The sequence below is a fragment of the Bos indicus genome, chromosome 19, assembly GCF_029378745.1.
Source record: "Bos indicus isolate NIAB-ARS_2022 breed Sahiwal x Tharparkar chromosome 19, NIAB-ARS_B.indTharparkar_mat_pri_1.0, whole genome shotgun sequence".
NCBI classification, from domain to species: Eukaryota; Metazoa; Chordata; class Mammalia; order Artiodactyla; family Bovidae; genus Bos; species Bos indicus.
In genome coordinates, this window is record NC_091778.1 from 54106701 (window position 1) to 54163364 (window position 56664).

At 48.5% G+C, this 56664-nt stretch overlaps 1 long non-coding RNA gene across 1 annotated transcript; it reads left to right on the forward strand.

Annotated features, from left to right (window-relative positions):
• Nucleotides 1–19371: 19371 nt before the first annotated feature.
• On the forward strand, nt 19372–55891 carry LOC139177618 (uncharacterized). The gene is made up of 5 exons (XR_011562137.1): nt 19372–19494; nt 21362–21470; nt 26102–26240; nt 46164–46266; nt 46905–55891. It is a non-coding gene; the product is annotated as an uncharacterized lncRNA (long non-coding RNA).
• The last annotated feature ends 773 nt before the right edge of the window (nt 55892–56664 follow it).

Here is a 56664-nt window from a genome sequence, read left to right on the forward strand (position 1 = left end):
TTTTCACTCTCCGTGCTTGCTTCTCCGTATTTTTTTCTCTCTCCCCCTGAGTTAGGCAAACAAATGTTGATCGCTGTGTTGGCCGGGGCTGTGCTTACTTAAAATAGGCTGTTTCGGTTGGGTGCTGGCCAGTTCGTGATGGGCCTCGTCCCAGCCTACACCCTCGCCGCACGGAGGGCAGAAAGTGTCCAGTGCCCGTGGCTTTCTCCTTCCAGTGACCACCAGCACCCTGACCCTGCTCTGCGCTTCACACTCACTCACAGTCATGTGTTCCTGGCCTGTCAGGGGTCCTGGGGGCAGGAGGAGTTGGGAGTGTAGCCCCTGAACCCAGTCTCCCAGAAGGCCCATGACCATGGGCAAGTCAAGGGGCTACTTGGACCTTGCTACTTGGTCTGATGGCAAAAAAGCTGGAGCACTCATCTCCAAGGTGCTGTCCACCTCTGACATGCTGAGTGGGCCTCCTTCATGGGGTCAAGCACAAATACCAGCCTGCAGAACCCCAGCAGTGGAGGACAGACTCTGGGAACCCCAAGTGTTCCCAGAACCCTAACTGTTGGGACACGAGGCAGGCGAGGCTGTGTGGATGGGAAAGTCAGGGCAGTGTGCATGTGTGTGCATGCGTGTGCGTGGGTGTGGAGGGTGCGTTTGGTGATGCGGGAATGCGGGAAGACTTGCATTTGAGGGTCTCACAGCCCAGACTCTCAAGAGTAGAGCGAGTGAGGAAGGGTCACCTGACCAGGCTGTTGGGAATAACGCAGCCTTTTCAGAGCAACCAGCCAGAGGAGACTGGCATGGCCTTGACCCATGGCTGACTTTTCTCCTTCCTCTCTCTTCTCCCCTTTCTCCCCTCCTCCCTCCCCTGAGTAGCGCCGAGTAGCAGCACTCTGCAGGTTGTATTAGACCAGCCTCAGAGATGGGAAGTGAAGTTGCTTAGTCCTGTATGACTCTCTGCGATTCCATTGACTGTAGCCTACCAGGCACCTCCATCCATGGAATTTTCCAGGCAACTGTGCTGGAATGGGTTGCCATTTCCTTTGCCATCAGAGACTGGAGGCTCAGCTCAAAGGTGTTCTGGACTCTATCTGGGTCTGGGTCTGTTCTGGGCTCTATCTGGGTCTGGGTCTGGGAGCCCCAGCCTCTCCAACGCCCCCATTGCTGAGTCATGCTGGGTTTCTCCTGGGGGTGGGGCAGGCCTTTTATTCTCTGTGCCTTGTCTCCCTCTCTTAGTCCCTGGACTGGAAACTCCAAGCCTCAGCCTCCAGCCCCCACTCCTCCTGGCCCCTTTCTTTTAGCTCCAATGCTGGACATGAAAGCAGACGCATGGGCAGAGTGTGATATTAGCGCCAGAACCTAATTTCACAGCGTTTCCGTGGAATACTCCATAAAACTGAACAAATGAGCTGTGGTCCAAATCCATCTCATTATGAGCACTGGGCGAGCAAAGGCAGCCGAGCCTCCAGATTTGGGGTTGCTGCTGAGTACTGGGGACTGGGAGCATCGTCGGGGGGCGGGGGGTCAGCCTGGGATTGCCAGGAAGCAGAGCCCAAGGGGCAGGATCCCGTGTTACCTGAGGGACAGGTGGTGGGTCAGGAAGGGAGCCACAGCCCATCAGGCAGACTGACGGCTCAGCGCTCAGGACCATCTGCAAGGAGCCCTGTCCTTGGATGGTCTCTCCATACAGAGAGGGGAGACTGGCCCGTGACACCCTCCTCCCATGGCTAGAGGCTAGCCATCCTGAGCTTGTACACTTGTGGGTGCTGAGTGGGGACCCAGGGTGTCCTCCTGGGTCAGGTGGAGAGGGGCAACCAACAGGGTTTGGCTGAAGAGGACTGGACAGCAGTGCCACATGCCCCTCATCCTCTGGTGGAGGGTGCCATGCCCAGGAGAACAGGTCATTGAGAGAGAAGGTGCCTCCCCCTTAGGATCTTGGAGCTACGGCTCCTTCTCCACCGGCCACCCATGCAGAGGGGGCACAGCAGGGAGACTAGGGTCAGGTGGGGAGGAGGAAAGGAGGGGAGAGGGGAGGCACTGAGTAAGGAGGGTGAGTCCGGGTTCTGGGAAAAGTTGAGTGGCGGACAGACCTTCCCGCAAGCTCCTATACCACACAGCCCCGTCCAGCCCAGGTCGGCCCAGAGGAGAGCAGGGTGTCCCCAGCCACGTGAGCCTTCAGGCGGGAGGACAGACCCAATAGCTTGAGATGCAGGTCAGATGTCAGACCCAGAGTGGATCTCCTCTGCAGCACAGGCCTCGAGGTGAAACTGGGCAGGTTGGGTGCAGAGCCCCAGCAGCTCTTTGGGGGGCACCTTCCGGGCTCTGAGGACAAGTCAGCCGTCCACGCCCTGCCCTTCCCCTGCCCCTCACTCCCCTCTGTCCCATCGCATTAGCGTCTTGCCTTCTCTGTTTGCTCCTTTCTTGCGTGATGAAATATGCATAGACATCGAAGTGTAAATAATAAATAAGCAAAATGTGCCCGTGAATCCACCACCAGCCTGGAGCACAGACGGGTATCCTGGATCCCGTGGGTCCCACTGCCCCTCCTCTCCCCCCGTTTTATTCCCCTACTCCAAGATAGGAACTCTGCCCTGCATTTGGAATTGTTCATCCTCTTGCTTTTCTTTGTGGTTTGAACCCCTCTGTGTCTAGGTCTAAGCAGCATATCATTTCGTGGTGGCTTTTTGAGCTTTACTTGAATAGAATCTCGCCGTGTGATTCCTCTTCACCCTGGCTTTTTTTTTTTTTTTTTTTTTTTAAAAACTCTGGTCTTTGTTTCTGAGATTCAGGCATAAACGCAGCCCGTTTCTTTTCAGAGCCATGTAGAGTTCCAGTGAGTGCAGCACGACAAGCCTCCATTCTCCAGGTGGTGGATGTGTATTTAATTATTTCGAGCCGCGTTGCTATAAACACTCACGCTTCCTGGTGAACACGGGCAATCGTTTCTCTAGAAAAGTGGCTAAGAAGGGGGATTTCTGGGTCTCAGGGAGTGCGTTTTCTGCTTCACGAGATGAGGACGGATTGTGGCACGTCCATCCATTGGCAGTGTCAAGGTGATCAGTGATCCACACCCTCGTCAGCTCTTGATACTGTCTCATTTAAAATTTTTTACTGATCTGATGTCTATAAAATGGGATCTTGCTGAGGTCTTAATTTCCATTTCCGTTACTAATGAGGTTGAATACAGTCTCACGTTTTAATTGACAGTTGCATTTAGTCTCATGAAACACTTTTTTTTGTCTTTGGTTCATTTTCCTATTGTTGTGTGCTTTTTAAAACTTGATTTTTGTGAGTTCTACACACATTCTGGGGCTTCCCTGGTGGCTCAGAGGTTAAATCGTCTGTCTCCAATGCAGGAGACCCGGGTTCGATCTCTGAGTCGGGAAGATCCCCTGGAGAAGGAAATGGTAACCCACTCCAGTATTCTTGCCTGGAGAATCCCATGGACGGAGAAGCCTGGTAGGCTACAGTCCACAGAGTCACAAAGAGTCGGACACGACTGAGCGACTTCACTTCACTTACACACATTCTACCTTGGGATCATTTGTCACTTATTCAAGGTGTGAACACCTCCCAGATTTCTGTTCCTTTCCCCACTTCCATGTCTTTTTTGTATAACATTTAAAATTTTAATGCAGTTAAAAATCCTCAATTATTTCCAATTATTAGTCCATGGAATTCTCTAGGCCAGAATACAGGAATGGGTAGCCTTTCCTTCTCCAGGGGATCTTCCCAACCCAGGGATCTAACCCAGGTCTCCTGCATTGCGGGCAGATTCTTTACCAGCTGAGCCACAAGGGAAGCCCAAGAATACTGGAGTGGGTAGCCTATCCCTTGTCCAGCAGATCTTCCTTACCCAGGAATTGAACGGGGGTCTCCTGCATTGCAGGCGGATTCTTTACCAACTGAGCTATGAGGGAAATGCTTTTATTTTCTTTAGGGATTGTAATTTTTTGGAAAAGACTTCTCATTGATTTCAAGATCATGAATCTTTTGCACTTCCTTTGAAAAACTGTAAAGTTGTGTGATGCATACTTGTGATGTGAGGTAGGTGTTCAATTTCATGTTTGAAATAGGGTAACCAGGGGAATTCCTTGGTGGTCCAGAGTTAGGACGATGCCACACTCTCACTTCTGAGGGCCCAGGTTCAATCCCTGATCGGGGAACTAAAATACCACAGGCTGCATGGCATGGCCAAAAAAGAAAAAGAAAAGAAATAGGGTGATCAGGGGGTCCAAGCTTGATTCCTGAAGAGCCCATCCTTCACAGCTCATCTACTTATGAATTCTCATGACCAAGCTTGTATCAGCGTGGGTACTGCTCAAGCGTGAAGGCATCTCCTGTGCTTTGTCTGGTGGTGCTGGGTCAGTGTGACAACTCTCCTGTTTCCAGACTTGGGGGGTCTTACCCTAGGGGCAAATGTGTGCATATTTGCTTTCGCTTATCTTTCTCTCTCCTTGTCTCCCTCAACTTTCCTCTTTCTGTCTGAATTTCTGGCATGCATTTCACTCTCTCTGCTTCTCTCCTTTATGCTTCATATGTTTTAGATCCTTGTTTAAAATCAGAAGTTTGTTTATTTTTATTGTTTTTTTTTTTGAGAGTTATGTTTTATTTGGCAGGAATTTTTAGGACTTCAAGCCCAAGAAGCAGCATCTCAAGTAATCCTGAGAGAACAGCTCTGAGGGAGGTGGCCAGCTTATATACAAGTCTTACAACAAAGGGCAAGTGGTCTGAACATCAGAGGATTATTGTTAGTTAAGGAAAACCAGATATCTCAAGTTAAGGAATTTAGCACTTTTCTGTGTATCGGAAGATGGGAGAGTCTGGGCTCACCGACTTGTCTGGGGCCAGTATCCTGTTTAGATCCTACTTTGGAAGCCCCAGAAAAGTTCCCATCCCATTTGTAGGAGGCCTGCTGTCCCACAGCCTGGAGTCTAGCTCTTGGGATACGCAGCCTAAAGCAGAGTTGCTCTGCTGAGCCATCTTCAACCAGCTTCCTGAGATCAGACTGTAGACCCGTCAGAGTGTGAACAAATATTTTTGTGAGCTGCTGACTCTGGAGGTATTTTGTTATGCAGCATTAGGTCAGCAGCAGCTGACTTATGCACTGGGTTTCGAGGAGGGGTGGCCTTTTGAGAAGCTGATGTTAGGGAGAGGGATGAAGTTGTTCTAAGGAGGTGGGGAAGGGAAGAACAATGCAGAGGTACAGTTGTGAGGAGATATGAACTCTGGGTGGGGGTTAGGAAGTAGGCTGGAGAGAGACAAGCAGGGAGTGGTGGGGAGGTTGGAAAGGCACATTGGAAGACGCTGTAAAAGACGGTAGTGGTTTCAGAGATGACTCCCGACCTTGGGCATCCTCCCTTTTTGAACCTTTTATTTGCGCTTGCTCCTGAATCGTCATAGTACTTGGGAGCTAAATATTTCCGCTGAGGTGGTTACGGGTGCCTTCTGCTTGCACCCCATGGAAACACCTGGAATGTTTCAGTGAGAGAGAGATTCTGAGTACACCCAGGCTCCAGGCTTTAACTTGGTTCTGGTGCCTCAGCCTTTAGCTCCTCTCTATGGGACACATCCAAGTGGTCCCTTCAGAGCCCCTGCTTCCCAGATGCCTCCACTAAAGAGTGTGAACACAGAGGCAGGTACCAGGATTGGTGATTGCCTGGAGGGAAGCAGCAAAGGCTGGAACTCTGGGTATGTGGCCTGTGGAACCATGATTGGTGGGGACGGAGTGACTGATGCCCCTGGACCTCAGTGTGGGCATGTGTCCTGGGTCAGAAGGCTGGTTGAGCGTGGGAGCTGGGGGTGGAGGCCCTCCCTGCAGGAATATGTCAGCCAGAGAAGAAGGCTGGGAGGTGAGGGGAGCAGGAGAAGCAGCTTCTTTTACTCCCTGTTTCCCAAGGCTCCTGATCCAACCTGAACATCATTAACCCAACAAAGGCAACAACCGACACAGTAAAAAGGTTCCAAATATAAACAGCGCACATTCCCATCAACATGTTAATTAGGGCTCATTAACTGTGAACAAGCCCCGTGCAGCCCGAGGAGGCAGCAGCCACTGGGATGATGTCTCCGGAACCTTCTGTCTGCCTCTGGCGACCTGAGCGTGCTCCCATCTGCTGGGACCCCGGGGCTGCCCAGCCTTCTGCCGCAGCCTGCACAGGTGCTGTGCCCATCCCCTTCTTTTGGGCTTTCTCTTTTGGTGGCTTGGTTTCTGTCCATGCTGGGGTCTGATGTGGGCATGGCTAACACAGCTCCACGACACAAAATCCATAGGAATGGTGTGCTAAAGCGGCAGCCACAAATCAGAAGAGAGTCACCTGCTCACAGTAGCCATTCCCGGTCACGACAGGGCCTGTCACCCAAGCCCCTGGCCAAGCATGTGTCAGCAGATGAGGGAAAAATCTATTTGGAGGAGAAAAGAGGATGTAATTTTATTTTTTTCTGCCCTACCCATTTAAATGCTAGCTGTGAGATTAGCTCCACTTAAAGCAAAACAAAACAAGAAATCAATGCTGCCTGGATCAACTGCCTTTTAATTATTATTACCATTATTTGCACCTCTAAACCCGTAATGATCAAAACTGCCTTCCAAAAGGTTGTGGACAGCCTGGAAATACTGTGATCATTGCTTTATAGTGCCACCAAGGGGTGCTGACCAGAGGGCCCAGGGAGAGCTGGGTTTAGGATCGGTTCTCAGGCCAAGGAGAGAATTTTGCCAAATTCTCCTCTACTGGGCTCTGTGGATGCTGCAGATCTAAGTCATGCCCTCTCCAGTTCTGCCAACTTGCAGCAACCCCCTCTATTGTGATTCACCCCTCCCAATGACCAGCAGGGCAACAGGAGGTGCCAAGGGGCTGGCCCCAGGGTGGGAGGAGTGGTTCTGGTGGTCCCGAGGGCCCAGGCTGAGGCTGGCCTTCTGCTGAGACCACGATTATCTCAGACCCACATGGTTCCTTCCCTCTAGTTTTTTCCCCTGGGAGCCCCTGCCCCACCAGAATCCCATCCCCATCACCCCCACCAAACAGTGAGAGAACGCCCATCTTGGGTGCTCCTTTTAGGTACCCCATTGAGGATCCCTTGGGGACCTCTCTCAGTTTCCAAGCTGCATGCAGACCTCAGTTTCCCACTCCAGGTAATGGGCTGATGGCTTCTTAAGGAAAAGGGAGGGATGCTAACAGTAGTGATGATTTCTGTGATTAATCATAGCAATTCAGGAATTTAAGGCTAATGGGCTCAGTACAGAGATCAGTTCTGATCAGTGCAATCCCCTGCAAGGTCAGCCCTTTATGGGTGGCCATGCCTGCTGGTTCTTTCGGCTTGTGGCAGAATCTGCTCTATTTTCCCACTTTCTTTGCAATTTCTTTTCATATTAATAAAAGATTGAAGTTACCTAATTGTAATGGGCAAGGAAAGTTATGACCAACCTAGACAGCATATTGAAAAGCAGAGACATTACTTTGTCAACAAAGGTCCGTCTAGTCAAGGCTATGGTTTTTCCAGTGGTCACGTATGGATGTGAGAGTTGGACTGTGAAGAAAGCTGAGTGCTGAAGAATTGATGCTTTTGAACTGTGGTGTTGGAGAAGACTCTTGAGAGTCCCTTGGACTGCAAGGAGATCCAACCAGTCCATCCTAAAGGAAATCAGTCCTGAATATTCATTGGAAGGACTGATGCTGAAGCTGACACTCCAATACTTTGGCCACCTGATGTGAAGAGCTGACTCATTTGAAAAGACCGTGATGCTGGGAAAGATTGAGGGCAGGAGGAGAAGGGATCGACAGAGGATGAGATGGCTGGATGGCATCACTGACTCAATGGACATGGATTTGGGTGGACTCTGGGAGTTGGTGATGGACAGGGAGGCCTGGTGTGCTGTGGTTCATGGGGTTGCAAAGAATCAGACATGACTGAGCAACTGAACTGAATTGATCCAGAAAGATGTATTTAAATTTGATACACTGGTGGATTTTTTTTTTTATTGAGGTAAAATATAAACTTAACATAACTTAACATAAACATAACATAAACATAACATCACTTAACATAAAATATACCATTTTAAGGTGAATAATTCAGTGGCTTTTAGTACAGTTACAATGTTATGCAATCAGCATCTTTATTTCCAAAGGATCTACTCTGGACAACTCATATAAACGAAATCATGCAATGTGTGCTGTTTTGTGACTGGCTTCTTTCAATTAGTGCGTTTCCAAGATTCATCCACATTGTAGCATGTATCCACGCTTCATTCCCTTTAATGGGCTGCATAATACTCCACGTACAGATGGACCGCTGTTTGTTTATCCCTTCATTGGTTGATGGATATTGGGTTGTTTCCACCTTTGGGCTATTGTGAATAGTGTTGCTGTGAACAAGTGTGTACATGTATTTTTCTGAGTATCTGTTTTCAATTCTTTTGACTAGGTACTTTGGAGTGGCATCCTGGGTCATATGGTCATTTTACGATTAAGTTTTTTGAGGAACCTCCAAACTGCTTTCCACAGAGGCAGTGCCATTTCACATTCCCACTGGCAATGCGTGAGGGTTCTACTTTCTCCAAGTCTTCTCGAACATTTGTTCATTTTCTTTCTTGCTTCCTTTTTTCCTGTCTCCCTCCCTCCCTCCTTTCCTTCCTTCCCTCTATCCTAGGGGCTGTGAAGTGGTGTCTGTGTTTTGACCTATGTCTCCCTGAGATAGTGATGTCTTTCCCTGGGTTTCTTGGCCCTTCACCTGTCTTCCCAGGAGCTGTTCTTGCTCCCTGTTTCTGCTTTTCTCTTCCTGTTTCCTTCCCTTCCTCCTGACCCACAGGCCATTCCTTGAGCCCTATTGCCCTCAGCAGCCCCTCTGCCTGTGGGCTCAGCCTGGAACAACATAATGCACATTTCAGGAGGTGGCGTCTTCCTGCTCCATCCAGCCCTGGGTCAGATGTCCCCTCCCCTTCCCAGCTCCTCGTGTCACGAGGCTGAAGGTGGGGCTCTGATAAGGTTCCCTGGAAGAAGACCCTGAGATATATGCAGGTAGTTTATCTGAGGGTGCCAAGCACACGGGTCAGGGCGAGAGGAGGAGAGGAAGGTAGCCCCTAAGGGGAATTATCAGGCCAGCTGCTGGGGCCACACCCACGTCTCAGGGTTATTCCACCAGAGGGGCGGGGGCTGGCTGTCTGACACTGACCCCCAGACTCTGAGTGCTACTCCCTGGGGATGTTCAGGCTGGCTGCCTGGGATCCACGGTGAGGAGGGTAAGGACAGCGGCTCTAAGGGCTCAAGAAAGCCCTCAGGCAAAGAAACATAGAGTTGTTTCTTTAGACGTTGGGCTGGTGTGTGCTGAAGCTGTGGAGTGAGGAGACGGGTGGGGCGTGGAGAGGATCTGCTATATCTAGACCCTCTCCACACCCCACCTGTGTCCAGGGACTTCCAGTCCAAGTCCTGCCCAGGACAGGAGCCAATAAGAACCAAATGTGGCTTCCACTGGGGGCTACACTTCACCCACAGGTGGGGCCTCATGTTCCTTCTTTGCCCTCAGCTTCAGAGGGCGGGTGTTGTGGAGCTGACCGTGGGGAGCTGGCCACAGCTCTCCTGAGTCATCCACACACCTGGACGGTGGATGGTGACAGAGCTCCTGGCTTCTGAAGATGTCCCCTCCACCCTGTGCAGAGGACGCACCCCGGCCTCCTGGCATCCTCAGAATGGCTCTCCGGATGCCCCCGAGACAGAAGCAATTTCCAGGCACCCGAGGTGGCTGACCCAGCTGCCTCAACCCAAGCAAGGAACGTTTTTCACTCATGTCTGTTCTATTCCCAAGGGATGAGTACGGCTCTGTCGCTGGCCGGGAGAAGGGAGCTCGTGGGCCTGGGCTGGCCTCCCCGTATCCCTGGGTCCCCAGAGGATGCCTGCCTGCCCCACGGCAGGCTGCCTGCTCTCCCTCCCAGTGGGCTGAGAAGGCCATGAACACCATGGGGCAGCTGGGGCTGCAGTGGAGAGTCAGAGAGAAATACCTTCTCTTCTGTCCCCCGCTTCCTGCCAGGAGGACCTCTAGGCGCTGACAGCTTTAACTGCTGGGATAAATGAGCATCCAGGGCTCTGGTCTCTGGGACTTGCTCTTCTGCACAGGGGAAGGGATACAGAAGCACAAGTGGAAGATACTTCATAGAGAAGCATGAAGGCTGGGCATGGAATCCTGCCCCAAGGCCACAGACGCGGAGCCCAGAAACAAGGTCACCTCCAGAACTGACTGAGCCCCTTTGTGACTGTTGCCAAAAGCCCCCTGATCACCACCAGCAGGCTTCCTGACCCCATATTCGGCAACAATGCCCACTCCAGTGCTCACCCTAAAGCGCCTTAACCGATCACCTAAGGTCAACCCTCCACCTAAGGTCAACCCTCCAGCTGGAATTTTTCTTTGTCTTGAAAGTGAAAGTCACTCGGTTGTGTCTGACCCTCGGAACCCCATGGACTATACACTCCATGGAATTCTCTAGTCCACAATACTGGGGTGGGTAGCCACTCCAGTCTTCTTTGTCTTGAGGCTATTGAAATTGGCCACTAACCCATGAAAAGTGTCGACTCTCCCTGGCCTGTCAGGAGGTCGGCCTGCTGTGCTCGCAGTGCCTTCATTATCTCTGCTCCTTGCTCTTAATAAACTCACTCCCTTCTGAAATGCTGGGTACCTGGGAATTCTTTTCCGGCCTGCGCTCAGATTGGCATGACACTGGGGATAGGGGCCTTGTTTCTCCTGCTACTGACGCAGTTCAGTTGGTGCAATGTAATGGAGGTATGTGTGTGCATGTCTGAGCTTCAGGAACCAAAGGGGTGCCTGCAGGCTAGGGTGTATGTGGGTCTTAGCCAGCTGGCTGGCACGAGCCTGGTCAAGCAGTGCTGGACACTTCTCTCCACCGCCTAGCTCTCTCTTTCAGTCCACAGGCCCGGCTTTCATCCCCATCACTATTGACTGTGCTTTGGGAGCCTCCCAGGGATTTAAATTTACAGAGCTGGCTGGATACCTTACAAAGCAAGTGGCTGTCAGTGGTGAGCCCCAACTGTGACCTTCACCCTGGAAGGAGGCGTTTCATTTTGAGGCCATGTTGAGCTGAGAGTGGCCTTTTCTCCCCTAACGAAGAGACTGAGATCCCTAAATGCATCCTGGCAAAAGGGCCAAGCTGCCTCTCTTTTTCCTCAAAATGCAAGTCCGAGAGGGTCACACTCTGTAAGGGCACCAGGGTTGGGGGTGGGCATTGCCGCCACTGTCTTGGGGTTAGAGGATGGCCCCTGTCCCCCCATGCCCCGCTCTGATACCGTCGATTTCCTCCAATCTGCATCTGAAGAGATCTGCACAGGGATCAATACACCTGCAGTCCTGTGAGGGAACTCGGGGTGGGGGGAGCAGGAGGCAGAGAACTTACGGCTCGGGGAGACCGGCTTGCAGGTTGGCCTTCTAGTCAGCAGGGAAACCCACCCTCTGGCCAAGGCTGCACCCCAAAGACAGGATATGATAGCAAAGGGCAGCCAGGCACAGGTCACTGGAGCCCTTTGGACTGAAGGTGGGTGTGGACAGTAATTTGCTTGAGTGGGGACATCACCCGCAGTCCCCGAGCTGGGCTCTAGGAAGGGGGTGTTTCTCCCACATGCTGGACACGCAGGTCCCCAGGGGAGGCTGGGGTGGGAGGAGGGTTTGAATTTACTCCTGAGGAGCCACCAGGCTAGCACATAGCTGCCATTGTCTCCTTCTCACCGCAGGGCTGTCCCCACCTCACCTCTTGTCCGGTGTCTCCAACAGTTGCCCCAGGGCTGTTTGCGGTTTGGCTTCGACTGTTAGTCTACTCAGCCCTGGGCAGCCCATTAATGTTTGTGGAATGACTAAGTGAATTTCTGAGGGGTCATCCTGTCCCCCAAGACTGTCACAGCCCCATTTGCATTTTGTCACCATCTAAATTTCTGCCTTGACCTAGGACCTTCTGTGGGGCATGTGCCTGGGGCATTTCCACCCTTTGAAATACTCCTGCACATCCTTCAGCACCCCACTGAAATATCACCTCTTCCAGGAAGCCTTTCATACATCTTCAGTTAGAAGTGGTCCTTCTATCCCTGAGCTCCTGAAACTTGCTCATAGCCTTCCAGCGGTGAGGGACTCCTACCTCGAGCCTAGACTCACCCATTAGTTAATGAATTCCCCACACTGTCTGGAGCCGGGCTTAGCCCCAGGTAGGCAGATCGTAAGCATTTATTTCAATGATTAGTTAAAGGAAACAATAAGAGGATGAGCTAGTGTTCCTGGAGAGTGCCCCAGGGTTAAGGCAGAGCCCAGTCCGTTTTCAGCCTCAACAGGGAGACACCTGAAGCCTTGGGTCCTGATGATGACTCTGCCATTTAGCTGGGCTGTGTGGAGTCTGCAGGTTTCCTTATTCCCTTGTAGGCTCCACCCACACTGGGACCCTTGGCCTGGGTCCATCCCTGCCCTGACAAGTCCTGTCAAGAATGAAGACCAGCTTTCCTGGGGCCCCCTCCAGCTGAAAAGTCACCGTCTCCAACTTGCACCTGCCTGGATGCCTGGCCCTGACTGAGCACAGGTAGGTCTGTCTGTTTCATTTGCACTTGTGAGCATGGGGATGAGCTTTGTGGGTGCAGGGTCGGTGTGGGGGCTGGTGGGATGGGGGCGCAACTTCCAAATGGCCAGGTCAGCAGAAGAGTGGGCATTGGAGAAGGAGGTGAGAGGGGCATGTCCCAAAGGATAGGGTGTATTTTCCGCTCAGCATGCAAGCTGCTACCCCCTGCTCAGGCCAGGGGCTTAGTGACCCCAGAGGAGTCTCCCTGCCACATGATGACTGTTTCTCTTTCTTTTTCCCTAAATAGGAGTGGTCGGCAATCACAGCTATGGCTGGCTGTCCCTGATCTCAACAGGGGTTTCTTTTTGAGAGGAAGATGGATTTTCAAAGTCTTAAATTTCTGTGCCTCAGGTGGCAATAATGCTGCCATGTCAACCTTTTGAAGCTAAGTCTCAAATCTGACCTAATCTCTGTTTTTCCTTCGGGCATCTGATGCTGGGTCTTTGCCTGTGTTCCATTTTGGTGCTTTGGTGCTTGCCTACTTTCCAATGATGCTTCCCATTTTGTCTGGACCCCCAAGGGGCTGGCAGAACAGTGGGGATCTCATGATGATCTCCCTGCCTCTGGCTTTGTCCCCATGGAGACACGCTCCCTGCTCCTGAGGTGCCCTTTCCTCCAGCACCAGGGACGCGGCTGAGCCCTTGTGGGCATGGTCACTGTGAACAGGCATGGAAACAGCCCATGGTGTGAGGGTGCTCTCCATCAGGGCAGAGGCCTGTCTCTGAAACTGACGCCTGAATCCCCGTTCCCTGGGTTGGAGGCTGCCCCAGGGTTGTACGGGGAGGTGTATCAGTCAGTCCTGCTGACTGCCATAACAAGTGGTCCCCAAGCCCCATTGACTTAACATACTGCATGCTTATTCTCATACTCCCCGGTGAAGAGACTGAATATGGCCAAGTCTCAGTGAGACAGTTCAAGTTTGTGTTGAATATTACCCATGTGCTTATTTTCCCATTTTCCATGGCAAAAACTGTTGGAAAATGGTAAGTAAAATTGATAAAAGGGATATAACTCTCCAGTATCCTTGTCTATTTATATAGAGAGTAAAGCAGAGATATAAGGGGTTAACACAGTCTTGTCTAAAGGAATCTTTCATCTGAAGACTCAAATAACTAAATTTGCCTCCTAGATCAGACAGTGGGAGTGTTCCCCACAAGAGTCAAAAGGTGGAAGCAACCCAGTGTCCATCAGCGGATGAGCAAACAAAAAATGGTCCGTCCACATGATGGAATATTATTCAGCCTTGAAAAAGAAGGAAATGCTGACACCTGCTACAACATAGATGAATTCTGAGGACATGCTGCTAAGGGAAATAAACCAGTCACAAAAGGACACACGCTGTCTGATTCTGCTCATATGAGGTACCTAGAGGAGTTAAATTCATAGAGATGGTGTGGTGGGGGGAAGGGGACGTAGTGTTTAATGGGGACAGACTTTCTGTTTGGGAAGGTGAGAAAGTTCTGGAGATGGATGGTGGTGATGGCTGCACAATAATGAGAATGTACTTAATGTCACTGAACTGTACACTTCAAAACAGTTAAAATGCTAAATTTTAGATTATGTATATTTTACCACAATTTCAACTGTGGTAAAACTGCGAGGATTTCCAATGGTTCCCAAGCTTCCTCATGCCTTTTTTTTTTTGGCTGGAGTGTTTCTGATAGCACCAGGAGCCCCCAAAGGCAAATGCTGGGGCTTCTCAAGTTGGCAAGTCTTGCTTGTCAGGACCTTCCTTCCTCCGTGCCGTGCTAGGTCGCTTTAGTCGTGTCTGATTCTTTGCAACCCCATGGTTGTAGCCCACCAGGCTCCTCTGTCCATGGGATTCTCCAGGCAAGAATACTGGAGTGGATTGCTATTTCCTTCTCCTGGGGATCTTTCCCGGTCCAAGGATCGAACCCAAGTCTCTTGTCTCCTGCATTGGCAGGAGAGTTCTTTATCACCAGTGCCAGCTGGGAAGCCTTCCAAAGCCAGCATCTTTTCCCTGACCCTAAGCATTTCTGGATTTCAGGTTTCAGGCCTCTCTCCTCCCCTGAGCTTTGTGCTCAACACAGGGCTTTGAGGAAATCTTGTATTGTTCTGCGTAAATTCAAACTTACAAAAGATACACTGGGGATGATTAACCAGTATCATAGAATCATTTGTCTCCCCCCTAGATTTGCTGCATAGTTGACTTCTAATAGATTAACTTCAAACGCAATTTACTCCGAGCTGTGTCCATGTGCAGCAACTCAACCTTTCTTTTTGGCTGAGAGTCAGGGGAGGCTGCGTGCATCCATTATTGGAAGCAAATTACACATGACTGGTATTCCATTTTCAGAATAAAACCAGAGCTGCCTCAACGTGGTGGGAGGTGTAGGTAAAAAGGAGAAGAATGAGGAGAGGGTGACACAGGGCACTAGGTACTTGTAAAATCTGCTCTGGGGAGACAGTCTCAGTACTCTTGCATCCCAGAAGTCCTTGGCAAGGACTGAGCCCCCCACAAAGGCCTTGGGAGGGGACAGCCTCAGCCCAGGATGACTTCATTGTGGAGACAGAAACTAATTCCTCTCTAAGTGGGAAAAGGCTCTTTAGCTGCATTAAGAGGCTGAGATCTGATGAAAAGGCGAATAGATTCAATCTTCCTTGCATCAGTCACCTGGGACTTCATCAGACTCAAACCGATTAGAAAAATTCACATTGAAAGCATCATTTATAATAGACCCAAATTATAGAAAACATTTGGCCTGGAGGGAGGGAGAAATAGCATTTTCACCTAAGCCATAATCTTTCATTATCTCCCCCGCCTCCTTTATGGGGTTTGACAGCCCTGTCTCCTCCCCCAAACTAATCATTAGACTAATTAGGGGCTAATCAATGTTTAATTAAAACCTAGCCATTAATTACAGGAAGTACTATGGCAACTTGGGAATAAAATGTGGCTGCAGGAGGGATCAGATTTCCTCAAGCATGGCCAGTGGCCCAAGAAGAAAGCTTTCCTTCTTCTGTTTGTTTCCTTCTGTGCACTTTGGCTTGAGGGGATCTGGAGGTCAACAGGGGGAGAAGGGAGGGAGTGGAGAGGAGGATGGATTGCTCTGAGTGTCTTGGCTTCTGGCCTGTTACCCAATTTTCCCACTCACTCCACAGGAGCTTTCCCCTTGGTTCTAGCATCATTCTTCCCATGTCCCAAATTTAATCTATTTTTCCTCTGAAAATCTTTTATGGGCACCTACTTACTTGCATTTAGACTACATCCAGACCTCTCATCATGAACTGCAAATTCCCAGGTGAATGGTTCTCAACCCTGGTTGCATGTTAACCATCACCAAGACAGCGTAAAAAAATTCGAATGGAAGGATAGACAAATAGAACAATGAAGAATATAGAGCCCAGAAATAGACCCAGCATATGTGGGCATGTGATATACAACAGCACTGCTGAGGAGGGGGCATGAATGATCTTTGCCATAAATGGTGCCGGGCCAATTGGATAACCCCCGGGGGTGGGGGTGGTAAATAGGAAGCTTGATCCCTACCTCACACCATACATGAAAATCAATTCCATTTTATAGAAGATAACATAGGAAAAAAATCTGGAATATCTTCATGGTAAAAAGAGAGAAAACTATTAAGGAAAAGATTGATAAATTGGGTTATATGAAAATTGAGAGCTTCTGTTTATCAAAGATACCATTAAGAGAGTGAAAAGATGGGGACTTCCCCTGGCAATCTAGTGGTTAAGACTCCACCTTCTAATGCAGGGGGCACAAGTTTGATCTCTGGTCAGGGAACTAAGATCCCACACGCTGCATGCTGCAGCCAATAAATAAATAAACAAAACAATTTTTAAAAGGGAGTGCAAAAGGACAATCACAAAGCTGGAGAGGACACTTGCAAAATACATAATCAAAAAAAAATTCATGGAGAAGGAAATGGCAACCCACTCCAGTATTCTTGCCTGGGAAATCCCATGGATAGAGGAGCTTGGCGGGCTACTGTCCATGGGGTCACAGAGTCAGACAGGACTGATCAACTAACCCTTTGTTTCACTTTCAACCCCATCCATTGGGAAGCTATGAACAGCTGTGGGGCTTGTGCATTGCACAAGGAGGCAGGTCCCGTCCAACACTGTGCACAAAAAAAAAAAAAAAAAAAAAATTCATAGAAAACTGGGAAAGAGACACTAAGTACTTTACAAAGTGCTTCATTGGTCATCAGGGAAATGCAACCTGAGACGCTGCTATAAACCCATCAGGATGGCTAGAATGAATAGATTGGTGACCTCAAAGGTTGATAAAGACCTAGGACAATGGGAACATCGGTACATGTCTCATGAGAGTGAAAACCCGTGTACACCCATGGCGGATGCATGTTGATGTATGGCAAAACCAATACAATATTGTAAAGTAAAAAAAAAAATAATAATAATAAAAAATTTAAAAAAAAAAGGAAAAACGGTTCAGCAGAATCTGCTAAAGCAAAACATGTGTCTGCCTAGATTCCACGAGCACAGAGTGGGGAGTCGGGGGCATGCAGGAGGGGCTTGGCGACTCTTGAGGTGGTAAGTGATGTAGCACCAGGAGGACTCTTAAGACAGAACTCCCTGTTCTCAGGGGAGGAAGTGTATGAAGGAGAGAGCCTGGATCCTGGATCCCAGCTCTGCGTGAGCAACAGATTCACCTTTCTGAGCTGTGGTTTCTCCATCGGTACATGATGCTTACTGCGAGAGCTTGCAGGAAAGGACTACATGTGATGAAGCTTATGAAACACCTACCACATTGCATGGCCAATAGTTGGGATAAAATTTCTTTTATCACCCTAGGAGTCAGGTATAATCAGCCATGGTCTGCATTTAGTGGCTAGCTCTGCACTTTTATTCGGGGGTGGAGTCGTGGCTGGGTAGGATCTGAACGTGGTGTCAGGCTCTCTTGCAATCACACCAGGTGGCAGTGATGTGGCATTCCCTGTTCAGGGAGGCAAGCCAGCCTCAGACACACCTCAGACAAAAGGCAGCCTTTTTCACCCTAGGGTCCTCCGTCAGCCTCCCCTTTCTTTACCACTGAGCCACCTGGGAGGATCTAGCCCATATTATTTTGGCATAAAAAGGAATGAGCCCTGCGATATTCTATAACAGGGCTGGACTGGAAAATGCGCAGAGAAAGAAGCCAGACACAAGAGGACGAAGTTGCATGATTCCACTTACACAGAATGTCCAGATCCGGCAAATCCATGGAGACAGGGAGCAGATTGGTGGTTTCCAGGGGCCTGAGGGGCAGACAGGGGGATGCGGGTGACTGTTAAATGGCGTGAGGTTTCCTTCTGGGACTGGGATAAAATGTCCTGGGTCTAGATAGAGGTGGTGGTGGAACAACACTACGAATGCACTAAATTCCATTGAATTGTAGACTTGAAAATAGTTAATTTTATGTATGTGAATTTCACCTAAATTAAAAAAAAATTGTTAGTCCAGCCTTTCCCTTGGGCTGCTGGGAGATGTGACAAACACACTGAATTGTTGCTGTTAAAAATCCACCCATGGTTGCCTCCTCTGAAATGATGGGCAGCAGGCTGGGTTCATCTGCCCCCATCCTAATTGCCCCCATCTGGACCCAGGGCCCTACAGGTGTTGGGAGCAGTTATATCTACAAACAGATTTATCCTGAGGCCTAGAGCTATACTATGAGCAATGCAAGGATGCCCATCCCCACTTCGCTGACCCTTGATGCCTCTCCAGGCACTGGTAGGGTTTCAGCTTGGCCTGTCTGCACCCCCCACCCCACCCCCATCTCCTTTTGCTTCTAGAACAGGAATACACATGCCTGTTGAGTGGATACTGTTGCCATGTGCGCACACTGGTTTAAAAGGATGTGTTGAGCAGCTGACACAGAGATAAATGGGGATGGAGTTACAGGAAGGGGAGGGGAGGCCTCAGAGCAGCAGGAACGGGTATCACTCCCCACCCCTGAGGTGGGAGGATGCCAACCTCATGCTGCCGTCTTGGAGGGGTCACCTACTACCTGCCTGCTGTCTTGGAGGGGTCACCTACTACCTGCCTGCTGTTACCTGTGTGAGTCCGGGTTCCCCACCTGTGCTGCCCTTACCAACCTCCAGGGGCGTCTGGAACCTGGAGAAGCTGAAGGTTAAGGGGTGCACGCAGGTGTTGGAAATGATCCAGGGGTACAAGTGTGATTCATCACATGTTGAGAGAGGGAGGGAGAGAGGAACTGTGTCTTTGTCCACGTGTAAATCAGGAGACAGATGACAGAGCCACTCCTGACTCCCTTCTAGGTCTTCCTCCATCTCCTTTCTTTTATGAGCGCTGTGAGTCCTTCGCTTCAATAGCAGTGAATTTTCAACTCAAAGGGAAAAAAAATCCCATGAGTAAATTAAGTCCTTCTCCCATGCTGCCTGTATTGGGGCCACTGAGACCAAAGGGTCTCATTTATTATTTTTACAGATGATCAAATTGTTTTCACCCTTTGTCTCATCCTCTGAAGCATGGGCTTATGTGGACTTGAGGGGCTCTGTCCAGAAGATGCCATCTGTGACCCCAGGAGGGACCTGGTCCTGCTGACACGTGCCCCTCAGTGTGGCCTCAAAGCAGCTACCTGAGGGAGATGAGGCCTCTTTTAAAGACCCTGGAAGCAGACCCTTGAGGGTGCTCATCTGGCCCTCCACTTTCTTTCCTTAGTGTTCCAAGACTGATTGTTTTAGTGACCTCAGAGTGTTCCATGGCAGAATGATGTGAATGTTGGTGTCCAGCCCTGTACTGTGTGGGCTCCTAGAATCCATCCAGGGTTGGTATGTGTATGTGTGGCTGGGATGTTGAGAACGTGCTAAGAGTACATGGGAGTGAGGTGGGGAACGTGGAGGCTTGAAGACCCTCTTCAGTCTCCCTCTGGGCTCCCGGAACAGGCCACTGAGAACCAGGTCAGAGGAGGTTTCCAATCGCTGGGTACATGCTTCCTCCTCCCCTCGTCTTCCTCTTCCTTTATGCCTCTCCTCCTTCTCTGTCTCCCAACTTGTCCCGCCCATCCCCTCTCAGCCCTTGCCACCAACAATGCACTGTGTCAGGAGCCTGTTTCTAGGTAGATCTGCTCTGTGCTCTGTGCCACCTTGAGCACGAATACATGTGTGTGTGTGTGCACGTGCATGCGTGCGCAGTGTGAGGGGACAGGGTACCTTGGCCCAAATGTGTCTGGACTGGGTGGAGCCCTCCAGGATGGCAAAGGACTTGGCCACAGTCAGCATAAAGAACCCAGCTAGGAAGTTAACCTCGGTCCAGGGGATGACCTGCTGCCTGCCCGGCACCCTCAGTGCCTGCCACCCCTTGCCCTGCCTGGCTATGCTGCTCTGAGGGGATTCCTTGTCAAGAGCCCCCGGCACCTGGAAGGAGGAAGCGGTTATGGAGTCAGGACTGTGCTCTGATTCCTGCCTTCCCCTCACGTTCCCACTGAGGGTGGCTGCGGGAGGAAAGCATCCTGGAGGGTCTGGATATGGTGGGAGTGGAGCTCCTGCCCCGTCCTCCTGACTCCCAGGACAGTGTGTCGAACCACACACGTCTTCCTGTCTCAACACATGGTCACCTGTATTTCATGTTGACTGCCTGCTCTCATGGACCAAGAAGCAGAGACATGGGGCGGCTGTCAGTGGCTCTGAGCCATGAATTTCTGGTCAGATTTAACTCCTTAAGAATGAAAGGGGAAACTTCCCTGGTGGTCCAGTGGATAAGACACTGAGCTCCCAGGGCAGGGGGCCTGAGTTCAATCCTTGGTCAGGGAACTAGATCCCACATGCCACAACTAAGACCCAGTATGGTCAAATAAATAAATTTTAAAAAAAAAAAAAAAGGGGGAAAGGAAGGGGGCCCAGGTTCCCTTGGCCTCCCTGGTTCTTCGTCTTGGTGCCCATGACACACGCGGCGGGGCCTCTCCCATGTCTGCTGGAGCCAGGGCTTCGCCTGCAGGGCCACCTCACACTGCCCCTCTGTGCTCATTCTTCTCCACGCCCCTTGACCTGTTGCCTCACTTCCTGCATCCTAGTTTTCAGTCCTCCATTATCTCCCACCTGGACCACTGCCGAGGCCTCCCTGTTCCCCGAGTCCCTGACATTCCCCGCCTACATATCCCATTGCTTTCAGAGTTGTTTACTAGGAACAGAGCTATTTCCATGGCATGGAACATTTTGCTCAAGAACATTCAACAGCTCCCCATTACCTGCAGAAAGAAACATGTCCCAGGGGAGCCAGTCTTCTTAGCAGGGCATTGAAACTCCTCCAATTTGACTCTGGCTTCACTTTATGGGCCTGCCCAGCCTCATTGCCCTTCAACTCCTCACCCCCACATACTCCTGCCTTGAATTAAACAAGATGGCCTGTGGCAGTTCTCATCTGTGTTCACTCAGCCTGAGCTCTGTGTTGGAAAGGTCTGTGTATGAGAGGAGTCCCAGTAATTTTCCAGCCCACGCTACCTTCTTTTTCCTCTGAACTCAGAGTGTTCATGGTCTGGGTCACGCTGCATGGAAATTCATTTATGCAACAGACACACTTTCCATTGACATGATTCTTTAGTACAGCTTCACAAATTCTTCAAGCTCTTTGAGGGGGAACTTTTCTAGGAAACATCCCTCAGCCTGCTCCTAATTACCTGGTATTTTCAACCCATCTTTGTATGGTGTCAAAATCACGTCCGTGTATCATTTTCAAAATTCCATCATACAGAACTTACGGTTTTCTTGTCCTTTCGCCCTTTTATTCTTTCATCTACTGTGTGTTCGTTGAGTTCCTGTTTTGTGACAGGTACTGGTGGTGTGATGGACACAAGGCAGGCCTGTGCCGTTGTTGTCAGGCGAGGCAACACTGGAGCCCCCAGCACGTGAGAAGCGCGATGATGATGAGGGTGAAGAAGGTACAGGGTGCTGGGAATGCAGGTGATGGGAGCGCATGTGGTCTCGGGGCATGTGAGGGCCCCTCTCTGGAGAGGGGACGTTTCAGCTGACATCTGAAGGATGAGGAGGTATTGGACGCAGAATGGGGGGGGAGAGTATCTGGAGGGACTGAGAGGTAGGCAGACATGTGAAAGGCAGGAAAAATGTCCCAGGTGACCCAGAGTGGCTTGAAATCAAGGCCGAAAATCCAGGCAGAAAAGGCCATAGACCAAGTCAAAGGGTTTGTCTTGTAACAAGGGGTGATGGGAGCCATGGAAGCGCTTTGAGCTGGGGAGTGACACAATCAGACCTGCCTTTTGCAAAGAACAGCCTCTGCCTGCTATGTGGGGACACTGTTGGAAGAGGGCAGAGGGACTGAATGAACTGTAACAGGGGTCGTCAAGCTAGAGCTATGGGCCAAACCTGGCCCACGGCCTGTTTGTGTCTATAAAGCTTTATTGGCACACAGCTGTATCCAGTAGTTTACATATTGCTGCTCTCAAGAGGTGGAATAGTTGCCACAGAGGCCATATAGCCCTTGGTGCTTGATATATATATATATATATTTTTTTTTTTCCTTGACTTTTTTTTTGGTGTTTTTTGTCCTATTATTTTTTATATTTATTATTTATTTTGGCTGTGCAGGGTCTTATTTGCAGCATGTAGGAACTTCAATCTTCATTGCAGTGTGAAGGATCTTTAGTTGCTACATGCAAACTTAGTTGAGGCATGTGGGATCTAGTTCCCTAACCAGGGCTTGAACCCAGGCCCCCTGCATTGGTAGCATGGAGTCTTAGCCACTAGACCACTGAGGAAGTCCTGATGCCTGAGATATTTACACTGACCTTTTACAGGAAAAGTTTGCTGACAGTTCTGTTAAAACACTGCCTTAATTTGGGTTGTTCTGGAAGCAGAGCTGACAGGAGGATGTGAGCGCAGGTATACTCGTGGTGAGTGGGTGGAGGGCAAAGATTCAGAAAGTGGGGCCAACAGGATGCGGGGCTGGAGGGGGTCAGGCGGGTGAGAGAGCGGAAGTGAGGATGGAGATGGAGATTCTGCTTCAAGGGCAGACCTCCAGTTCAGATCTGGGCAGGTCTTGAGCAACCCGACTGTTCCAGAACTTTCACTTTGTTTCTCTACGAGATGACCTCCAGTCTCTGCAGCTGAATAATACTCCACGAATCTTCCTCACCATGATTCACTAATGAAGCTGAAAAGGCTCTTCACTTTCTTCCCAAACGTGACCCAGAATTCCTGCAAATTCCTCTCTGAGCAAAGCATGGGTACCACCATCCTGTCTTTCCCCCGTCAGCAAAGCGGCTGTCTGCCTAATTCCTAATTATGCCCTTCAAGGTTGCATTAAATCATTGCGCCAGGACACTGCATTGTGGGTAATCAGCTGCTGTTTTAATATGTTTAGCTGCTCTGCATTTCCACAGGCAGAGACTGTCTGAAGTGAAAATTGTGCCCCTGTCTGTCAGGATCTCTGCTGGAGATCACAGAGCAGAGGATAAGTCTGGTGTGGCAGGTTGGATCGTGTTTCTCCCTGCAGAATAAACCCTGCCGAAGGCATGGGCTGGAACTTCCCCTTCTCACCCTCAGACACATCTCAGAGACTTATGGTCATCCTGGTTGGAGGAAATCCAGCTGGAATCTGTTCTATGAATTCCCAGCGTCCCTTCACTTCTTTTTAAAAAAACAGCTTCATCGAGATGTAATTCCTGTGCATAGAATTTGCCCATGTACAGAGTTTTTGGTATCTTCACAGAGTTATGCAATGGTCACCACAGTCAATTTTAGAACATTTTCATCATCTCTGAAATTGGTAATGATAACTATCATCTCCCAAGCCCCACCCCTCCCCACTGCCCCATAACCCCTGGAAACCAGTAATCTCTACTTTCTGCCTCTATGGATGTCCCTATTCTGGACATTTCATATAAATGGGATCATGCAATATATGGCCTTTTGTGTCAGACTTCTGTTACTTAGCATGTTTCCAAATCTCATCTTTGTTGTAGTGTGTGTCACTGCTTCATTCCTTTTTTATGGCTGAATGGTGCTTCTGGGACATTTACTTCCTGAGGCCCATCAGTCATCCCACCCTGGGGACTTCATCTTGTAGTCCTTACAGCACCCGACGCGGTAGGTGCCTGACCTTCACTTGATGGCTAGAGAAGCCGAGACTCAGAGTAAGTGCCTAATTCAAGGTCACATGGTTACTTTGAGGGAGGGGGGTCTAATCCTCGTGTTCAGAGCATCTTCCCAAATCTCCTGTAATTTTCCTAGAATCCAGAGCAGATTAGAGTGAATTAGGAGAGAGGGCCTCTGAATCTGATAGGGCCTGTGATGGGCTGAATAATGGCCCCCAAAGATGCCCAGGTTCCAACCCCTGGAACCAGTGACTGTGACCTTATTTGGAGAAAGGGCCAGTGCAGATGGGATTAAGGATCTAGAAGCGGGCGATTATCCTGGATTATCTGGGTGGGCCCTAAGCAGTCCCATGTATCATTTTAAGAGAAAGTCAGAGGGAAATCTGACACTTTGACACACACAGAGGAGACACCCACATGAAGGTAGAGCAGAGAGAGACGTGAAGCTGCTGGCCTTAAAGACTGAGTGATGTGGCCACAAATCAAGGATGGCCAGCAGCCCCTGGGGGCTGAAATAGGCAGGAAAGGCTTTTGTCCTGGAGTATAGCCTCGCTGACAGCTTGATTTCAGACTAGTGATGCTGATTTTGGGTTTCTGGCCTCCAGAACTGGGAAAAGAATCAATTTTTGTAGTTTGAAGCCCTTTGTATGGCATCTGTTAGGGCATCCTCAGGACACTAACACAGGGCCTCATACCTGATTCCCAGGCCCTTTGTGCCTGAGACAGCTTTCTGCACGTTCCTAGCCCGAGCACGTTGGTACAGCCGGCTGTGATGTGGCCTGTATATGTTGAAAGCTGGGAATAGCATCTAATACCTCTTATCTAAGAACTTTGCATAAATGAACCCAATCCCCACAACAGCTCTGTGAGATAAGCTCCTATTGTTATTCCCATTCTACAGACGAGAAAATGAGGCTCAGAGTGGCAGGTTCACCAGCGAGGGGCAGAACCAGGCGGTCCTGTTGCCCAGTAGCTTTCTAATGCTCTGTGCTGCCTTCTTAAACTACGCTGCTTAAAGAAGCATGTAAGAGCACAGGCTTGGAAGGCATTCATTCATTCAACAAATACATATCAAAATATTTACGAGCCCTGGAGAATCAGCTGTTAAAATGTGTGCCTTCCCCGCTGGGCCCTCACATGTGGTAGTGAGGCAATCGCCGAAAGTATAATGTGTAACCCTGGAGAAACACTGGACGTGCCAGGACTCTTTCTGGGGTGCATGGGTGTGCATATGTGTGCACGTGTGTGTAAGCATGCTGTATTACACAGGGGATTGGGGAAGGGAGCTGAGCAGGTGGGAGTTCAGTGGAGGCCTGCAGGACCCAGGTGTGCTGGAGGAGCCCATGACTGGCTCAGCAGAAGGGGTGGAGTAGGACCAGAGGAGACTGGAGTGGGTGGAGGGGGCTGACTGGGCAGAGCTGTGCCAGTCACTGGGCAGGGCCCTGAAGAGCACTGGGCCGAGGGAACGCTTGAGTTGTCCCACCTTCCCTGTGTGGCTGTGGGTCAGAGCCTCCAGCTCAGTATTGTTGCAAATTTTAAATGCAGGCACGATTGTGCCTGGCGCTTGGTCTGTGTGTCTCCACAATTGATAACAAGATGCCGCCCACTGCCCGTCAGTGCCCTGTGAGTCTTGATCATCTTGTGGGGGGAGGCCCCCTCAGGATTAGGATGCCCCATTTCAAGAACCTTCGTTGTACCCTTAGCATACATAGTCTCACCTTTCTTTGGAAACTACTTATTTTTGGAATTTTCATCTTTCCCTCAGTTCTAAGTGGTTTCTTATTCTGGAAGGTAACATAATATCCATCCACATTTCCTTCTCTAAAGCTCTAGAACTCCCCCAGAACTAGGTGGGTTTTGGCACTTAGGCTTGTTGGGATTTTAGAAAGATAACAGGATACATAGACTATGTCATGGAAGAGGTTCTGGGGTCTGGGGCTGCACTGCCTCATGGGAGGTCACCGAGAGGAGATGACAGCTGGGTGACCCGAGCTGGACCTGGGCCAGGAGAGGCTCCTTGCCCTCGCCCTCCTCACTTCCACTCTGTCCATCGTGCCAACTGCCACCTGCCACCTGCCAGTGCCGCTTTCAAAGGTGCAGCCGGGAGAAAGAGCAGTGTGCTGAGACCGCCCAAGGGGCCACGTGCCTGGCCCCCCAAGACCTTGCAGTAAACTCTTAGGATTTGGAGGCACAGCTGCTAGAGGAGAGTCTGAGCCCTTGGTCATCCATAATTGCTCATTTATAAGTAAAATGAGGGCTTCCCAGGTGGCTCAGCTGGTAAAGAATTTGCCCGCAATGCGGGAGACCTAGGTTCGATCCCTGGGTTGGAAAGATCCCCTGGAGAAGGGATAGGCTACCCACTCCAGTATTCTGGCCTGGAGAATTCCATGGACTGTATAGTTCAGGGGGTCTCAAAGAGTCAGACAGGACTGAGCGACTTTCACTTTTCACTCAACCAGGCTCGAGAGGCCGTTCCTGCAGACGGCCCCGCTGCCCCGCCCATGCGGCTGCCTTGCCCTCCGCCTCTGTCCCCGCTGGGGGTTCAGGCTTCACCTGGAAGCTCTGAGGGTGTAAAACCATGCAGCTCCAGTCAGCGTGGTAAGTAATGGCCGCCGGTCACTCTTGGTCACTTTGCGTGTTGGCACCAAAATTAGAAAACGTGAGGTTTTCAGAGTTAATTGGATTTTTGAATTTAGGATAAGGGGTGTGGACACGTGGGCCCAGCCCACACTGACAGAACTTTCTAGGTACCAGTCACTGCGCCTTTTCTGTGCGGCTTCATCAGGCCATGTCAGCCACCCCCCAAGGTATCCAGGGAGCTGCCCAGGGAGGGGGCGTGGGGCCCCTAGGCGTCCCCCAGGCTTTCTTCCCCTTCATACTGGTCGAGGTAGGGGCTCAGGCCACAGCCTAGGGCACACAGCCTCCCGCAAAGCCAAGCACGCAGACGCACGTGGGGCCAGGGCATTGGATTCCATCCGAATTCTGACGTTCACTCTTTTTTTAAAACGTCTGTGGAGTCAAGTCTTAGTTCTTAGAGGGGAGGCCTGCAGACAGCCAACAGGCATTTGAATCACATGGCTTCAGGGAGAAGGGAGGGAGGGACACTGGCGTCCTTGTGGTGACTTTACATGGGCTCTGAAGGCCACCTCCGAAAGAGGTGTCCCCAAGGTGTTTTAAATAGGTAGCATAAAAAAAAAAAAAGGCCCTCTCCAAGGTGACAGAAATGTTCCAAAGGACAAAATTCTACTACATGTGAAAGTCCAGTTATTTTTGTTTGAAAACTCTCTCATTTTGTGATCATCAGAGCTCACGTAATAGGGTGGACTCCGTTACACCGAGGGCCTTGTGCCTGGGGCTGGATGCCATGCCCACCTTTGAGTTCCACGACCTAAGTACCTCCCAAAGACTCCACTGCCGAATGCTATCCCCTAATACTGTCACACTGGGAGTTAGGATTTCCACAGATGAATTTCCGTGAGGGGCACAAACATTCAGCCCATAATAGCTCTCTGTTTCCAAACATTACCTATGCATTGAAATTTCCTTACTCATCAGTTTTAGACTTCATTATTGATCTTTCTTTGATGGTATAATAAATCAGATTTTAACTTACTTACATTTCTTCTTCTCTCTCCTCTGCCCAAATAACTTCTCATTTTTTGGTTATATCTACATACAAGTTTTTCTTATCACAACTATCATAACCACAACAGTTTTCTTTCTTTCTTTGGTACAATTTTTCATTTATCCTGTGGTTAATAATTGCTTAGGTTTTCCCTGGCCCTCCAGCATACCTCCGCATGCAACCTTCCATGAGGTCAGTCCTGTCCGATAAGTTGGTCAGCCCTCTGAAGTTGCGCTGGAGCCTTCTGACACCTGCCCCAGCCGGTATGGGCTGCTCCAGGCTTGCTGCATGGCCCTTGTTCAGGACTTTCCTTTGCTCACTCCTGTGATGGAGCCCATGCTTCTTAGACCTTGGGCTTCGTCCTTTTGTTTCCTACCTATTCTTGGTGGAGCTCATTCTCTTATAACACCTGAGATGTCTTATTCTTTTCCCATATTCAGTTTGAATGTAGACTCCTGGTTTTGAAATTATTTTTACCTAGAATTTTGAAGGCATTTTCCTGCCGAATTCTGGTTTCCATGCTGCTGTTGAGTAGTCTGATGCCATTCAAATTTTTGATCCTATTTTATGACCTGGTTTTCTTCTCTCTGGAAGCTTTTATCCTTGGTGTTCTAAAATGTCATAAAGATATGCCTTTGTTCTTTTATTGTTTGGATACTTTGCATGCTCTGCAATCTGAAGGCTCATGCCTTTCAGTTCTGGGAAGATTTCTGGTATTATTTCTTTGATGATTTTATTCTCTCGATTTTCTCTGAGCTTTCTTTCTGAAATTCTTATTTGTCAGACATTGGACCTCCTGGCTTCATCATCTAGTTCTTTAATTAGAAAAAAAAATCTCCCATTGTACATTTCTTTGCCTTTTTGTTCTACTTTCTGGAAACTTTAACTTCATTTTCCAAGGCTTCTATTGACTTTCATTTATAGTATTATATTTTTTACTTCGAGGCATTCTTGTTCTTTCATGGTTTCTTCTTGTTTCATGGACTGTAATAGCTTTTCTCATCTCTGTGAACATATTAATGGTACATTCTTTGAAGTTTTCTTCTCTTTGTGAAGTATGTACCTATACTACTTATCTGGTGCTGTGTAACAAATCACCCTAAACACGGTGGCATAAAAGGACAAACATGTCTTATCTCACAGTTTCTGTGGGCCGGGTATCTGGTAGGGCCTAGCTGGGTGGTTCTGGCTCACGGTGAATTTGTAGCTAATGTGTCATCTAGGACTGAAGTCATTTAAGGCTTCAATGGAGATGAAGGATCTGCTTTCAAGCTCAGTCACTTGGTTGATGGCCAGAGCCCTAAATTCCTCAGCACACGGGCTTCTCCATATGGCTGCTGGACATAGCAGTTGGCTTCTTCCAAAGTTAGTGAGAGGGAGAGAGAGAACCAATATGGAGGCTATGCTGCTTTTTATAACCTAATCTCAGAAGTAACCACCGTCTCTTCTGTCATGATACAGTGTGGGAGAGAGGACTCAAGGATGTGAGTAACAGGAGACTGCCATCAAGGAGGCAGCTGACTACCCCGGCACTTGTTCTGAAGTTCCCCTAATTTCTTACTTGGGTCTCTGTTGTCCATGATGGAGGCTTGTCTTGAATATTTGGTGATCTCTCCCTCTGACTTCTTATATTTTCAGCACGCAAGTTGATTGGAGGCTGTGTGTATATGCCTATGTGGGGAGCTTGTAGACTGTCTCTGTAAGATTACTCCAGAAGTCAATCTTGTTATGAAGAGTTGAGGGTAAGCTGTTTATTTGGAAGGGGAAGGAAACCCCACTAGGGGAGTGGGGTTTTAGAACATGGAAAGGAAGGAGGCCAAGAGAGGGTATGATATTAAGTCATGCATTGAAGCATGTGTTTGGAACTTGGTCCTGCCGAGAACTCTGAGAAATGGGGCAAAGCACATACCTCAGAAGGATCCTACCAGGATGATGTTGATGGAGCTTGGCTACTGGTGCCTGAGTCATTGCCTGAGGGCCGTGGGGGAGAGGGAGGGTGAGCATCAGGACCCGTCCGCCTGCTGCAAGAGGGCAGAGCAATCCTCTGAGGTTTTAGGGAAACTATCAGGCACACGATCCAGACGCCACTGTTGGAGTCTGAAGCACCTGGACGTGGCTAAGAGACATGTGACAAAGACAGTGACCACGGGCTTTGCTGTAGGGCACGGTTCCTACCCTTTTTGGCACAATTTTTCCAGACTCAGAGAGGGGATAGTTTCAGGATGATTCAAGTGCATTATGTTTATTGTGCATTTATTTCTATTATTATTACATCAACTCCACCTAAGATCATCAGGCATTAGATCTTGGAGGTTTGGGACCCCTGCTGTTTTCTCTGGGACAGCTTTTATTCTCTGCAGAGAGGGATCCTCTGATCGCTTGCTTTGGATGGGGTTGGGGTGTGGGGATAGGTCTGGCTTCTGGTGCTCTGGGACTGGTAGCAGAGGCCAGCTGGGTGGGGCTGTCACCCTCAGTGTGGAGACTTCTATTCCATATGCCTCTGTTCAGCACTGTGCTTGATCTCATCTTCTTTGAGCTGGCATCCCCAAGCCTGGGGTCTCTCTGATTCACTCCCTACAAGAATGAGCCTCAGGTCTCTGTGGGCTGGGCAAGGGTGCCTCATTGTATGGAGGTGGGCAGGGTCCAATTTCACCCTGGCCTTCAAAGTATCCAGTTTCCATGATTTGGGGGAGGTCTTTGGGGGCACATCAGCTGGGTGCTGTCCCTTAGCTCCAGCTTGCAGTTCTCTAGCTCTGCCTTCTCCATCCCAGGGTCCCCCAGCCTTTCTCTCTCAGCCTCTTGACTTCATCATGACTGGGGATTCCATATCTCTCATTCATTGTGAGGTTGTCTTGCCCCCTCCCTCATCTTGCTAGTCCTGTTCTGGGAGGCCCACACCTGGAAAGTCGCTGGACGAGTGGAACTGGGCAAGAGCTGGGCCAGGGCAGGGCAGCCCAAGCTGTTGGTGAGCAGGGTAGAGGATTAAGGAGGAGACTGAGGTCAGGGTAGACAAACCTTGAGGTCACCAGGCCCTGGTCTGTGCCCGCGTCTGGAGGCCCAGTTCAGTTGGGGGAGGCAGGGCTGGTGTGCTGGGGTGGTCTGGTTGTCTGTGCTTGTTTGCTGCCCCCACGGGTTGTCTGCACGATCTCCTGAGGTTGAGGAGGTCGCTGCGGGCTGACTCTGGACCAGACCTGCTCGCATCTGATAGTGCCAGCGGAGGAGGTAGCTATGTTTAGAAGTAATTACTCTATCTGTGCAGAAGCATTGGAACATCCTCCCTGGCAGTGGCAGGAATTAGCTCGAGGCATCACTGCTGGAGCAGCAGCAACTTCTTTGCTGGACTGTCCTGCTTTCCTTCCTGGGAAATGGGGGACTGCGCTGAAGCAGGGAGAGGGATGGGTCCTGGAAGTGGTGGGAGAGAGAAACCTGCCCACGCTCAGAGAACTGGGTTATTCCTGTGAGCCATTGCTATGGATATGTTAAACCATCTGCAGCAGACAGCCTGGGAGGGATGCTGACGGCAGTCATTTACTTAACAATTGCTTATTAAAGGTGTCTGATTGCTGAACATGGTTCTAGGTGCCTGGGATACGGCTTAGTTGTGAGCCAAGTCCTTGTCATTCTAGTGGACAGGGACAGGCAACACCTGCGCGCACACACACACACACACACACACACCCACAAAAGCAGGTGGAAGTAAAGTTGAGAGGTGTTGCTGCTCCACATTAGGCAGGCCCCTCTGCTAAGGGAACACTGTGCAAAGACCTGACTGAGGCCAGTGAGTCACCTGTGCTCTTCTGGGGAAGAGTGTTCCAGGAAGCTGGAGCAGCAAGTGCAAGGGCCCTGTGGCTGGAGGGTGGTTGCAGGATGGAGGGACAGTGAGGGGGCATGTACTCCTTGTTAACCCCTGCAAGGTGAATGCCCATCTGCTTTGAATGCTGGTGTGCCTGCTTCAGATTCATATGTTAGAACTTTAAGCCCAATGTGATGGCATTTGGAGGTGGGGGCCTTTGGAATGTGATTAAGTCATAAGTGTGGAAACTGGATCATTGCCTTTTAAGAGACCCAGAGAGCTCCCTCATCCCTTCCACTGTGTTTGGACACAGTGAGAAGATGGTTATCTATGAACCAGGAAGCAGAACTTCACCCAAAACTGAATCTAAAATGGAATCTACCAGCACCTTGCTCCTATAAATGTGAGAGAGATTCCTGCTATTTATAAGGCCCCCAGGCTATGGTATTCTGCTAGAGCAGCCCCAATAGACTGACACACTACTGTTACCAAACAATTTCATGCTTCATGTCAGAGATGAAGATGGAAGGGGTCTACATTGCTCTTCGGACCCCTGCCTCCAGAGACTAAGTGAGGGCCCCTGGGCTTGAATGATAGAGGATGCTTTGGGCTGGCCAGGCCTCCCTGGGGTCTGGAGGGCAGACTGTGGGTGCTTGGCCTGGAGGTGGTTGCATTTCAGAGTAAGAAGGTGAGGACGGTGAGTACATGCAGCTCTGTCATGTGATGGACTTGCATCTCTGCAGCATCGAGAACAGAGGAGGGGGCTCGAGGTGGAGGCAGGTCCTGGCCCTGAAGCCACCCTGCTCCTGAGGGTGCTTTGCCACTGCTGGTGTCCATGTAGGAGGGCCCGGACGGGCAGCTGAGATGCTGAGCTCTGTGTTTTGTAGGGAAACCAGTCAGGGTTGGGGGCATCCCAGGGGCTCCTAGTATGAAAAGGGCTTCCTGGCGGCTGCTGGCACTCTCCCTTTGTCTGCAGTCTGTTTTGTCTCCCTCCACTGCTTCTCTGCTCTGACTCAGTTTCCAGGTTTTCCTTTTTCTTTTCTTTTTTTGTATTGAAGTACAGTTAATTTTCAATGTTGTGTTAGTTTCTGGTGTATCGCAAAGTGATTCAGTTATACATATATATGCATATTCTTTTTCATATTATTTTCCATTATGATTTATTAAAGATATTGAATATAGTTCCCCATGCTATGCAGTAGGACCTTGTCGTTTATTTATTTATTTTTTAAAAATATGTATTTCTTTGGTTGGGCCAGGTCTTAGTTGTGTCATAAGGGATCTTTTGTTAAGTGCACAGACTCTAATTGTGGCACATGGGCTCCAGAGTACATGGGCTCAGTAGTTGCATCACAGAAGCTTAGTTGCTCCACAGTGTATGGAACCTTAGTTCCCTGACCAGGGATTGAACCACATCCTTTGCATTGCAAGGTGGGTTCTTAACCACTGGACCACCAGGGAAGTTCCTATCTATTTTAAATAGTAGTTTGTATCTGCTAATCCCAAGCTCCTAATTTATTTCTCCCCACTTTCTCTTTGGTAACCAGAAGTTTGTTTTCTATGTCTATGAGTCTATTCCTGTTTCATCAATAAGTTCATTTGAGTTGTAGTTTAGATTCCACATATAATTGATATCATATATATGATATATGATGTTATAAGATATCTTCTTTTTCTCACTTACTTCACTTAGTATGATAATGTCTATATTCATCCATATTGCTGCAAAGGGCATTATTTCATTCTTTTTTATGGCTGAGTAGTGTTCCATTGTGTATATAAACCAAATCTTCTTTAGCCATTTATCTATCCACGGACAGTTGGCTTCCATGTCCTGGCTGTTGTAAAGAGTGCTGCTATGAACACTGGGGTGCATGTATCTTTTCATATTAGTTTTCTTTGGAAATATGCCCAGGAATGGTATTGCTGGATCATATGGCAATTCTATTTTTAGTTTTTGAAGGAACCTCTATACTGCTTTCCATAGTGGCCATACCAATTTACATTCCCACCAACAGTGTAGGAGGGTTTTCTTTTCTCCACACCCTCCAACATTTGTAATTTGTAGGAGAAGGCAGTGGCACCCCACTCCAGTACTGTTGCCTGGAAAATCCCGTGGATGGAGGAGCCTGGTAGGCTGCAGTCCATGCGGTCGCTAAGAGTCAGACACGACTGAGTGACTTCACTTTCACTTTTCACTTTCATGCATTGGAGAAGGAAATGGCAACCCACTCCAGTGTTCTTGCCTGGAGAATCCCCGGGATGGGGGAGCCTGGTGGGCTGCCATCAATGGGGTCACACAGAGTTGGACACGACTGAAGTGACTTAGCAGCAGCAGCAGCAATGAAGGCTATTCTGACCAGTGCAAGGTGGTTTTTATTTTGTAGTTTTGATTTGCATTTCTCAAATAATTAGGCACATGAGCATCTTTTCATGTGCTTATTGGCCGTCTATCTTCTTAGGAGAAATGTCTATTTAGATTTTCTGCCCATTTTTTGATTCTGTTGTTCATTTTTTTTTTTCTGTTATTGAGTTGTATGAGCTATTTGTATATTTTGGAAATTAAGCCCTTGTCAGTCACATTGTTTGCAAATATTTTCTCCCAGTCTGTAGGTTGTTTTTCATTTTGTTTATGGTTTCTTTTGTTATGCAAGCACTTAAAAGTTTGTTTAGGTCCCACTCGTTTATTTTTGTTTTATTTCTATCGCCTTGGGAGACTGACCTAAGAAAACATTGATACTATTTATGTCAGAGAATTTTTGCCTGTGTTCTCTTCTAGGAGTTTAATGGTGTTGTATCTTATATTTGTCTTTAAGCCATTTTGAGTCTATTTTTGTGTATGGTATGAAGGTGCATTCTAACTTCATTGTTTAGCATGCAGCTGTCCAGGCTTTTCTTAAATCAGTTCCAGCTGGTGAGACAGCTTTTACACTCCCCAAGGTGATAATGGGGCCTCTTCCTTGTTGAGTTTCCTGACAACGCTCTCCAGTGAGCCATCAGTTTCTTCACGACCCTGGGGACATGCAGGCTCCGTTTTCAAGTACATCCTGGGGCTTGGCATGTGTGACAAAAGGCAGAGGGTGAGTTCCACAAGAAAAAAATCAGGTGTGCATTTTTTGGTACATAAAAGACAATCTGAAGCTTCTTTTCATGGAAAAGAGGTGGTGGGGGAGCAGGATGGAAAGATATAGAAATTCATCACCATGAATGAGCGGAGAGGGGAGAGACCAGAGGAGAAGGAATGTGCAAGAGAGTGAGAAAGAGAGAGTGGGGTGCACGTGGATGAGGCAGATGCAGAGATAAAATGCTTTCACAGGAGGTGCAGGAACATCAGTTTAAATCAAGGATGTCAAATGATTGCGGGTGCCTTTGAGTCTCTGACACACATGCCTCATGCCGGCTGCACGCACTCTTCATGTCTGTACACTCTTGACTGTTGGTTCTGGGCCTTCAGCGGGGGCATCTTGCCACTGCCTCTGCCTCCCCCCACTGCCTCTGCCTCCCGCATCCACGGTCAGAAGGACCCCTCCCCGTAGTCCTTAGTGGAAGCTTTGTTGCTACTGCCCTGCCTCCCTTCTCCCTGGCCCAGGTGGCTCTGTATCCTTAACAAAGGAGGCCATTGTGGTCCAGGTGGAAGGGTTTAAGTGAGAGACACACAAACTGGATGATGTCTGTAGGGGTGAGGAAAGCCAAGTGCTACGTGCCTGGACCCTAGGAGGTAAAGAAGAGAGGAGGCAGCACCAGGAAGATGAGCAAGATGAGGGAGCTACTTGCATCCTTCACCTGCCCCCCAGGGTCATCCTCGCTCTCAGAAAGCCCTCACCAGCCCCCCAGCTCCCTCGGCTTGGCTAGGCTGTTGGTGGATCCAGAGGCAGAAAGAGGGCTAGTGGTGGTGACTGAGTGATGGGGCAGCCAGAATGGGTGAGGCTGAATTGCAGAGAATCCTGACAGCTGCCAGGAAGGATCCAGGGTTTGAGGCTGTCCAGATTTGACCCTCAGCCTTGGGTGAGAAAGGGGAAGTCCTGGCTTTGAGGTCCTGGGGTGATGAGTTGGGTTGGGGGCTTCCCTTGAATCTGGATTTGATACCAGTTACAAAGAATTCCCAGGTCTTCATCCAGAGGCCATGCGATGGGGACATGCAGCTTGTGTTCATCAGGTTCTGTCCACTGTAGTTCTAGTTCCCCCTACACACATTGTGCAAACTGGGGAGCAAGGAGCAGTGGTCTTTTCTCTAACACACATTCCCTGTGAAATGATGCTTCCTGGGAGTTACTTGTCTGTAACTTCCCCAATTACTGCACCCCCTCTCAGCCCTGCCCAGTGCCATGGTGACCTATGAGGTTTCTATTTTCTTTTTTACTGACCTGAAACTCGGTCCTCCTGGACAGAAAAGTCAGGGGCTACAATGTCTCACAGAATTGACCTAGGACAGCAAGCCCTGGGATCTCACTCCTCAGCAGTTCCTTGCCCCAACTACTATGTGGACAATGATAGATGGATCTGGGAACATCACTCTGGAGTTTGATTCTTTATCTACTCCCACAAAATGCCAGAGACTATCTGGCTTACAAAACTGGACTTCAGGGATACTGGCCATGTAGCAGAGGATTTAACCCTGTCCCAGGAGAAGTCAGTTTTTTGCCCTTGGCCCATTGAAAGTAATCTCTAAGCCCCTGGGATGTTCTGGTCATGGTTCGCCTGGCAGCTTTGGGCCATACCAACAAAGTGATATAAGGTGGAGCTCTGGGCCACAAAAACATGTGAGTGAACGTGGGTAGGAGTTTGGGTCATATGGTATAAGCTTGACTTCTAGAGGGACTAGACTGAGGTCAGCCTCGTGGGCACCAAAGTGCCTCCATGGTAGACTCCAGTAAAGAGTCTGGATCCCAAGGCTTGAGGGCTTTCCTGGTTGGCAATGTCACCACACATTGGTGCTATGGAAGCAGCACTGTCCTGACTCTAGGGAGAGGGGCAAGTGGAAGCCCCTACATTTTGTGTCTTCCTGGACTCCCTGGTTGACTTAAACCTCTATCTTTTCACTGAAATAAACCATAAACCGTAACCATGAGTATAGCAGCTTTCTTGAGCCCCAAGTCCTTCCAGAAGATTATCAAACCCCAGCGTGGCCTTGAGGACCCCAGCTTGCACTTGGTGTCAGAAGTGAGGGAGGTTTTAAGACCTGCTGCCTGACTACAGGCCACCATTGTGGTGATTCCCGACTGCTCCCAGACTTTATTTTTTTTAAATTTTTACAGTTTTATTTATTTATTTTTGGCTGTGCTCAGTCTTCATTGTTGTGTGTGGGCTTTCTCTAGTTGCAGCGAGCGAGGGCTACTCTCTAATTGCAGTTCATGGGCTTCTCACTGCAATATCTTCTCTTGTTGCAGAGCATGGGCTCTAGGGTGCGCGGACTTCAGTAGTTTAGCTGCCCTGAGGAATGTGGAGTCTTCCTAGGCCAGGATCAAACCCATGTCCCCTGCATTGGCAGGTGAATTCTTAACCACTCACCCACCAGGGAAGTCCTACTTCTGGACTTTAATAGCTCTCCAACTGGTCTGTTTTTCTCACCCCAGTCAGTTCTAGTGCTGCAGCCAGAATGGGCATTTAAAACTGTCAGTCCTCGCACATTTTCCCCTGCTGAAACCCTCCACTGTGTTGTGTCTGCATGGACTCTAAAGGTTTGGGCATGAGCTAAAACCCTGGTATAATCTGGCTTTTGCTGACCCTCTCCAACCCCATCCCCTTGCCTACCACATTCCAGCCCCCCTCATTCCAATCCCCTTTGGTGTGTGGCACACACCTGAGCTCTTACCTGCTTTGGAGCTATCTCCCATGCTAATCTCTTTCTTGCTCTTTGAGCCTCGCCTAATGTTAGCCTTTTCGGGAAAGTTCAGGGCATCTCATCTGCCATCTCAGAATCTATTCACAGCTTGCCCAGCACCCCTCTCAGTGTGGACTCATACACTTACATTGTTACCTTTCCTGTTTATTTCTGCTCTTTCCATGCTGGACATCCCTCAAAGGCAGAGATTTTGTGTGTATTTTACTTGCAGTTGTAGATCTTGTATGTAGATCCTGAACCCAGCATCAGGTGGCTAATCAAACCCTGCTTGTTGGAGCAATGAGTGACCTTCCACCATAGCTACCGCATGGCTAACCTTCACCAGCATTAGCTGGTGGTGCCCCAGCCTCCTTGACCAAACTCCCCACCGATGTGGTCCCAAACCACATGCTCCTGTGGGTCCTGATAGATGTCCTGGCTCCTGGGGTGTGTGTGTGTGTGTGTGTGTGTGTGTGTGTGTGTGTGTGTGTGTGTATGTATTGTCCCTTTCCTTCCACTTTCCTGGTTGGATTATGGTGTGACTTAAATGGCACCCCACTCCAGTAGTCTTGCCTGGAAAATCCCATGGATGGAGGAGCTTTGTAGGCTGCAGTCCATGAGGTCGCTAAGAGTTGGACACGACTGAGAGACTTCACTTTGACTTTTCACTTTCATGCATTGGAGAAGGAAATGGCAACCTATTCCATTATTCTTGCCTGGAGAATCCCAGGGATGGGGGAGCCTGGTGGGCTGCTGTCTATGGGGTCACACAGAGTTGGACACGACTGAAGTGACTTAGCAGCAGCAGCAGCAACCTAGTTATAGGCCTGATGGCAGGAGGGTAGGCAGGGGCAGACCCTGAGTTCAGCACGTGTTGTCTTACGTGGGAGAGAGTTTCACATTGTCTTCAAGCAGGAGGAATGGTATGCTTTTCTATGCATCCGTCCTCGATTTTTGTGTCCCACAGAGTTTCTTCTGCCTCTTTGTTGTATTCTGGAGCTCCATCATTGCTGTTTTCATTGGTATCTAGTTGTTTATTCATTGTTTTTTGGAGGAAGATGAGCACTGAGATCTTCTAGTTCTCCATCTTGCTGTCATTACTGGAGAGTTTTCCCCCAGAGATTCAGCACATGATCTGTTTGGTGAATAGTCTGTGTACATTTGGAAAGAATAAGTATCTGCAATTGCTGGATTTAGTGTTCTGTAAATGTCAATTAGGTCCACATGGTTCATGTCTGTGTCTTCTATTTCCTTACTGATTTTCGTTGACTTGTTCTATCAACAGTTGATGGAGGGGTGTTAGAATCTCCAACTATAATTGTGGAACTCTCTCTTTAATTCTTTCAATTTTTGCCTTATGTATTTTGAAATTTTGCAATTTGATCCTTCAGGCTTGTGAATTTTATACTTTTCCTAATAAATTAACTCTTTTTTAAAATTATGGAGCATTACTGTCTTCAAGCTTAGTTAATCTGTTATTAATATAACCCCTCTGGCCTTCTTTTTATTGTTTGCCTAGTATCATTTTATTTTTTAAATTAATTAATTAATTAATTATTTTATTTTTGTTTTGGAGGCTAATTACTTTACAGTATTATATTGGTTTTGCCATACATTGACATGAATCTGTCACGGGTGTACATGTGTTCCCCATCCTGAACCCCCTTCCTTCCCCATCCCATCCCTCTGGGTAATCCCAGTGCGCCAGCCCCGAGCACCCTGTCCCATGCATCACACCTGGATTGGTGATCCGTTTCACATATGATAATATACATGTTTCAATGCCATTCTACCAAACCATCCCACCCTTACCCTCTCCCACAGAGTCCAAAAGACTGTTCTATACATCTGTGTCTCTTTTGCTATCTCACATACAGGGTTGTTGTTACCATCTTTCTAAATTTCATATATATGTGTTCAGTTCAGTTCAGTTCAGTCACTCAGTCATGTCTGACTCTTTGCAACCCCATGAATTGCAGCACACCAGGCCTCCCTGTCCATCATCAACTCTCGGAACTCACTCAGACTCACATCCATCGAGTCAGGATGCCATTCAGCCATCTCATCCTCTGTCGTCCCCTTCTCCTCCTGCCCCCAATCCCTCCCAGCATCACGGTCTTTTCAAATGAGTCAGCTCTTCACATCAGGTGGCCAAAGTATTGGAGTGTCAGCTTCAGCATCAGTCCTTCCAATGAATATTCAGGACTGATTTCCTTTAGGATAGACTGGTTGGATCTCCTTGCAGTCCAAGGGACTCTCAAAAGTCTTCTCCAACACCACAGTTCAAAAGCATCAATTCTTCGGCGCTCAGCCTTCTTCACAGTTCAACTCTCACATCCATACATGACCACAGGAAAAACCATAGCCTTGACTAGACAGACCTTTGTTGGCAAAGTAATGTCTCTGCTTTTGAATATGCTGTCTAGGTTGGTCATAACTTTCCTTCCAAGGAGTAAGCTTCTTTTAATTTCATGGCTGCAGTCACCATCTGCAGTGATTTTGGAGCCCCAAAAAATAAAGTCTGACACTGTTTCCACTGTTTCCCCATCTATTTCCCATATATGTGTTAGTATACTGTATTGGTGTTTTTCTTTCTGGCTTACTTCACTGTGTATAATAGGCTCCAGTTTCATCCATCTCATTAGAACTGATTCAAATGTATTCTTTTTAATGGCTGAGTAATACTCGACTGTGTATATGTACCACAGCTTTCTTATCCATTCATCTGCTGATGGACATCTAGGTTGCTTCCATGTCCTGGCTATTATAAACAGTGCTGCGATGAACATTGGGGTACACGTGTCCCTTTCAATTCTGGTTTCCTCAGTGTGTATGCCCAGCAGTGGGATTGCTGGGTCATATGGCAGTTCTATTTCCAGTTTTTTAAGGAATCTCCACACTGTTCTCTATAGTGGCTGTACCCTAGTATCATTTTAAACTGTCTTCTACTTTCAGTCTTTTCCTGTTGCTGACAACCTCTGCTTTTTCACTGGGGTGTGTAGTACATTTATATTTAATCAGTGATATGGCCAGAATTAAGTCTATAATTTTGCTGTTTGTGTTCCTGGTTATTGTTCATTTATACCTCGTTTTCTTCCTTCATTTTGGTTAATTTATTCTCCACTTGATAGCTCAGTTGGTAAAGAATCTGCCTGCAATGTAGGAGACCCAGGTTCAATTCCTGAGTTGGGAAGATCCACTGGAGAAGGGATAGACTACCCACTCCAGTATTTTTGGGCTTCCCTTGTGGTTCAGCTGGTAAAGAATCCACCTGCAATGCAGGAGACCTGGGTTCGATCCCTAGGTTGGGAAGATCCCCTGGAGAAGGGAAAGGCTACCCACTCCAGTATTCTGGCCTGGAGAATTCCATGGGCTGTATAGTCCATGGAGCAGCAAAGAGTTGGACACGATTGAGCGACTTTCACTTAATCTGTTAATTTATATATTACCTTTGTAGACTTATCCACTGCACTTTTTTAGTGGCTTCTCTAGGGAGGACTATATATATATATATATATAACTTTATATATATATAGTTATATTATATATAATATATTACAAATATATATATATGTATTTAAAGGACTGAATGGGAGAAGTGATATCTTTCATACACGGTGGGGGAGATGTCTTAGAATTTAGCTGTTGAGCATCTCAATGTCTAGAGTTTGGGAAGGTGAAGGGAAACTAGCCAAGGTGACTGAGAAGGCCTCGATTAAGGTAAGAAAGCCTACAAAAGAGAAAGGTTACGTTTTTCTGCTGAGGTCATACAAAAAGAGACTTTCTAGGGAAGTGAGTTAATGACTGTGTTCACACTGCCAGAGGAGGGGTGAGTGTGATCGGGGGTGAGGATTGACCATCGTGTTTGGCCATGTTGGTTGGGGTTGGGAGGGAGTCACTGGTAATCTTGGCAGAAGTTTTTCTTGGCAGAAGAGTGAAAAGAAAGTTGTTTAGAGTTACTTGAGGAGAGAATGAGAAGGGATGAAGTAGGAACAGCATGTAAAGACAACTCTTTTAAGAAATATTTCTTCAAAGGGGAGCAGAAAAGTAGTGCAGTTTTGAGGGAGATTTGCGTCAAGGGAGGGTTTTACTGTTGTTGTTGGGAGATACTAGTATTAATATTTAATGTTGTTGTTGGAAGATACTAGCATATTTATACTAATGGAATGACTCAGGGCAGGGTAAAAAAACACATAATCTAAAATATAAACCACACTTATGCATAGATGTGTACTTATTAACAGTAATTATATTTTGATTGTGGGATCATGAATGATTTTTGTATTTGTCTCTGGTTGAAAATCTATACTTTATACTTTTTCCCTACAATAAGCTCATCTAACATTAAAAATAAAAAAGTGAAGTGGTGGAGATAATTAAATTCACCAAGAAAACCAGAGCTTTCTCATCTCTCTGAAAGCTTTTTTTTATTTTCGTATGAGCAACGTATGTTTGCTCACGGCAAAAACATTAAAACAGTATAGAAAAGTTAATAAGTAGAAATTAAAATCTCCCTGATTGACCCTCTCTTTTAATACCCAATTTCCACAGCTTAGTAAAGTTGGTGGTGTGTATTTCAGGAAAATTTCACACACACACACACACACACAGGCTTCCCTGGTGGCTCAGTGGTGAAGAATCTGCCTGCAATGCAGGAGACCTGGGTTTGATCCCTGGGTCAGGAAGATCCCCTGGAGGAAGGCATGGCAACCCACTCTATTACCCTAGAGAATTCCATGGACAGAGGAGCCTGACAAGTTGCAGTCCATAGGGTTGCACAGAGTCGGACAGAACTGAAGTGAATAAGCAGTATGTATACATATATTTATGAATATCCCTTTTCTCCCTACCTAAATAGGATTTTATATATATTGTTCTGGAACTTTCTTTGGAACCAGTGACCTATCGGCACATATGCATGCATGTGTACTCAGTTGCTCTGTTGTGTCCGACTCTTTGTGACCCCATGGACTGTAACCCATCAATCTCCTCTGTCTATGGCATTTTCCAGGTAAGAATACTGGAGCAAGTTATCATTTCCTCCTCCAGGGGATATTCCTGACCTAGGAATTGAACACATTTCTCCTCCATTGACAAGTGGATTCTTTACCATTGAGCTCCCTGGGAAGCCTCTTCAGCACATATAGGTCTTCCTTGTTTAAAACGAATGATTGTGGAATATGCCATCATGTGGGCATTTCAAAATTTATTTCCTAGTGGGTGGACCCTCTCCCTCCCAGTGTATTTCCTGCTACTACAATAATATTCACTTAATTTATTGTAAGTAAATGTTGGCTTACTTGTGAGAGTAAGTTAGTGGGATAGATCCCTGGAAATGGAATTGTTAAATCAAAAGGAATGTGCATTTAAAAACTAATGAGTATCACCAAATAGTCCTTCTGAAAGATTTTGCCAGTTTAGTCCATTTTCTGTGTATCATCTAGTATTGTGTATTGTTAACTATTTTGCCAATTTGAAACTTAATAATGGTCTCTTGATATTAGTTGAATTTCTTTATGAGGGAAGTTGAATATCTTTTCCTATGTTTAATGTTCATTTATATTTTTCTATGGACTGGTGGTTTCACTACTGGTTGTCCTATACTTATTAATTTGCCAGAACTAGTGTCTGTCTACAATGTGGGAGACCCAGGTTCGATCCCTGGGCAGGGAAGATCCCCTGGAGAAGGAAATGGCAATCCACTGCAGTACTATTGCCTGGAAAATCCCATGGACAGAGGAGCCTGGTAGGCTACAGTCCATGGGGTCGCAAAGAGTCGGACACGACTGAGCAACTTCACTTTCACTTTCTATTTATGAAGGTGATCAATCTTTTTATCAGTTCAGTTCAGTCGCTCAGTCGTGTCCGACTCTGCGACCCCATGAACTGAAGCACGCCAGGCCTCCCTGTCCATCACCAACTCCTGGAGACTATCCAAACCCATGTTCATCAAGTCAGTGATGCCAACCAACCATCTCATCCTCTGTCGTCCCCTTTTCCTCCTGCCCTCAATCTTTCCCAGTATCACGGTCTTTTCAAATGAGTCAGCTTTTGGCATCAGGTGGCCAAAGTATTGGAGTTTCAGCTTCAACGTCAGTCCTTCCACCGAACAACCAGGACTGATCTCCTTAAGGATGGACTGGTTGCAGTCCAAGGAACTCTCAAGAGTCTTCTCTAACACCACAGTTCAAAAGCATCAATTCTTCGGTGCTCAGCTTTCTTTATAGTCCAACTCTTAAATCCATACATGACCACTGGAAAAACCATAGCCTTGACTAGACAGACCTTTGTTGGCAAAGTAATGTCTCTGCTTTTTAATATGCTGTCTAGGCTGGTCATAACTTTCCTTCCAAGGAGTAAGTGGCTTTTGATTTAATGGCTGCAGTCACCATCTGCAGCAATCTTGGAGCCAGAAAAATAAAGTCTGACACTGTTTCCACTGTTTCCCCATCTATTTGCCATGAAATGATGGGACCAGATGCCATGATCTTCGTTTTCTGAATGTTGAGCTTGAAGCCAACTTTTTCACTCTCCTCTTTCACTTTCATCAAGAGGCTTTTGAGTTCCTCTTCACTTTCTGCCATAAGGGTGGTGTCATCTGCATATCTGAGGTTATTGATATTTCTCCCATCAATCTTGATTTCAGCTTGTGCTTCCTCCAGCCCAGCGTTTCTCATGATGTATTCTGCATACAAGTTAAAAAAGCAGGGTGACAATATACAGCCTTCACATACTCCTTTTCCTATTTGGAACCAGTCTGTTGTTCCATGTCCAGTTCTAACTGTTGCTTCCTGACCTGCATACAGGTTTCTCAAGAGGCAGGTCAGGTGGTCTAGTATTCCCATCTCTTTCAGAATTTTCCACAGTTTATTGTGATCTATACGGTCAAAGGCTTTGGCATAGTCAATAAAGCAGAAGTAGATGCTTTTCTGGAACTCTCGTGCTTTTCCCATGATCCAGCGGATGTTGGCAATTTGATCTCTGGTTCCTCTGCCTTTTCTAAAACCAGCTTGAACATCAGGAAGTTCACGGTTCACGTATTGCTGAAGCCTGGCTTGGAGAATTTTAAGCAGTACTTAACTAGCGTGTGAGATGAGTGAAATTGTGCGGTAGTTTGATCATTCTTTCGCATTGCCTTTCTTTGGGACTAGAATGAAAACTGACCTTTTCCAGTCCTGTGGCCACTGCTGAGTTTTCCAAATTTGCTGGCATATTGAGTGCAGCAGTTTCACAGCATCATCTTCCAGGATTTGAAATAGCTCAACTGGAATTCTATCACCTCCACTAGCTTCATTCGTAGTGATGCTTCTAAGACCCACCTGACTTCACATTCCAGGATGTTTGGCTCTAGGTGAGTGATCACACCATCATGATTATCTGGGTCGTGAAGATCTTTTTTGTACAGTTCTTCTGTGTAGTCTTGCCACCTCTTCTTAATATCTCCTGCTTCTGTTAGGTCCCTACCATTCTATCCTTTATTGAGCCCATCTTTCCATGAAGTGTTCCCTTGGTATCTCTAACTTTCTTGAAGAGATCTCTAGTCTTTCCCATTCTATTGTTTTCCTCTATTTCTTTGCACTGATCTCTGAGGAAGGCTTTCTTATCTCTCCTTGCTATTCTTTGGAACTCTGCATTCAAATGGGTATATCTTTCCTTTTCTCCTTTGCTTTTCACTTCTCTTCTTTTCACAGCTATTTGTAAGGCCTCCTCAGACAGCCATTTTGCTTTTTTGCATTTCTTTTTCTTGGGTATGGTCTTGATTCCTGTCTCCTGTACAATGTCATGAACCTCCGTCCATAGTTCATCAGGCACTCTATCTATCAGATCTAGTCCCTTCAATCTATTTCTCACTTCTACTGTATAGTCATAAAGGATTTGATTTAGATCATACCTGAATGGTCTAGTGGTTTTCTCCACTTTCTTCAATTTCAGTCTGAATTTGGCAATAAGTCAGCTCCCGGTCTTGTTTTTGGTGACTATATAGAGCTTCTCCATCTTTGGCTGCAAAGAATATAATCAATCTGATTTTGGTGTCAACCATCTGATGAGGTCCATGTGTAGAGTCTTCTCTTGTGTTGTTGGAAGAGGGTGTTTGCTATGACCAGTGTGTTCTCTTGGCAGAACTCTGTTAGCCTTTGCCCTGCTTGCTATATGTGATATAAATCTCTTCTCATTGTATTAATTTTTCTTTTAACTTTGTTGATAGTATTTATTTTTCTGATGCAAAAGTTTATCTTTTTGTCAAAACTCTTTTCCTTTTTTGGCTTCTGTGTTTTATATAATATTAAGTATTCTCCACTGCAAGATTTTAAAATAATTCATTTTATTATTGTCATGAAAGTGACTTTCTCTCAGTCTCCCCAGCTTTAAGCTCTGCATCCAGGGAAATAGTTTGAACGGGGGCAGGGAGGGGATGTGGCTTCACATGGCTGCATGTCACCTCACTTGGCCAGTGAAGCCATCAGGCCCCAGGCTTCCAGGACTCCTTTATAGCCATTCTTTCCAACCTCTCAAAGGGGTCGGAATGTTCAGGCTTCCAGTGTTCGGGTACCCATTTTTTGGGTACCTTTAAGAAGTGGCTCACGTGCCAAAGCCTGTGTGCAGGCTGAGTCTTAGGGATGCCAGGAAACCTCTGAATGCTCCAACCATTGACTGTAACCTTCCAAGCTTTGGGCCTGTCTCATCCATGCCTCAGAGCTTCTTCCTGAATTACAGAAGCAGAGAATTTTAGAACCAAGAGAAACCCTAGAGATCATCTAAGTCAGAGTCAATTTTATAGTCAGAGAAACAAGTGAAGTCAAGGATGTGTTGATAGTAAGTGACAGGCCAGGTCCCTTTGGACCAAGCGCTGACCCCTCGCCGCTCGCATCCTCTCTGAATCAGTTTCCTTGAAGGCTCCCCAAGGATGCTCCTGGGCATCCTGCAGCGTATCACCCACGCTCATTAGATGGAGATGAATGGTAGTGGGTGCTTTATGAACCCCTGGAGATGAGTCTTTGTAGGCTGGGAAAAGTGTCCACAGCTCAGTGTGCCCAGAAAGTCCACTTTGGACGTGGATTTGAGCCTGTCTTAGGGAAGAGCAATGGCAGACAGACTGCAGGTCCTCTGAAATGGAACACAGGGGCATACAAGATAGAAGTAGGGTTCACTCTGCTACTGGCTCTTGAGGACCTGCAGGGAGGGGTGGGACAGCACCCCCAGCCACTTGCCAGTGGTTTTGATGACAAAGCGGGCAGGGGCTGAGCCATGGTCAAGTACAGGGGAATCTGTGGTTCTTCACAGGTCAGTGTTCCGAAAACACAGGAGAGGCATTTGTTCTGGACTCTGGGACTCCCGTGGTCAGTCTTCCCTGCCTCCAATGGATAACTGAAGCCAGGAAAGCTACGTAAGCTCCACATCGAAGAAGCTGAGCCACCAAAGACTATGGGAGATAGGTTAAGAGCATCAGTAAGCTGGGACTGGCCTTTGGGTTATTTTATGAAGGTTTAGGTGCTTGAATAGGGGTTCCAGACTGGTATGGGGACCTGTTTTAACAGGGAACTAAGTGGGAGAGACAATGAAAAAAAGAAAATTGCAGACTTAGGGTTCTTTTCTTCCAAGAGTAGCATGTCAGGGGACACCGGCTCTGGGAAACTTCCAGTCGGAAGGGTCAGAAGGATGAGAGGAGCCTCACGATGTAAAATCCTACTGACCCTCCTGGCACTTGGTTTATTTTAATTACAATTATAAAGCATGTCCAAACTCTAGCCCCTGACATGTGAAGCAGATAGAATCACCGACAATTTTAAAAACAATCACTCTGAAGGCGGGTGCTAGCATTTGCCTGGTCTGGAATTTGACCAGGTGCCTCCTCTGAGCTCCATGTTGCGGGTTTTGGCCTCCAAACTTCTTGGCTGGTGGCTCTGGTGCCACGCAGCCATGGGCTGCTCACTGGGCATGTAGGACCAGGCACCCTTGGGCTGGAGCTGCTGTGGTCTCTGCCTGCCTTGATCCACATGGCCTGCATGTCCCTTCACTCCACAGGTGCAGTGTGCTCCCCTCTCAGGGCGGCCATGGTGTTGGATGGGCCACACTGATTCGAGAAGATCCGTATCCTTCACTGTGGCTTCCCTGAGCAGAGATGGGGGAAGATGTGCTCTGTGTCCTGGGGGACACAGATGGGGGCAGCCTCCCACTCAACTGGGAGGCTCTAAGCCCCCATGTGCAGCAGCCATGGGCTCTGTCCTCCAAGTGTAGTGTATGCAGGACACATATCCAACAGGGAGATTAGGTCAGCGGAAAGGCAAGACCAGGGTGTGTGTGTGTGTGTGTGTGTGTGTAATGTGTTGTCTTCAAGCCCAGCTCCTCTGCATTAGTGGGTGCCAATGAACTATCTTTTCAGATTAAGCTGGATGAGTTGAGTTTCTGTCACTTGCTCCCCAAATGTTTTGACTCTCTGCCTTGTATCTGAGGAGTGGGTGGGAATTCCTCATCTCCATGGCTAGCCCAAGCTCTTACCTGGAGTTTCTGCACCCCACTCCCCACCTCAGTGGTTCCCATTGGGAAACTATTTTCTCTCCATCAGGGAATAAGTTGGGCTCACCCACCTCTTCCTCATCCCCTCCCCTTCTCAGGGCTTCAAGGGTCCTGCAGGCCTTGCCTTGGGTTGGCTGAGCTGGTCTCCTGGCCTGCAGTTGCCCCCATGGATGCAGCACAGCCTACGGGACGTGACCCTGAGCTTGTCTGCTGGGCAGTGACTGACTCCTAGCCTGGGCTCCCCAGCCCCAGCCAGAAAGGGGCCCCAGTGGTCAAGCCTCAGCTGCTGCTCAGTCTGGAGGCTGTGTCCTGGCACCTGGATGAGGGCGTGGGGTGCGGCTCCTCCAGGAGCAGCTCTCAGAGGAACCTGTGGGTGGTCCTGGGTGGCACTGTGGTGACAAGGCTGAGTGGCTCCTGAAATGTCCAGACATGTGTCTTGAGGACATAGCAGAAGTGTTTGTATCTCTTCTCACTTCCACCAAGAGACATAAGGGTGTTTAGATCATGTGTTCCAAGGGGTACAAGACTCTGAACCCTCTCACTCAGGTGGGTACCTTGGCCAACAAGGGCTCTGGGTTACAGAAAGGTGGGGCAAATGCAGGCAGATGTTAGGGACCCACAGATATGGGGCCACAGAAACTGTGAATATAGCAAGACTTCCAGCTTGCTATAGCAGTGCCCAGGGTCCCTGTGGAGGGTTGTTACAAGGACCTCACCCTCCGACCATGCCCAGCTTCTCTCCCTCTCCTCTGGCTTCCAGGGACAACATAGCCTCCAGCCACCTCCATCCCCTCCTCCTAGCTTGTGTGGATCCCATCAAATGTAAGCCCCATGGCAAAGAACCCGTCCACGACGAATCAAGGCCATCCATGCTTTCAAATATTAAATCTGTTCAGAATATTAAATAATTTCCTCTTCAATGATCCCAGTAAATTTAATTAGTGCTTGTTCTCCCAATAGAGTTGTCTCCTGGTTTCAGAGATGTTGCAGTCACGAGTATGGGGGCTCAGATTCTGGCAGTGCGCACGGCTGGACAGTCTCCCCCGACAGCCCCCCTCAGAGGCGGGCATCCTAGTTCATCAGCTGCCACATCCCTGTGGCTGGGTGGAGACACAAGCATTGTCCTCTGCAGGCCGTCCATTCTCTAAGAAGGGGTCCAAGTGAAGTTTGGGTACCAAAAGCCCTTACTGGTTGTGAGGTTATAAAAAGACCGTGGCCCCCACCTTGGGGCTTTTTCTCTCTGGCTCCTTAGATCAGACGCTCTGGGAGAAGCCAGCTTCTGAGACCAAGGCCAGTTTTCTGAGTCTGGGTTATTGAGACTCATTTTCCTTATCTGTAATTTGGGGGCAGTAACACCAACCTCAAGTCATTATTTCAAAGGTTAAATGAGGAAATTGCATGTTGGGTGTGTAGCCCACAGTAGAAATTCAATAAAAATTAATTTTCTTTTATTGCGCTCATGAATCATGAGCTTCAAAAATATTTATTGTGTAATGATGAAACTTCCAGAACTTCAGTTCAAAATAATAAACCCAAGAGGGAGCTCCTCCTGAGAGGACCCAGAGAAAGGGCTAGACTGTATTGCCAAGATGGTCCGTGAGCTTCAAAGAGACATGGGGAACTCCTGACGGCTTGATACCAGCAAGTCAACTCAAAACTTAATTGAAAAGGAAAGTCAAGAGGTTGACCATGGTATTCCCTCAGCTTCTTGGTCAAAGGCACGGGGACCTTTCACCCCCGCAGGTAGAGCCTTGCCTTTATCAGGAACTGTCCTGATTCTTCCTCCTGCTTCGAGCTGGTGCACTGGCAGATAAACTGCCTCTGTAACATTTCTCATCAAAACGTAAAAATACTCCTTATATTTTTCCTGGTTACAAATATGATTGAGATCCAACATAGAAAACTTAGAATATACAATGAAGTTCAAAAAAGAACAATAAAAAATTACCCATTGTTCATCTGTATGGAGGGAATCACTTCCAGCCAAGAGAGTGTGTCCCTGCAGCCTGTTCCAGGGCCTGGAGAGTGTAAGTGGCATTGCACTGCACACTGTTTTAGAAATCTTTCCATTCAAAGCCTTATGAGCACTTTGCGATGGCACCGAATATTCTTCTACAGAAGGACTTTTAATGAGTGCACAAGTTATTTACCAAGCACCCAGGAGTTGCATGTGCAGTTTGTTTTCAGTCTTTTGATGTCATAAGCAATGCTGCAAATGTTCTGGTACATAAATCTTCCAAGATAAACCTTTGCGTTCGTTCCCGAGTTTCTCCTTAGGGTGAATTCCTACGAGTTGAATTGCTGAGTTAAAGGTTAAACACATTTTGGAAGCTTTTGATCCAAGTACCAATCTGCCCTCCAGACAGATGCCCCCTTCGACCCCACCAGCTAGTGCAGGAGAGGGTCACTTCCCAGCAGAAGCACGGAATGCAATCAGCAGTTTCAGAATCGGGCGGGTGGAGAAGCGGAAGTCTGTTTGTGTTTTGATTAGCGTTGCTTTGGTGGCTGGTGAGATTAGACACTTTCGGTGCTTTGGGGTCCTTTTTAAGTCTTCTTTGTGAGTTGCCTCTTCAAGCCCCCTCCTGTTGCAGTCTCATCCAGCATATGTGTCCCCATCTTTGGTGTTTAAAGATGGTGTTGGAGGTGAAGACAGCCATGTTAACATGTGGGAGTGTGGATGAAAATACTGATAGAGGATGGCAAGGCCACTCCGTGGGTGGAGTGTTTCTTCATGTTTTTCTCAAATCGCTTTACCATGTGACATTGTCATTGTGCTGTTTACCCTTCTGCCTCCCAAACTTAGCACCCAGTGCCTGGAGGGCCGCATCAGATCCTTTTCATGCCTGTGAGCCACTGACTGACCGAGAGCTGGGCCCTAGGAAGGTGCTCAAAGAATATATGTTGGATAAATGAATGCATGAGGAATTACTGTCTTTGGGTAAATGGCAAAGTTGTTCATGAAGGCAGCTTAAGACTGCCTGTCCCTTCATGTGACACTTTTGGAACATCCGTGAGTGTTAAGTGGGCAAGCCAAGAAGATGAGGACAGTATGACAGTCCTATTCAAAAAGCGCCAATGCTTTGGAGCAAGAATAGTAGGAAAAATTTGCATTTTATTCATTTAGCATCAAAAAGCACAGGGTTGGGGGAAAAAGAAGTGGCTGCTGGGTGGGCACAGGGTCTCCTTTTGGGGTGATGGAAATGTTTTGGAACTAGATAGGGGTTATTTTTGCACAATATTGTGAATGTGCTAAATAGCACTGAACTGCACACTTTAAAATGGTTAATTCTAGGTTATGTGAATTTCATCTTAGTTTAAAAAAAGGCACAAGGTTTTCCTGGCTGTTCCCTGCTCCCGGCCACTTCAGCCTGATATGTGGTGTGTCACGACTGCCAAAGATTCTGCAGGAAATTGCATTGGTGCACTGGGCCGTTGGTTTGTTGTGTTAGCCCTGAAGTCACAGATCAGAATGAGTCTCACTGTCCAGGGGAGTTGGCGGAGAGATGAGTGGGGAGTGAGCTGGGTTTGCAGAAAGCTGAACAGAGGGCGCATCTGGGTCAAGGGTCAGTGTGGGGTCCAAAGTAATTGGCCAAGGTTGGTTGACCATCCGTAGGCCTGATCTTGTGTTGGGGCAGAGGAGGACCCTCCAGGTTGGGAGCGGCCACAGCCTGGCCAAGGAAAGGTCAACACTCCATTTGGAGTCGGGCTCCCCCAGCAGAGCAGGAAGAGGCAAGTGTGTATGGGCTTCTAAATGCTCAGATGATCCCTTTCCTCGGTACTGGGCACTGTGAGGACCCTGGAGCAGGGGAGCTGGCCTGAGAACAAGGCTTCTTATATTAGTCTGCTCCTGAGGGGGTGGTTAATTGAGGGATGGAGGGGTCATTGTTTGATTTTGAAATTTTGCAGCTTGAGAGCCATACCCTTCCTCCCCTGATGCTCTTCCCCCTTGCCAGGTGGGACTTGGCCATGAAGCTCCCGGAAGCAGGGAGGAGACAGGAGGGAAGGAGGCACAAGAGCTATTTTGGAAAAGAATGAGCTTCCAGAGGGGGAGGTAGAAGGAGGGAGATCTCTTGAAACAATAGGCAGCTCACCTCTCTTCCTGCCCCCACGTCTCCTTTGAGCACTGGCACTGCTGATTTGGTCTGGGGCAGCCAGGCTGCTTCAGAGAGAACTGTAGGCTCCCAGCCCTGGAGATGGACTGAGGGTTATGAGGTCTGTCCCTGTACATTAGCATAGAAGAAAACCAAGCCCTGAAGATGCCCACAGAAGGTCCCCATCACACGGGAGGCCAGGCTGAGCTGGGCACCCAGGCCCTCTGTCCTCTGGTCTTGGATTGTCCTCCCCACCAAACGAGATGGGAGCCCACCATCTCATTTCTCAAGAACCGGTCAAGGGGGTGAGGGGGCCTGTGGCCATAGGGCCAGGCTCAGTGAACAGTCCCCGGGGGAGTTAGTGTTTCATTTTCAATGTTCATCTTATTTTGGTAGAAATCTGTCCTAGACATCCCAGGGGGCTGACTGTCCTGAATATGCACACACTGGGGGCCCTGGTCCAACGATTTGGGTACATTGGGCCATTTATTGCCACTGTTGGGAACAAAACAGGAGGCCCAGCCTGGCAGCGGGGGTGCTCCCCTGGATGGGCCAGGAGACCAGGTCTGCTGGGCAGCAGTGGAAGACCTGTGGCCCCAGGGTTGCCACGCCTCACAAAGGTGTCAAAAGTGACATCTGCCCAGTCCACCTCTCAACTTCACTTGGAGATTCAGTGCTGGATGGAGACAAAAATGCAGCTTTAGTTAGGATGTAGATGGGGCTGAGCAGGGAGGGGAAGGAGGAGTGAGAGGTATGGCTGAATTTCAGGACTGGGAACTCTGACTGTTAGGAGAGATAGGGACATCAACAGGGTGTGTGGGCTGAACTGTCCCCCAGATTCACATGTTGAAGTCCTAACCCCTAGCACCTCAGGACATGCCTGTATTTGGAGGTGGGATCTTTAGAGAGGCAGTTAGGTTAAACTGAGTTCATATGGATGGGCCCTAATCCAACATGACTGGTGTCCTTATCAGAAAAGGTTAGGGCACAGAAGAATGATCACGCGAGGAAACAGGGAGAAGGAACCAGCCCGTCAACACCTTGATCTCGGCCTGCGGCCTGCAGTGTCTGTGCTGCTTTATTTTGGAGAACCAGGGCCACTAACACAGGGAGGAGTGCAATGTGGGCAGCCCTCCCAGGGTGGGTGCCTTGTCCGGAGTCCCCTGGAGCTGGAGGGAGGCGGCTTGCATCCTGCTGTTGCTCTGGTCAGGCAGAAGGCCTCGGAACTGGGAATCTGGCTGGTGGTGGTGACCGGCATCGCCTTTGTTGTTGGGGACGCGATCAGGCGTGTTTGTACAGGACCATGTGTACGGGACACGGAGATAACACGGTGCCCTGAGGTCTCTGGGAGGAAGCATGGAAATTAAGCCACAGTGTAAAAATGTCAGGTTCTAAGCGGCCTACGATCCACCTGAAGTTTTCTTTCCTCTGTTATTTATTCTTCTGCCTCCTTCGGGGTGACTCCCAAGCCACGTCATTAACACATGCCCTGACCTGTAGGATGTATGTGCCATCACATATTTGCCAGAAGCCATGTGACAGCAGCCAGCACCCCATGGGGACTGCAGCCTTTCCTGCCTATGTGAGCTTTCAGTGACTGGGGAGGGGGTGGGCTGCCTTTGGTTTCTAGAGGACATCGATCGGGTCATGTCCCAGTGAAACTGATGTCATTTCAGCCACCCCAACAACTGTCAACTCAGTTCACAGACTAAAAGAAAATTTAAAAATTTGAAGTGATGGACATGAACTAAATTATTTGGCAGTTACTACAATATATACATATATCAGATCATTATGTAGTACACATTAAACTAATATAATGTTATATCAATTTTGTCTTAACAGAACTGGAAGAAAAAAGTTTATGGAAATAGTAAAAGTCTGAATTTTCCATTAAGGCACTCAGTAGATTCCAAACTTTAATGATAAAAGCCATCCAAAGTGATTCAGTGAAGTGTTCTTTCTAACTATGTTAGTTACTTAGATTATTTAATAGTGGTACCCTGAAAATGTACATCCTTACGGCAAGCTACCCACTCAGGCGTGTGGGAGGGCACTGTATTCAGTTACTCACGGGTCTGGACCAGGCTTTCCTATCATGCTTTCAACCCAGGGATGATGCAGACTAAAGGTGAAAAGTTGGATTGAGGGCGCACTCGAATTCAGCGCAACTTCGTCTTAACCATTCAATAATGTGTCAAGATGGCAGAATCAACATAGATGACCATTTGGATTCAATTTAACAGAAATAAGTCGAAACCCCCACCCTCACCTGTTTGGGCATACGCACAGAAACCACGCAGAAGAAACAGACTGGGAACGAGGCAGCCTGTGCTGTAGCGACGGTTAGGACATCTCAGTGGAAACTCCATGTCTAAAGCGGGGAATTACATGTCCTCTTTGCCACCCAGCTGTGGTGGGACTGATGCCGGGACTTGTGCAAAGTCCCGAGATTCAGCAGGACCATGACCGCAGCAGAGTCCGCGTCCTCTTGAGAGGAAGGTTTCCCTGCAGTGCAGGCTCTCCTCTAATGGGGAGGCCGTCATGCGAGGTGGGGAGCGCACCGCCATGGCAGTGCCCAGGCAGAGCTGGGTATGCTATATCTGGGTGCTGTAACAGAGAGAGAGAGAGACAGGCTGGGCCAGATGATGGCCAACACCTGTCTGCTCTGAAGCTCGTCTGATTTCATTATTAATTCCCCTGGGAGTGGGTTGAATAATGTCCCCCCAAATTCATGCCCACCCAGACCGCAGAATAGGTCCTTATTTGGAAACAGTGTCTTTGCAGATGCAATTATTGAATAGTTAAGATGAAGTTGTGCTGAGTTTGAGTGCGCCCTCAATCCGATGACTGAGATCCTTATAAGAAAGGGAAGAGGATGCAGAGACAAACCCACATGGAGACAGAGGCAGAGACTGGAGCAATGCTGCCACAAGCCAAGGATGCCAAGCACCATCGGCCGCAACCAGAAGCCAGAAGGGAGGCCTGGCATGATTTCTCCCTGGAGCCTTTGAGACAGCAGGCTGATACCTTTTCACCTTCAGTACTGTGAGAGAATACATCTCTGTTGTTTTGCAGCCGGTGGTTTTGTGTGATGGGAGCCCCGGGAAGCTGACACACCCTTTTGCTTTCACCCTGGGTTGTCTCTGTGGAGCCTCGGAAAAGGGAAGAAGCTCTCTTGACTTCATCATTGTTTTAAAGACCTTCAAGTCTAATGGAAAATTCTTGTTATTTTTCATGATGCCGCATCCCCCACCTTTTCCTTTTAAAAGTATTTTATGCTCACAACCAACGTTGTACCATCCACAAACATGTTATTGTGAGTGCGGTTTGGATGAAACTGTAAAGAGAGAGCATGTGCTTCCGTCTTGGCCTTGGGAGCACAAAGCCAAGCACAGCAGTGCCTGGGTGCTCCCAGCTCTGCTTCCTCCCTGCTCCTCCACCAGCTCTGGCCATACATCCCTCTTTCCTTTCTCCTCCTCCTGTCTCCAGCCTCTGAACCTGCTTAATTCACCTCTGACTGAAGGTGATGAAGACAGCGGAATGGGTAAGTCAGTTAAGATTCAAGCATGTTGCCTACACAATTCTAAGCACCTGGATTTGGGGAACATGGGAAACTAGATAGATTTTCCAGCATGCTCCCAGATGCCTCTTATCCTGCAGACACCCTCGGCCTCTTCTCTGTCCTCTGGAAAATCCATCTGTCCAAGCGGATGGGCACGTCTTCGGCTCAGGCAGCCTGTGCCTTCCCTCTGTCCATGACCTTGCTCAGATTCAGCTGAGCACATCCACACAACAGGGACAAGAGTGCTACTTCTGTGGAACAAGCTTAGCACAGACCTTCCCACAGGATCGCCCGGGGTTGCCTAGCAATCTGACAGCACTCTGCCTCAGCAGACACACGCCTCGGATGGATTTTTCCTATTTTTAATTTGTTTTCTGGGTGGGTATTATTGTGCAATCACAGGCAGAGCTCTAAGACGTGGCATGGGTCCCACTCAAAACAAGCAGATCTGAGAAGATCGGGAAGGACCCAGCTGCCCCCGAGCGGGCCACGGCATCTGTTCTGGGAGGCTCTTGGCTCTGACTACCGCCCCTGGTTATGAAAGTTGGATGGTGCCTGGGAACCCTCTGCTGGCTCCTCTCATGCAATTTCCCAGGCCTTCTCAGCTCTCCCAAAGCAGCCGGGTTACCAAGCAGCCCAAAGAGCGAAATGTGCTCGATGTGGGCCAGGGATCCTGAGCTGCCTGGATCTCCCTCTGACATTTCCCAGCCACGTGGGAGGAGAGATGGGACGATTTGCAAGTGGCTCACCCTCCTTTGGAGAAGATAAATGTCAGAACTGAAAGCAACTGGGTACTGATATAGAGCTGCCTGCTCTTAAATAAAATATCAAGTCTGGAAGTGTGTGTGTGACATTGCAGATGCACCCACCTGCTCCCCTGCATGTGAAATAAGAGGCAGTGTGGTGGGGGGCGGGGGGGGTGGGGGCAGGACTACTGGCGGAGCCAGAGGCGGGGTTCAGGGTCCAGAGCTGCTACCCAGGCATTGGGAGGCCCCCGCAGGGCACCTGGACACGCTGACCTCAGTTGTCTCATCTTTCTGGAGTTGCCTCCAGCTCTGAAATGCCGGGATGATGCCCGCGACAGTGACACCAAGGGAGGGGATGAGATCATCAAGGAAAATAACATGAAGGGACTGACAGTGGAGTCTCAGGGAAAGCGGGCATTTAAGGAGGAGCAAGGGAACCAAAGGGAGATGCAGAGGGAGCTGTCTCGGGAGGGAAGAACAGAGAGAAAGTTCTAGAAAGGGAGTGGAGAACATGCCACCTGCCTTGTTCCCTGCTGAGAAGGCCGAGGAGCCAGCAGAGGGTTCCCAGGCACCATCCAACTTTCATAACAAGGGGTGACAGAGCCAAGAGCCTCCCAGAACAGATGCTGTGGTCCGCTTGGGGGCAACCCCTTGAATGATTCACTGTGTGGAGGAAGGGGCACAGGCCAGTTGGTCTCTAGGGACGCCAGCAGAGCCATTTCCAGGGGGATGTTGGAGAGGAGGTGGGGACCACTTGTGATAAAAGGGAAGGCAATGGCAGGAGAGCATCACTAGGGTTTGTTCTCAAAGGATGGGTGTGGATTGACCACGCTTTTAGGCTAGAGCTCCTCAGAGCAGGGAAAGTG